Raw genomic sequence first — 72089 nt, 5'->3', positions numbered from 1 at the left:
TATGCAGAGAGACTACTGAAGTTATGTTAATGACCCAATTACTGGGCTGGTACTCAAGTAGCCCTGGTGCACATGCGAGCGCCAGGAGTGCAGGCTATTTTTAGCCCTGACTGCAGAATTGGTCTTACATTCTTGACCCAAACATTTTCAGACTTAGTTCAAGGATAAATTTATTTTTGAAGTAATGTCTGTTTAGAGCTCCGTTTTTTCTTTTAGTCATCACACCATTCATCAAAACATTATTAACACTGACCAAATTGGTTTCTGGCTTCTTCAATGGATTTACTAAAAAATATTCTGTAGACATTTCTTAGGAAACTTTTTACTTTCTCTGAAATTTTTTTCATTCCAATCTTCTGTGCTGCATTTAGAAATGAGTCCTTGTAACTGTTAATGTTACAATTGAAACCTTGATATTGTTTGGGGAGCGCAGCAAAGCCCCGAGAAGGTGTTGAATCTGAGGATAGCTGGAAAGTTATATCGCATGATTTAAACTTATTGATGAGCTGTTGGAAGTTCATGATTTGGACCTTGTGGAGCAGCTGGTCTATCTCAGCAATGCCTTTTTCTATGCCCACATTTATTTGCAGTAATTGGCTTTGGGAAATTGTGGTTGTGGTACAGTAAGGAGTGGACTGACATGCCACAGGTATTTTCAGTGAGACACAGGCTCTTTCCTGGCTGCTAGTGTAACGCAACTCTTGGGTACGTCTGGATCTCTGCTGAACTTTTCAGAGTGTCTACAAATTGGAAGTGGATCTGGTGGGTTATCATTTGTCTCCATACCTATCCAGAGGTTCTATGGAGAGGCAGTATTATCCTCCTGGAGTTGTGCTGCACAACTACAGTGCCTAAATTTTGGGAAGCTCAGCCTGCCTTCTGGCTTGGGGAGTTGGAGTTGTTTCAGTCGTATCATGATCTCCTCCCTGTCAACAGAAACATGGAGAAATGTTTGTCTAGATCCTGGGACTGTTGCCCGGGTCACTGATGGACAGTTCTGGAAGAGATAGAAGAGACAAAGGAGTAGATTCATCTTTATTACTGTTGCTTCCTCCAGCAGTAAAATTTTTAGATTGACTGTGTGAATGTTAGACAAAAGTGGAGAATTTCTTTGCACTGAAAGTTGACTTTAGGCATTACTCTAGGATCTTGCTTTACTTGCCCAAAAGCAGTGGAAATTGGCCTTGTATAGCACTATCTCCATAGTCCGGAACACTCCTGCAGACACATATCCCTCTGCCCTATATTCTTCATGACAACAGAAAGCCTACAGAAAAATCATGTGAGCAAGGCCTTGGCCACAGACTTGCAAGAGAGGGAAAGAGAAAAGTATGATAGCTGAGCCTCATGGTTTCCACTTGCAGCAGAAGAAAAAGTCTTGCATCAAATATATGTCGCACCATTCAAACTTAAAAAATTCCACTCTTCTTTGACAAGAGGGGGAGAGGGCATGCCACTGCATACAATCTAGCCATGCTTCTTCCTCCAAATCTCCTGGAAAAGGCCCCTGAGACAACGCAGTTTATGATTAGCCAGGCACAACTCTATGCCTAGTGTATATAGAATAGCACCGTTGTTGCTAAGTTATGCAATCCATTCTCTTTCATATTAGGCAGATGTATTATACATTTGAGGTTACTCCCAGTGGAAAATGCTGAAAATAGCAGGGAAACAGGGAACTGGTGGTGCAGCTCCAAAAGAATTTTCCAGCGCATTTCATTGGAGGAAGATTCTGGGAAGTCAGTGTAATTCAAGTAAAAAAATCCTGTTCTAAAGATCCCATGGTACTGTTCAAAAAAAGAGCAGGGTGATCTCCCAGCATCTTGTCCAACATTCTTTCCTCAACCAGCATCACAAAAACAGATTAACTGGACCTTCATTTCATGACTATTTTTGGGACATTGCTTTGTGCAAAATGGCTGCCACACTCACCTACATAGTGACTGTAATTCATTGTATTTGAAGTGGTCTGGGATGCTTCTAAGAGATGTGATGAGGGATTCTATCAATGCAAGTTCTTTTCTCAAGGAGCAAACAGAGACTTTGATAGTGCAAAGTACATTTCTAGACATTATAATTTATGAGAAAAGAAAAGTAACAGATCTGACTCTTATTAAAGCACCCAGACATCAAAGATAATAGAAAAATCAAGCTCTCAAAATTCCAGCAGGTGTAGCAGGTGAAAACGATCTGTTCCAAGATCAGTGTTTGAAGTTTTGAAGTTTCGAATGCACCTTGCCAGGTGTGATTCAATTAGTCCTTGCCACAATAACAAGCTACTGTGTCCATCTCTCTCAGGATATATAATTTACACTAAATACAGACAGTAATAAAATACACCAACTGAAAGTGGGCCCCATCGTGCTGCTTCATATTGAAAAGATTATAAACCTTCCAGCTCCTGATGAAGAAAACGTAGCTTCTCTGTTTTTTTATATGGGGTTTTTAGGTCATTCTCCAGCTTCTTTCCTTTGCCTTTTTTAAATGTACAGTTGAATCTATACAATATTAAGTAGTTACTCGGGATATCTTAGCTGATCTACGTTGGCATCAGAGAGAAGAACTACGAGCTAAACCAGAAAGCCAAAATAATCTGAATCCAAACTCAGTTTGAATTAATTTGCTGAATGCCTGAAGAAAAATTGTCAATTAACCACTTATCCCTTAGCCAGTTTAGGCAGTTGTGTGAGCTCTAAAATTGGCCTTACACTTCTGGGCTAAGGAGGTGAAAAGAATTCAGCCTCAATTACTGCTTCTGATCTCTAGCCAATAGCTGATGAAGGAAACTATACATGTGCAGTAATTGACTGAGCATGGGTTCAGGCTCAGCTGTGATGTCCCCAGAGTGGAGCAATCTGTTGACATGCAAGCCTAGATTCTCTAATCAGTTGCCTGAAAGATGGACATAAATTGGACAAAACAAATTGGAAACTAGGTGGAGAAATGTCTATTTGCAAGCACAGAATATCTGGTGGCATTTCCTTCTGGCACCTACCAGCTTGACTGTTTCAATATGTTAATGAGCCCCGAATGACATATTAACATCCTTCATGCAATTTCCTGGTGTTCCCACCGGGTTATCGCTGACTCACTTACCCGCAGATTTAAATGGATGTTCAGGGTTGCCAGGGCCTGAGCTGATGACTAAAGTGCTTTTAAAGAGCCCTGCCTGAAGACTGCAAATTCTTTGTGTTTCCCCTTTTCACCCTATGGACAACTGGCAGCAGTATGAAAGGGCTGTGGGATTTTACAGAGGGGGCAGGATTTTCAAAGGTCATGGGGATTATAGATTGAATTGCATGTGACCTTAAATATTCCATTGCACAACAACACTACCCACGGGAATCGCAAATTTCAAAATGTTCGGAGCATCTGTGACCATCAGCACAGGATTATGCAAGTCTATCCTCACATCCCAGGCAGCTGTCACAATGCCTCCACTTTAACACAGTCTCCTTTCCACTAATATTTCATCCACCCATAAAAGAAAGTGGCCCCTGGGTGATTAAAGCTACCTGCTGCAGTCATTGCTTATGAGACCTTTGCAACATCAAAGGACATCAGCTAAAAACAGGTATAATGAAATGCATGTATCTACCAGAGTAATGATAAAGAACACCATTTGCAGACTGAAGCAGTGCTTTGGGTGCTTGGACAGGTATGGAGGCATCAGGTAATCTATTACACCCTGCACAACCTCACCTTGCAAAAAGACATCATTGAGGAGGTTAGCATACAGAGCAGGAGGAACCTGAAGAAGTTGCAGGAGGGAACTCACTGCTGGCTGTGAGAGCTACATGGCAAAATCTCATACAAGAGACCTTCTCCTAATGTGAAAATCTGCCCGTTGTGTTAACAGTCCTGTATACATCTTCCCCGATGCCGTCAACCCTACAATGCCTTAACTTTCCCACTCAACTCCCAAAATTTCCATTCCTGTCACCTGCAAAAACATGATGCGAAACTTTAGAAAGGACACTCTCAGTCAACTACAGTGTAACCAACTTTTTAATAATCATACATGTGATACTGGATGCACCAGCAACATGACACCAGAAGCAGGTCTTTCAAGGACATCAGCTTCACTGAGATGAGTGCTATCTCAGTCTTTGGGGGTTCCGTCAGTACAGTCCCAGCTACAAATCTCAATACCTTCTGACACTGAGATACCTCCATGTAGGAGTAAGAAATTAGGATCATGCATGCAAAGAGTTTTCAGCACGAGTTAATCATGGTGATAAGATGTGGCAGTAGAATGAAGGAGCAAGGTGTAAGTAAACATGTATATTTCTGACAATTTGGTATGTTTGTGTATTTTTTCCAGGGAGGCTTCCTGTTATCCCTCTTTTATGGTGACTAATGTTTGTAACTGCTCTAACGCAGAAAGGATATTAGAAGTATTACAGATTAGCTGAATGGTTGTCTGAGAGCAAGACAAGGAATTGTGAAGGACTTTATTGGCCGAAGTTGATGATGATCTTCTGCCTGATGGCATGTGCTGCTGGCAGTTGGTTAGACTCACCTTCACTCTCTCTCTCCTGGGCTTCATTGTGAGCAAAGGATTCGTCCCTAGCACTTTCTTCCTCTTCACCTTCTGTGCTTGGAAGACGCAAACCATTGGTAATGGCCAGATTATGGAGGATGCAGCAAGCCACTACGAGTCATGAAACCCTTGCCGGACTATACTGCAGAGCTCTCCTTGACCTGTCCAGTCACTTCCGATGGTCTCTTCCACATTAACCTGATAACACTCATTCATTGAGCCTTTTTTTGGCCTCAGTCCTTGGATTGCAAAGAGATATCATCAGTCAAGGCTGAAGTGGGTACCCCATGTCACTGGCCAAGCAGTTCAGAAATCCTGGATTGCCTGGGAACAAACGAATCATGGCTACTCCTCAGGTAACATGCATTGACATGCACAATGAAGTGGTTAGCATCACTCACTGTGTGGATATTCAGGGAATAAAATCCATTCCTGTTGATGAAGTTGATTGAGCTTTCAGATGGGCCCTTTATAGCCACATGGGTGGCATCAATGATACCCTACACTTGTCGGAATACAGCCACTCAGAAGTTGATGGTTCACTCTCTCTCTGCTCTGTTGAGACCATGTGGAACTGAATTAACTTAGAGGCATGCCTAAACAGGGCATCCATTATGTGTCTAATGCAGTGAAGATGTGATTAATGTCACCAGAGGCAGCTTGGAAACATGCAGATGCATAAAAGTTCAATTCTGTTATCACCTTCACAGCCACAGACAAGGCAGTGCCCCTGGTGGAAAGAAGTTGCAAGTCACGTTCCAAGGGGTTGGAACACAAATGTGAGGTAGTGATGCTTCATTTATACAGAGCCTTGGTCAGACCCTATCTGGAGTACTGTGTTCTGTTTTGTGCACTAAACTTCAGGAAAGATGTATTGGCCTTGGAGGGGGTACAGCGCAGATTCACCAAAATTATACCAGTGCTTAAAGGGTTAAGTTATGAGGCCATTCCCTTGAGTTTGGAAGGTTGAGGGATGATCTAATTGAGGTCTTTAAAATGATAACGGGTAGATACAGAGAAAATATTTCCTCTGGTGGGGGAATATAGAACAAAGGGCCATAATCTTAAAATTAGAGCTAGGCTATTTAGGAGTGAAATCTGGTGGCAGTTTTTTACAAAAGATAGTGAAAATCTGGAACTCACTCCCTCCAAAAGGCTGTGGATGCAGGGTCAATTGAAATTTTCAAGACTGAGATCGATAGATTTTTGTTAGGTAAGGGTACCAAGGGGTATGGAGCAAAGACAGGTAAATGGAGTTGAGATAATCAGCATGATCTAATAGAATGGCGGAACAGGCTAAATAACCTAATCCTGTTCCTAAGTTCCTAACAGCTGGCATAACTGTGACTGTGATGAGGGGAAACTCAGCCTTCTCAGGCATTGCCCATTAGAAAAATCTATGTTCTTTCGACCCTGTGGTGCAGATACCTGTGGATCAAATTTTGCCTGCATTAATGCTACTATACTCTCTTGGCTTCCGTCCTTTCCTCCTCCATGTGTTCATCTTGCTCCTCCTCAAAGTTTTGGGACAATGGAAGCCCCAGAAGGAAATCAATGATTTCACTTTGCAGAGGTCCCTTTAAATTTTCAACAAGTTTCAGAAAATACCTTTAAATGCTCAGAAATTGCAGCTTCAAAGTAGTAGAAGTGACTCCCAGCCAAAACAGTGTTGCAGAATCGCACTCCTGTGTGACCGTTCACCTTCCTGCTTGTACTTCACTATGTCGGCTCAGCAGTGCCAGCTTTAGAGTGGCAGTGATATCAGGGCTGATAAGTGGGCAGAAATGAAAGGAAATCAAGGGACACTTGGCTCTTCCCTGTTTCATTTAAATGCCGCGGTGTGCACTTCCAGCTTGTGGATCAGGAAAACAATGGGGTCACTTTTAGGGATGGGGATTCAACGGAGGACTTCTCCATCCCATTTTACTTGCCAGACTGTCTCTACACCAATTCCCGAAAATGGGCTTTTTTTTTAAAAGGAAAGTTCCGGCCTATGAGTTTGGGCTCACTTATGAATTAATAGCACAAGATATATCCATGTTTCCTGGTGGTCCAGTGTTTGGTATTATATTCAGTTTCAGTTATTGCCTTTGCAGGATCAGGTAGAGGAATCCAACCCCTAAAGATTCTAGGTCATGCTACAGAAGCACCAGGCACCAGAGTAAACAGTTCAAAGGATGTTTAAAGTACAAGTTACAAAAGCTCCAGACCTTGTCGCAGATGTCCAGACACAAGCTTCAGATTTTGTAGCTTAGCAAGCAGTTTTTTCAAGTGGTAGGATTACAGCAGCAATGTGATATTGTCATCAAGTTAATCTTATAAAATAAACCAAAACTCTCTCAAAATGTCAATGAAGAAAGCCAGAGCCAATGTTTTAATCCAATATTTTGGGGTAGGTGTAGCCTGAGTAAACTTTGTTTGGCTGGTTCAGATTTTTGGTTCTCTCATCCCAGCAGTCAGTTTTCATACATTGAGTTGTTTAGGGAAGAGCAGCAAAGATGATTCCAGGAGTTGGGTCCTGTTGTGTCAGCTTGCCTCCGTTAGCAGCACTCTCACCTTTGAATTTAGAAGGATATGGGTTCAAGCCCCCTTCCAGGCTTTGAGCACATAATCTAGGCTGACACTCCAGTATAGTACAGAGAAGTACTGCATTGTTGGAGGTGCCATCTTTTAGATGAGATGTTAAACTGAAGTCCTGTCTGTCTGGTCAAGAGGAATGTAAACAATCCCATGGTACTGCTGAAACAGCAGGGAGGTCAACTGGCCAACATTCTTTAACCACCAAAAACAGATTAACTAGTGACTTAATTGCTGATTGTGGGATCTTGCTGCTGTCTTTGGCTACCTAACCGTAGTAACTACATTGCAAAAGTAAATTCATTGTGAAGCAGTTTTGAGACATCCTGAGGATGTAAAAGATGCTATATAAATGTAAGTTCTTTCTTACTTTAAGCGGAGAAACCCACAGAGTTGTAATTGTTTTTAATGTAGAAAATAAAGATTGTGAGTGGGCATGCTGAGTGCCATTGTAATGCAAGTTATTAAACTTGGACTGTGATCACAGAACTAGAGGACACCAGTATAAAATTAACAAATCTCAAATAAGACTAGAGATTAGAAGAATTTTTTCCTCTACAGGGTCATAGATGTGTGGAACTCTGTTTATCATCCCAAATCTGCTCTAAAATGGATGGTAATTCAGAGGAGAATCCCTAATCATAGCTCTTTTGAAGACTGGTACCCTAAGATCTAGGTCCCTGGGCTCATCAGCCAAAAACAATCATTTCTCCACCGTCCATGGAGGAACAACATTTTCCATCTCTTCTACTCCCAGCTCGTCATGCTCGCTGATGCTCTTTGTTTGTTCCTTATGTAGAACCAAACTAATTCCCCGGTATTTTTTAACTTGTCTCTGCTTCTCTTATCCTTCCTCAACTATCCTCAATCTCCTCACTAACAACCAGCTCAAATTGTAAAACGATACATATTTCCCATAGTCCTATGAAATCTCGCACCATACAGAACGCATACTCAACCTACAAAACTCACAATATTTGACAGAGCTTCAAAAATCTAACGTAACCTAAAAAAGCTAACAATTCAAAAAACAACACAGAAGGTGGAAAACAGCTCTGAATAAAGGCTTATGATCAAGGCAACTGCTTTAAGGTGATGGGATAAGTTGAAATTCCTTTTCATCACGTTGGATTTCAGAAGTTTTATTTATGCTATGAGATCACATTCCGTAATTTAGCTATTTATTTCTGTGAAAACTGAAACCCAATGGCCTCACTTCTGACATTAAAAAGAAGTAGGCCCCAAAAATCCACGGGTGCTCTGGCAGATTTACATTGTAACTCTGGCGGGGGTCCACTGGAACAACCACAAATTTAGCTGGGACTCCAGATCGCAGCCTTGCAGGGGAATTCCCTCCGCCTGCCCTTTACTAAATCAATGACGCAAAGGGGCTGAGGTCAGGAACTTAGATTCCAGAGGGCCAGACTTCAGTCGGGACCAGGTGTACAATCACCAAGTGTAGCAGCCGACCACAGAAGTGGAGCCCACCTGGAGCCCATTTTGTATTCCAACTGCCTTGAGATAAAGGCCAACACTTCATTAGGCTTTTTGATTACTTTTTGTACCTGTGTACTAGCTTTAATAATTTGTGCACATGAATACCCAAATCCCTTTGCTCCTCCATAGACTCTCACCATTAAGATAATATTCTGATTTGTCTTTCTCTGATCCAAAATGGATGACTTCATACTGAATTCCATCTGCCATAGTTTTACCTAGTCACATAGTCTGTCTATGTCCCTTTGTGACTTAATCAGTATGGTTTTCTATAGAGGGTCTGGGATCAGATCAATACTAATATATGTATATATATATATAGGTAGAGGTGAAAAAGAGAAAAATAAAATATCCCACATTTCAAGATAATTTGCTTTGTTAAACTTTTACTCACATTGAACCTGTGTTTACCTGTTTTCTAGAATCGAAAGGATAACCTCTTAACTCTCAGCTACTTGGTGCATCTTAGTGGTAACAACATATGATGATTGTTTTCCCTTGTTTTTTTCTGTGCTACAACAGTACAAACCCCAGCTGTTGTACAGTAAGAAGCATACCGGTGTTACCCATTACCATCTTAAAACATAGCATTTCCTATGTTTCCTTCCCAGTTACACCACTTCACTAATTTTGTGCATGCGTGAAAACGGACAACTTGCGCACATGTAGAATTACATGTATGTGCATAAGTTATCGACATCTGCACGTGCGTGGAACTTGATGGATTTGTGTACGCGCAGAATAAAATCAGGCACAATTTCAACCACCAACATCTCGGGCTATAAAACTTTCTGAGGCCTGCTGCTGACACACTGACAAGCCTTCAGAAACACTGAAAGTTGGCATGAATGAGAAAGCATAAAAAAAAATCTATTTTCTCTTCAGCTACCGCAGAGGTCAAGTGATGCCCGAGTACTGGGCAAGGTTTAGAGGCTGTCCCTAACCCCCTCTCCCCACACCCACTCTAGTTCAATGAATTTGCACAGAATATTGGAGCCCATAAGAAAAAAGGATGAAGTGAAGTTCTACAACATAGCATAATATGAACTATATTTTATATGTGTTGTGTTTGCTTCATTTCAAACATTAACAATGACGGCAGTCATTTGAGAAAGTTCAATTCTGTGAAAATACCACATAAAGTACTCTGACAGCCACACTGAAATACAGCACTCAGAACCACTCTCTTTACAGTTGTCTGTAGAAAAGGCAATAATCCCCAGGTTGTTTGAACCATTCAAATATTCTAATAGCACAATAAAATATGAGTGGTGACAGTTAGTTAAGGATGAGGGCCAAAAGAATGACATTCTCCACTGAGTGATTGATTCATTTTAAATTTTAAAAAATGATTATTCAGCTGTTCTTAAGTGCAGTATAAATAAATATTCAATTGTGAATAGACTGAGAGTGCTGTCTCAGGAAAATACCTGCTTCAAACAGAGGAGGTCCATCTTTTCCTAATTGATCATGGGTAACAACATGAGCTGTCCAGAAGTTAATGACATATATCTGTGGGCTTTGTAGCAGCTCGCCACTAGGTTAAATCAAGAATATCTACAGAGTGGAACAGCAGGTTTAATTTGAGTTTTTATGTTTCAAAGAATGAAACACATAGAACATTATTATTCATTCTTTACAATATACTATACTCATCATTCAAAAAATGATAGCAGTATTTCTACACAGTGAATAAAAGGATAGAATTGAGAAACCTGATATGGCAAATCTCCAGGATGCTGCATCTTCTAACATAAAATATCAAATATCCACTTACAGGCAGCAAATCTTTTTTAAATTCCTAGAGTATTTTTCACCTTCATAAATTAACTTTGGACATTTTTATTTTAAGAGAAACCAAGGTGAAGAGCCAAGGTTTAAAAGAGCAGGACAGAAGATGAGATAAATCATAGAGCAATGATTAGGTGAACATAAGCTTGGGTTTTAAAAAACATGAGGATTGTAGGAGGAAGGGAAAAACTGCGGGAGGTAATAAGTTCCATAGTGCTGAAGTTCTGGGAGAGAACAAATCACTACCAATATAACTTGTTTTATAAAGCATTCTATTAACCTTTAAAATTGAAAATCATGTTTTTATTGTTTCCTTTATATAAATCAGATAGGATGGAGGGAGAGAACTATTTATAATTCTTTCCCTATGGAAAACAATTGGAATCTTAATGCATGTTCTATTTTATGATTCTCTAGGCAATGTGCAGTTTCTCAGCCCTTCACATTCTCTTATCGCTATAGACTGCATTTTGGATGTGCAACTGAGTGATAAATATTGAAACCTTACAGATTGAATGCTGAGGCCACCAGCAAAGGTATTTAGTGTTACGCAGGGGACATTTTTTTGGCTGAGTAGTCTATGATCTTTATGTTTTCTGCTGCAGTGTTACATGATACATTTTTAAGAAATAAAAGTAAACAGAAAGCAAAGCATTGTGGCAGCAGTGTACTGCTTTCAAGAATATCCCAGTTTATTGAGCAGATGTCAATAATGACATGAGAGCCACTAACCCAATCACAGAAACTGCATCTCATGATCCCAGCTTTATTTGGAGTGTAATAAAGTAAGAAACAACATGCATTTACATAGCGCCTTTCATGTCCTCAGGACATCCCAAAGCAGTTCACAGCCAATGAAATATTTTTAAAGTGTAGTCATTGTTGTAATGCAGGGAAACATGGCAGCCACTTTGCGCACAGCAAGGTCTGAAATTAGGGGATATTCTACCCATGCAAGATCCCTACTGAGAAGCCTAGTCTGTAGAAATACCAAAACCAGTCTAACCAGAGGTGTTTAAGCCTGAAGATAGAATAGACAGTCCTATCTCCAACTTCTTACTACTTGATAGGCCTGCTGTACTTGGGCTTGGAAACTTTGCTGTACTTCTTATTGTTAAATCCATCTGTGGCCTCACCCCTCCCTATCTCTGTAACCTTCTCCAGTGCCACAACACCTCCTTTCTTACAAATTCTCTGACATCACCCTCCCTTCGCCCCACTATTGGCAGCTGTGCCTTCAACCATTTGTGGAATTCCATCCTTAAACCCCTCCTTAAAATCTATCTCTTTGACCAAGCTTTTGGTCACCCATCTTCATCTCTCCTTCCTTGGCTTGGGGCTCATTGTATTTCTTTACACCTTGTAACATTTTTCTACTTTAAAGGCGCTATATGTTAGTTGTTATTAAATCAATATCTACTGGTTTATCTCTACTTTGTAAATGCAATAAAATATTTAATTTTTTAACAATACAATATTGAAAGCTTGGAAAGTAAGACATCTCTTTAGTTATAAAACATTAACCAGTTTCTTGCATAATTTTTGAAGCAAGGAAACAGTGATAAATGCATGTTATTTCAACACTTTAAAAAAGAAAAAATGACCGTGACATTTAATATAGTGACCTCAGCTTCATGAAAAAATAGTTCTGTTTAACACCAGCAATTGCTGAAAGCAAACTAGTATTTCTTCCATTTTGACTCAGATTTAATCGCAGCAGGTGTTCATACTATAGTTTTTTGTCAAATGAGAGTGATGTCATTTATGAAATCAGTGTTTGAAGAACTCCTTTCGTTTTTCATCTCCTGGCAACAGTAGTTTCATACATAGTGCAATGGGATACTTGATTTTCTAGCTGCACAGGTTCAGATCACATAGCCCTTTATTTTTATTATGAATTTTCCCCTTTTTTATCGGATTAAAAATGGAATTAAAATACAAATCTGAAAATATTTAGAGATGGTTTTGCTTTTGCTGGCCTGCATGTACATAATACCCTGTGATTATAAATAATGAAAGCCCTTCCTTCATTTGTATATATTCTGTTTCAAGGCATTTATCTAAGTGATTTATCTATTCCAAATCCTTTACACAATTCATTGATCTCTCAGCCTGCATTACTGTATTTAATAGGGTGATAATAATATTCTACATTTCACTGTCCCACTAATATTTGACCCATCCATAAAGGAAAGGAGCTCCTGGACAATCAAGGTTATTCTCTGCATCTACGGCTCATATTACTTTTATGAAATGCAAGGGCCCAGCTTAAAACAGGTATAATAAGGTGCATGTATACACCAGAGAAATCATAGAGCACACGACTGGCATGTTGAAGTAGTGCTCGGATACTTGGATAGGTCAGGAGCCAGCCTGCAGTACAGTCTGGCTAAGGGGTCAATCTTTTGCTTTCTGCACAACTTTGTCCTGCAAAAAGGCATCATCATGGAAGTCCTGAAGGAGAAAGACATTTAGCTGTAACAAGAGCACCAGCAAGAAGAGCAGAAGGGCCTGAAGAGGCTGCAAAAGACAGTCCACTCCCAGCTGCAAGAGTCATTCAATGAGAAAATCTGCTCACTGCATCAACAGTCCTGGCTAAAGCTTCTCCATGCCTTCCACTAATCTGCCTTACCTACGGTGCATTACATTCCCATTCTCAATCCCACAATTCTGATTCCTGCTCGTTGTTGAAACAGGATGCAAAACTTTAGAAAGAATACTTTCTGCCCTCACTTCAACTGCACTGCAACCATTTTTAAAAAATAATCCCACACGATATGTGAGTGCCTACTACATGGTGACAGTGCAAAACGTATATCCTCTCCTCCACCTAGTTTAGTACTTTGTCTACGTGCTACTTCAAGGGTAGGATTATATGAGGTGGCTGGTTGTTGTGTGTCCATTTGGAATTAAGGTGACTTTCACCCTGGTAGCTGGAGCCTGATATGGCTCCACTGTAACCTCTGCCACTTCCACAACTGTGAGGATGGCCTGGCCCTGCACATCTTCTGGCACATGTGCTGGCATCAGAAGGGCTGGCAGAAGGGTCTGGATATGTCCATCCTGAGAGACAGTCCCATCATCTGTACCCGTTGCAGTCATGCCTCTGCTGCACTCCTTTACCTTAGTCAGTGGTCAACGTGACAGCAAATCACATACCACCAATGAGATCAATAAAGCCCTACCTCATGATTCACTCTAGGTAATCCCCAAGAACGTAAAGGTTGCAAGAAAGAGCCTATTCCACTCTGGAATGCTAGGCCTCTATAGCAATTGTCTGAGCATTCATAGAACAATCAATAGTGGGAGAACTCCACTTCCAATATCCCCACAGTTACTACACACTTCATGGTGAACTGTATGACTGTTATGCAAGACTACACACATGTGGCTAGTGGATTCCAACATCCTACCCACCCCCAGAGCCAGCTAATTTTAATAACGATGAGCAGGCTCCTGTCAGGAATTGCTGTCTTGTGCTGGGAACATGGAAACACCTGTGCTCTGTAGGATTTAAAGTCCTGCAGCACCTTAAGAGAGCAGGCAGCACAAACCAAGTGGATGTAGGATAATATAGTAACAGAGACATAAGCGGTTAGCAGCTCCACACCACCTTGAACAGCTGTGCAATGCCATAAGAAGTTTAATGACCTCACGAGGCTAGATAAGGTAAAAGTACCCACATTCAGCTACATCCTGCAAAAAAACACTGTCCAGATATTTGTGTCGTTTCCTCACTGATGGGTAGATTTTAACTTTTAGACAGCCATCAGGTGAAGCGTGCCAGCCAACTGGCGAAGCGTACCAGCTGCCCGGTGCCCAGCAGAGTGTGCCAGCCGCCCGGTGGAGCGCACCAGCCAACCAGCAGAGCATTCCAGCTGCTCGCTAGTTCCGGGAGTAAAGAGGCCAGAACCATTTTGAGGCCTAATTTAAATAAAACCAGGAAGCTGAAAGCACCAAACGGGCTTTCCGATGCAGCTTGCTGGTTTAGGTCCTAAGGAATTCTGGCCTGCTCTGATGCTGAGCCAGCCCACAGGTACATCCTGGAAAGGTGAAGCAGGAGGGGAGGGGGGGACCTGGGCTGGCAGCGGCCTACAGTATTTTTGTGGAGCCTGGAGGATCACTGCTGCTGTTTCTGGCTCCATAAAATTTAACATCCAAAAGGTTTTGAGGCTGTTTTTGGAGCAGCCAGCAGCAGTCCCTTTAAGGTCCGCTACTCAAGCGTGCACAGCAAACAATCGCCCATGTGTCCCGTAAAATTGCAATCGGGGTCAGTCCCGCTAACACTGATTTCAGCAAGTTAAAAACGGGCCCTGCGTTTCGTGGCTTCACCAGAGCCCAAGGGTATGAGTCAGTATTCGCAGACAACATTGTACTCCCACCTGTAAATGAGCTTTCCCTTCCAGCTTTACCTGCATGCTCCCCTTCAAAAGCAGAGCGGAGATGTTTCAGTTTGTTTGCAACATTTGTCACCACCCGTTCATGCTCTGTCTGCTTATATGCATCTCTTGCCAAATACAGGTCTTTCAGAGTCTGGGTTTTCTTCCAGGAGAAGATTGCCCATAATAACAGGGAGAGACAGACTACAGTCGGGGGAATCAACCTTCCTGAGGCCTCCAAGGAGGTGGAAAATTTGGTGGGCAAGTGCCAACAAATTAAACAGTTGTTCAGCAGATATTTTCCAGCATTTTCTCAAATCAATACATTGTAACTGTTAGAAATCACTTCCATTTAACCTCTACATCATGGTCATGGAGACTGTCTGCTTTATACAGGTATCTCTTATAATACTTGTAAATTAACGTGTAATGACGGAAAGTATGACACACAATCTCACTGTGTCATTATGCATTAATTTAAATATTTCCATTGGCAAGTGGGCAGGCACTTCCCATACTCGATGTCACTTCCAGCAAAAAAATCAAAACTATTTAAAAATGGGGAGAGACAGAGTGGAGCACATCCTCGAGACATTTCCTACCCCAACCCATTTGAATTACACAAAAAACTCAGCAGAAAATTTAGCCCATGGTTTCAAGAGTATGTAGTACAGTGAACAAAATCTATTTCTTCATTTTTTAAAATTCCCTTCCTCTTCTGGATGTGGTGACACATGTTGGGGTACAGTTACATGGGTCCAGGTTGCCCTCCACGACTCTGTCACGTGGCCATTCTTCATTTGTGAACTTAGACACATCTGCAGGATGTGATCTCAGCAGTTATGCCAAGATCACGCACCAATGCCCTTGAAGAGCTGATCCGACCGGAGTTTGCAGGATCAGTGGGAAGGCACCTAACTTGCAGAGGGCCTGCGGGCAGCCGCATGGTTATGGACGCATCTCAGCATCCACTTACTGTGCTCAGAAAGAGTGGCATGGCTGGATAGGGCAAGGATAATGGTGCTGTGTCCCAGGGCACCAATACATCCGGAACCTCTAGCCAATTGCCAAAAAGCACGCAGGCTCGTGCAGTAGCAGAAGTGCCACTGTCTGCAATTGATTTTTCTCAGACCCTGGCTGCCAGGAGATGGCCACATCAATCCCAACAGGTAGCTATGTAGATATAGCAGCCAGGCACCTCAATGGAATGCACTGTGATATTAAACAGTAGGCTACATTTGGTTATTAAAATCTGGCAGCACTAAAGTTGTATGTGCAGAGAATATTCTTGCAAAGACTTGGTGGCAGGTTTTATAAGGTAACGTGAATGAGAGATTTGTGAGATGTGTGAAAAAGGTGAAGCATTGCGGATGAATACATATGTATGGATGACGTGAAGAAGACTGTTAATGCAGTGGACAATTTTCCAACTTAAGAGAAGGTCTCTTATTTGAGAAATTCATGATGACTGTCACAGCTGTCAGTGAGTTTTCTTTTGAAGCATATTTAGGTTACTTCTGCTTCTCTTGTTTGCTGTTCCTGGGGCCACTATGATGATGCTACTTGCATGACAAGTGGTGCAACTTGCAGCAAATTACCACAGTCCTTGAAAACTTAGGTGGGCTATATTGCACGACACCCCAGATTGATTCAGACATCTGAAACAATGATTACTCTGCTGATTCCATTCTGCTGTTAGTTGTCCATAGGGAAGGAGGTGAAATTGCTTGCTCGAGTAAACTTGTGTTGCTGTGTATTTTGTTGGATGTCTGCACTATTTTCTGCATCCCTACCCAACTGTAGCCAGAAAAACTAAATATGGGAGCTGCTTTACTTGGACTGCACTGGATGGAGGAGGAGAAGGAGGAAGACGAAGATTGGCAGCAAGTGCAGCAGAGGACTCACGAGGAAGCAAGAGCTGCAGCAGAGCCTCAGAGAAGACCAAAGATGAGGGGGGCCTGCTCGCAGTAGGCCTTACCCACCTCACAGGGTATACAGGCCAAGGGTCACCTTCCTGGACCTGTCTGAGGAGCAGTGCTTCAGAAGGCTGAGGTTGTCCAGGCAGGTAGTCCTCTGCAGCCTCCTTGGAGAAGACCTGCTGCCTGCTGGACCGGGGGGTCACGCCATGCCAGTGGCAGTAAAAGTAACAGCCACCCTCAACTTTTATACTTTTATGCCTCTGGATCCTTCCAGGCTGCCAGGGATGACAGCTCAAGAGTATTTCAGTCAGCCGTCCACAAGTACGTCAGGCAGGTCCTATTTACGCGGGGCAGCTGATACATCTCCTTTGGGACAGATGGAAACAATTAGAATAAGAGTTCCTTGGGCTTCGCTGCTATGGTTGGCTTTCCCCAAGTGCAGGGCATGATTGACTGCACACGTGTAGCCATCAGGGTATCTCACGACAAGCCAGGAGTTTTTATCAACCAGAAGGGGTTTCATTCCACAAATGTGCAGCTTATATGTGATCATAAGAAGTTCTTTCAAGACTGTGCCAGCCACCGAGGAAGCTGCCATGATGCTTTCATTTTAAGGCATTTCAATATCCTCAGACTGTTCCAACCTAGGAGTAATATTAGAGGACGGTTGCTTGGGGACAAGGGCTATGCCCTTCTACCATGGCTGATGACATCCCTTCAAAACCCCATCACTCCTGAGCAGAACAGACATGCCACCACAAGGTGGGTGGATCATTGAGCAGGCCCTCGGGATCCTCAAGCTAAGATTTAGGTGCCTTGACAGGTCCAGGTGCACCCTGCAACATTCCCCCACCAGAGTCTCGTGAATCACTGTAACATGCTGCCTCCTTCACAGCATAGCACAACAGAGAGAACTGGAGCTGCAGGAGGAAGAAAGGCAACAGGTGTGAAGATGTCTGATGCTTCTGGATAAAGTGCACAAGGTGAAAGGGGAAAGAAGAAAGATGGTATGAGAGTGGGGGTGTCAGGATTGTGCAGTAAGTGGCTTGAGTGTGAATTGAGAAGCAGTGATGAGAGGAGGTGCAGATTGTGTAATTGAGAGTAGATCAGAAGGAAATGATACGAGTGGCAGTAGTGAAAGGAGAAGCAGGAGGTGAGTGTGTGTTAGGAGTGAGGATTAGATGTGGTACTTTGTATAAGTGTGATTGGTGGTATGGGAGTGATGCAGAGGAGGGGATTGGTGTGAATGGTAGAGGAGGGAGGAGAGAGACTGTCAATAGGTGCACTGCATGAGATTGGTAAAGGAGAAGGTGTACTTACCTTTCCTGACCTAATGAGGTCATTGGATCTTTTCCGGCACTGGATCCAGGTCCTCTGGGTGATGCTCCTGCTGTTCATTTCTTATGCCACCTCCAGCCATGCTTTCTTGGTGAGACTGCTGAATTTCTTCTTCCCACTTCTGGGGAATACAACATCGCTCCTGGCTTTCACAGGCTGACAGCAGCAACTCCAGGGAGACATCAGGAAACCTGGAGGCCACTTTCCCTCTCTTACCAGCCATCCTGAAACTTTTACAGCTTTCCTGTAGCAACTTACACCAGTATATCAGTTCAGGGAATGCAGCTTCCCTTTAAGAGGTGCATTCAGATTTTAAATACTGGCCAGGACTCCCACTGGAAATTGTGTCATGTGGACGGTTGACCTGCAGCCAATGCAATGGGCTGGCCACCCCTTCAATCTTACAGAAATGAGGCCTGGTGGTTACAATCAGCAGGGCCTCGATTTCACTCTCACTTCTGTGTGCACCACCTGCTTCAGGGCTCGCGCGCACTGTTCCTGCCCTCCCATTAAAATTGGGGCCATAGTTTCTGCTCTTTTCCTTATGTGTTGTTAATAGATTACTGTGTACTCCTGCTACAGAATTACGGTTAGTTTAAGTTTTGCCAATATAACTATAGCTTTAAATTACACTTAATTAGGCAATCTCACTGAAGACCTCCAACAAGCTTCTGTTACAGTCTTTTAAAAGATTCTGCTCAAAAATTGCAGTTTTATGTGGAAAACCAAGAACATGATCAGGTTTTTGGCTTCTTTTCACCGGTTGCAATAATTTAGTGCGTTTAAGTTATTATTCCCTTGCCACCACAAATAACAGTTACCATATTACTCAATTTATAATAACGCTCAATTTACAAGGGGAAAATGTTGATGCCTACCAGTTTTTGGACAATAGCTCCATTGGTTATTTGTATAACATTACACTTGGCAGGTACACAGCAATACGACTCAGCCGATGTATTACAGAATTTCCATTCCCATTAGGGAGTGGATCATTTTTACTAAATAAGCACATTTTAAATGTTAATTTTAATTATTCTAGACTGGGAAAATACACCCATTTAAAGAAAAGACCAATATTCTACACACAAACACCACCAGTGTGTTGAATGCTGGAGATTCAGCTGCAAAAGTCTGCAATGATTCTGTTACTGGCTGGTAAAACAAATCTTCTTTTGTCGAGTTTCCTTTCATTTTGCGTTTCGCTCTGCATGTTTTCTTCTTCCTAGAAGAGGCATGATTGAAATTCTTTTTTGGAAAACAGAGCCCATAGTAGACAGAGATACTATCGTCAGGTTGAAGATGTCGTTTACATTGAGCTGCCTGAAAGGGTGGTGGAAGCAGATTCAATAGTAACTTTCAAAAGGGAATTGGATAAATACTTGAAGGGAAAAAATTGCAGGGCTATGGGGAAAGAGCAGGGAAGTGGAACTAATTGGATAGCTCTAACAAAGAGCCAGCACAGGCACGATAAGCTGAATGGCCTCCTTTTCTGCTGTATCATTCTATGATTTTATGATTCTATATTCATTGAGCCATGTTTACTTCTTTTCAGACTTGTGGGCAAAATTGAGCATGAAAATGCCACTCTCCTCTTGTGAGTGCATCACAGAAAAAATTGTATCAGGGAATCGCTGCAGCTGTGAAACATAAATTCTCTCATCTCCTCTTGCACACTCACTTTCTGTGTCTCCTCAAGCATACCATGTAGAAGTGCTGTCAGACTCCCCTCTCAGCTCCACATGGATCATCAATCTCATCAGTAACGGCTCCTGAACTAAACTTTAAACTGCATAGGGATAGCAATGAGAGAAAGCTATTGATTGTAAGATGTAGAGGGTGGCATTGCTTTTTAATCTAGGGTGTGAATACGGCTTAACTATTTTATATTTCTTATTCATTTCATCATTATTCATCCAATTCTATATTTTAGTTGAAAGAAAAAAACTCTTTTTTTAAAAAAAGCTGCTTTTTGCATGTTTATGTGATTATTTAAAAAGTTCTTAAGTTCATGATTTTAAAATGCAGTCTGATTTTAATGTAATTTCTTATTTTAACCTTTTATTTGAGGTTTGGCAGGTAGTGCGGGTCCACAGGCACTTTTTCTGCATTTATTGAAATCAGTGGATGTAAAATGAGTGGCTGCAGGCCCCGTAATTTTCAGACCACAACTCTCTGTGAGTGCAGCTCTGCACCGAGCATCCACTTAGACAATCAGCCCTTTTATGTATCCCTTTAAGTAGTCAATAGGTAAAATATCTAGCTATTACTTTACTCTCTGTGATATTTCTCTCCTGAATTTTCTCCCTTTCTGGTACCCTGCTTGACTACGATCCCATCCATAGCTGGAAGACAGGGCAACCTAAATAAACTCTGTAACACTCTTCAATCAACTTATCCCGATCCATGGGGCATGATTTTAGCCTGAAAAAACGGGTGGGTTGGAGGCGGGAGGGCAGTAACAATTGCAAAAATCTAAAACCCGCCCCCAACCCACCCATTTATGGTTTACACGTGGCGGGACGAGGGGCAGACATCCAACCCGCTCTTAGGAGGCAGATTGGACATAAACAGCTTTTAGGGAGGTTGCGGGCCTCCATTTCCAAAGCTTTTTTAATTTTAGCCTCTGGGGGCCAGATTTCCTGGGCCGTCTCCTTCACGCCACGTGAGAGGAGGCGAGAAGGCCCAAAACTGCAAGTAAGTGCCTTTATAACACAGCTTGTGGGCCCAGAGGAGCAGAAGTGCTTCCCCCAGGCCCAACAAGCCTACCTGCAGCGACTCTACAAACGCGATTGACCGCCCAACAATCTCTGACTCCCCCTACGATCTGTGACCCCCCATGATCTCCGAACCCCCCCCCGACCTACGACCACCCCCACGATCTCCGACACCCCCCACGATCTCCAACACCCCCTACGACCTCCGACCTTGCAATGACCTGACCCCCCCCCCATGACTGACCCCACCCGATGACTGACCCCCTCCCCGACGAATAACAGGCCGTGATGACGGATCGCCCCCTTCCGAAGAATCCCCCCCTCCCCCCAAATCTAAGACTGTGCTGATCATGTCCTCTTCCTTCCTCTTCTCCCGTCCAACTGAGACAGGCATTATTTTTATTATTCGTTCTTGGGATGTGGACATCGCTGACAAAGCCAGCATTTATTGCCCATCCCTAATTGTCCTTGAGAAGGTGGTGGTGAGCCGCCTTCTTGAACCACTGCAGTCCATGTGGTGAAGGTTCTCCCACAGTGCTGTTAGGTAGGGAGTTCCAGAATTTTGACCTAGCGACGATGAAGGAACAGCGATATATTTCTAAGTCAGGATGGTGTGTGACTTGGAGGGGAACGTGCAGGTGGTGTTGTTTCCATATACCTGCTGCCTTTGTCCTTCTAGGTGGTAGAGGTCGCGGGTTTGGGAGGTGCTGTTGAAGAAGCCTTGGCGAGTTGCAGCAGTGCATCCTGTGGATGGTACACACTGCAGCCACTGTGCACCGGTGGTGAAGGGAGTGAATGTTTATGGTGGTGGATGGGGTACCAATCAAGCGGGCTGCTTTGTACTGGATGGTGTCGAGCTTCTTGAGTGTTGTTGGAGCTGCACTCATCCAGGCAAGTGGAGAGTATTCCATCACACTTCTGACTTGTGCCTTATAGATGGTGGAAAGGCTTTGGGGAGTGAGGAGGTGAGTCACTTGCCGCAGAATACCCAGCCTCTAGCCTGCTCTTGTAGCCACAGTATTTATATGGCTGGTCCAGTTAAGTTTCTGGTCAATGGTGACCCCCAGGATGTTGATGGTGGGGGATTCGGCGATGGTAATGCCGTTGAATGTCAAGGGGAGGTGGTTAGACTTTCTCTTGTTGGAGATGGTCATTGCCTGGCACTTGTCTGGCGCGAATGTTACTTGCCACTTATGAGCCCAAGCCTGGATGTTGTCCAGGTCTTGCTGCATGCGGGCTCGGACTGCTTCATTACTTGAGGGGTTGCGAATGGAACTGAACACTGTGCAATCGTCAGCGAACATTCCCATTTCTGACCTCATGATGGAGGGAATGTCATTGATGAAGCAGCTGAAGATGGTTGGGCCTAGGACACTGCCCTGAGGAACTCCTGCAGCAATGTCCTGGGGCTGTGATGATTGGCCTCCAACAACCACTACCATCTTCCTTTGTGCTAGGTTTGACTCCAGCCACTGGAGAGTTTTCCCCCTGATTCCCATTGACTTCAATTTTACTGGGGCTCCTTGGTGCCACTCGGTCAAATGCTACCTTGATGTCAAGGGCAGTCACTCTCACCTCACCTCTGGAATTCAGCTCTTTTGTCCATGTTTGGACCAAGGCTGTAATGAGATCTGGAGCCGAGTGGTCCTGGCGGAACCCAAACTGAGCACCGGTGAGCAGGTTATTGGTGAGTAAGTGCCGCTTGATAGCATTGTCGACGACACCTTCCATCATTTTGCTGATGATTGAGAGTAGACTGATGGGGCGGTAATTGGCCGGATTGGATTTGTCCTACTTTTTGTGGACAGGACATACCTGGGCAATTTTCCACATTGTCGGGTAGATGCCAGTGTTGTAGCTCTACTGGAACAGCTTGGCTAGAGGCGTGGCTAGTTCTGGAGCACAAGTCTTCAGCACTACAGCCAGGATGTTGTCAGGGCCCATAGCCTTTGCTGTATCCAGTGCACTCAGCCGTTTGTTGATATCACGTGGAGTGAATCGAATTGGCCAAAGACTGGCTTCTGTGATGGTGGGGATATTGAGGAGGCCGAGATGGATCATCCACTCGGCATTTCTGGCTGAAGATGGTTGCAAATGCTTCAGCCTTGTCTTTTGCACTCACGTGCTGGACTCTGCCATCATTGAGGATGGGGATGTTTACAGAGACTCCTCCTCCCGTTAGTTGTTTAATTGTCCATCACCATTCACGACTGGATGTGGCAGGACTGCAGAGCTTTGATCTGATCCGTTGGTTGTGGAATCGCTTAGCTCTGTCTATAGCACGTTGCTTCCGCTGTTTAGCATGCATATAGTCCTGAGTTGTAGCTTCACCAGATTGGCACCTCATTTTTTAGGTATGCCTGGTGTTGCTCCTGACATTCTCTTCTACACTCCTCATTGAACCAGGGTTGATCCCCTGGCTTGTTGGTAATGGTAGAGTGAGGAATATGCCGGGCCATGAGGTTACAGGTTGTGTTGGAATACAATTCTGCTGCTGCTGATGGCCCACAGCGCCTCATGGATGCCCAGTTTTGAGCTGCTAGATCTGTTCTGAATCTATCCCATTTAGCACGGTGGTAGTGCCACACAACACGTTGGATGGTGTCCTCAGTGCGAAGACGGGACTTCGTCTCCACGAGGACTGTGCGGTGGTCACTCCTACCAATACTGTCATGGACAGATGCATCTGCGATGGGTAGATTGGTGAGGACGAGGTCAAGTAGGTTTTTCCCTCGTATTGGTTCGCTCACCACCTGCCGCAGGCCCAGTCTGGCAGCTATGTCCTTCAGGACTCAGCCAGCTCGGTCAGTAGTGGTGCTACCGAGCCACTCTTGGTGATGGACATTGAAGTCCCCCACCCAGAGTCCATTCTGTGCCCTTGCTACCCTCAGTGCTTCCTCCAAGTGGTGCTCAATATGGAGGAGGACTGATTTGTCAGCTGAGGGAGGACGGTAGGTGGTAATCAGCAGGAGGTTTCCTTGCCCATGTTTGATCTGATGCCATGAGATTTCATGGGGTCCAGAGTCAATGTTGAGGACTCCCAGGGCCACTCCCTCCTGACTGTATATCACTGTACCGCCACCTCTGGTGGGTCTGTCCTGCCGGTGGGACAGGACATACCCAGGGATGGTGATGGTGCTTGTCAATCAGGCCAGCCAAAGACATCAGGAAACACGTATTTCCCAGTTTCCCGTTAGGAATTCCACCTTCCCATCCCCTTCCCGGCTCCAGGCTAAAATCATGCCTATGGTATCTTTTTGTATATGCTACGGGAAATGACCCTTTTGCTACATGTCCATATATTGGATTCACAAAACACTTCTAAATATATTAGGGGGCAAGCCTCTAAAAGTTTCTAGTGCAAAGTAATGAGTATAAAACAGGGATAGGAAAATGCCACATTGGAAGTTCAATATTCCAATTGTGGGAAAGTATACGTGAGGGATTGTTTGCCCCAGAACACTTCAAAACCCATCAGAGATGCACATGACCATTTAGAATTGTTGTACATTACAACAACTTAGATTGACCAAGCACTATTAAACTAGCAAAATGTGGCAAACTGTTTCATCATTGAGGCTCAAATCTGAGGATGGATTAGGGCAGGTGGCTGAAAGCTGTATTGAAGAGATAGTTTTTAAGGAGCCTATTGAAGCTGGGGACTGATGTAAAGAATAAAGAAAGAACTTGCATTTGCACAGTGCTTTCCACATCCTCAAGATGTCCCAAAGCACTTCAGAGCTAATGAAGAACTTTTGAAGTGTAGTCACTGTTGTAATGTAGGGAAGCGCAGCAGCCAATTTGCACACAGCAAGGTCCCATAAACAGCAATGAGATAAATGACTAAATAATCTGTTTCAGTGATGTTGGTTGAGGGATAAATGTTGGCCATGATGCCAGGTGAACTCACCTGCTCTTCTTTGAATTGTGCCACGGGATCTTTTATCTTTACCTGAGAAGGCAGATGGGGTCTTAGTTTAAAGTCTTATTCAAAAGACAGCACCTTTGATGGTGCAGCATTGCACTGAAATATCAGCTTAGATTATGTGTTCAAGTCTCTGGAGTATGGCTTGAAATCACAACATTCTGACTCACAGCTGAGAGTGCTACCACAAATCAAGGCCTACACTTGTGATGTAGCAAGGTGGAAGGATTTAGAGAGAGGCTAAGGTAGGAGATTGAATCTTGCCAAAATTGAGATCCAAAAGTTCTGGCTCAATCGTCACTTGATGGTGAACAGGTAATCGAACAGCACAGAGACAGTCATAGAATCCAGGATGGTAGTAAAGAGGTAAAGCTGAGTATTTTTGGCATGCATTTGAAAGGTGACCCATACTAATGGATAATGTCGCTCAGAGGCAACTTATAGGTGAGGATGCCAAGTTGGAATGCTGGGGTACACTGGAAATGATCAGTCAGCAGAGAGATAGGTGCTACGGTTTACGTCAGTGTAAAAATCTACAAAGGATTTGCATTGGGTGTTCAACTAGCCTAAAGCTAAACCACAACTGACCTCAACTTTGTTATCTACATGTGAATATTTTTTTACTTTAAATTTAGATTGAATCAATTAACTGTACGGTTGACACGAGAGATTCTTTTGAGAAACAACTAAAAACTTGCAATTGTGAATTTAAAGCTGTTTTCTGGCACTGTACTCAAATTTTGCCCAATATGGACTATTTTAGTTTTTGTCTCTTTAAGAAATGATGGGGTTGTTTTTGACTTTTGGGCACCCAACCCCACAAATACAGTCTAATCATTAGGCAAAATACAACGAACCGTTATTATTTCCTGGCATTTAATAACCAGACAGAACTGACATTAACAATCGATGTGTTTTACTGTAATTGAGAATCTCCTTTGCTCTTTATTTTTATTGCAAACTCAGCTCCAACTGTTAAATTATCAGCTGTCAATACTTTCTTGGACTTTCTTAGTTTTGGCCCTGTTTTTAGAAATTAATTGCCCCTTTACTAAAGTTGGTTTAATTTACTCAATCACATCCATCCCCTATCTCTGTTTCCATCACTTTTCTTTCCAGCTCATTGCCACATCACTGTCAGTTTATGGTAAAGCTCCCCTAGTCTCTGGTCTTCATGACACCCACTACTGAATCGTTCTGAGCCTCTCCAGATTCCTCTTCATTTCTCCTTCTTACCTTGTTAGGGCTACCTTAGAAGAAAAATATGATCAGAATACCTAGTGCTGCATTCCCGAATAAAGATTACCCTTGCTGATAGCTTCACGTTGACTGGATACTGAATGATTAATAATCATACCCAACTCTTTTCCTTTCCTACCCTTACTAATGCACAACCCTTCGTTGAATACATGTTTTGCGTTTCTTGTTCCTAGGTACATATCTATGCATTTACCAATAGGGACCAAATTCCCTCAACCCCAACAATGCTCCTATGGTGCAAATTGGGTTCAGGAAGCTTGACAGAGTTTGGATTTCAGGCAGAAACTGTTTGTTCAGAATCCCACCTCTACCCAATTCACACAGCTCCTTTATTGATATCAGCCCCCTAATAAATAGGGCCAATTGAGCTGCATTAAAAAGTAATTCCTTAGCCAGTGGCGCCAACTAGCCTGGGCTGGTTTACCCACCTTCCCCTCTTTTTACTGGCACTCAAGGTGCACCCATTGTGGTGCAGGCACCTATGACTGGTAGTAAAATTATATAACCATGTCCTGACCCAGGATAGTTCAACAGAGTCAAGAGTAAAGGGTCCCAGTGCCTGCTCTGCCAGTGGAGCAGGGCTGAGGATTTTCAGCCCCACTTCCTCAAATGAAACAGTGAAAAGTGATTTTGGGGCTGAAAATCCTTGGCAACTAGGGATGGGCAATAAATGCCGGCCTCGCCAGTGATAACGACATCCCAAGAATGAATATTAAATAAATGCATATACTTTTTGGATTGTTGGATTGAGCCATACATTGCAAGATTTTTGTGTCATAGGCACACACAAAATGTACCCTGCTTTATTTCCATGAAAGCATGTGTTGAAAGATTGTCTTCATGCAATGGATGCTGCCTCCCTGAGGGTGCACCAGGTTACAAGTGATGTTTGTGCCATGCTATGCACTAATAGTAATAGGCTGCCCAAATGTGAGTACACTTATCTTGACACATCTTGATAGATGAAAACTTCATGACCTGGGAGACTGCGTTTAGTCTTTCTGCTGCCTCCAACCAGGCAGCTGTGTTTTAATAGGAGGATGCCCTTCTGGTTGAAAGAGGAGCACCCTCCTTTGCTGCACCTCCTGCACCAGGACCTTCAAAATATCACTATTAAAAGGAGGAATTTGCCTCACATCTCTCCTTCCAGACATTATATAAAATGAAGTACAATTTTGGCCAATCAAGCAGTAATTGTTTGTACATACAGTTTTGCCATAACTAAAACCACCTCCCCTTTAATGATGAGTAGCAGACTCAAAAAATTCCAGTAGATTTACATCACTAGTAACTTTGAAATCAATACTGCTTATCCCTTATGAATTCTGCCTTCTTAAATGAACATTGATATGATCTTGTAAAATGCCATCTGACTTTTCTTTCCACTACTGATATTAGGTTAACTGATATACAATTTCTAGGTTCATGTCTCATTACTTTTTGAAAGTAGCTGGATATTTTTGAAATAGTACCTATTAATACATTTCAATAATAATAATAATTTGATTTTTACCTGATTATGACCAAGAAACACTATTATATGATTTTGAGATACACAGTTACTGCATCTAGCTTTGCTGTTGGATTTCTTTGTTTGATAGAACACAAGAGAAAATTAACAACTATGTTATCATTGAGATTGTGATCTATAGTTTCCTACATTACAACAGTGACTACACTTCAAATCCCACCTCTACCCAATTCACATAGCTCCTTTATTGATATCAGCTCCCTAATAAATGGGGCCAATTGAGCTGCATTAAAAAATAAATCCTTAGCCAGTGGTGCCAACTAGCCTGGGCTGGTTTAGCCACCTTCCCCTCCTTTTACTGGCACCCAAGGTGCGCCCATTGTTCATTGGCTGTGAAGCACTTTGGGACGTCCTGAGATTGTGAAAGGTGCTATATAAATGCAAGGTCTTTCTTTCTTTATAGGAAAGTATTAGAATGGAGGTATTGGGGAAAGGAACTATATTACCAATGAAATGGTATCATTCAATAGTGATGGTGTGATAATGGTGAAATACCAGGGCAGCAGGAAGGCTTAGCAACACTACATCGACTGTTGCCAGCAACAGCATGCATGCAAAAAGACTTTTATCGCAGTAACAGCCTGAACAGCTCATGCTGTGTAATGAACATCTCAGGGGATTCCTGCCAGTGAGCTCATACTGTCAAAACTGGCAAAGTGAAAAATTGGTGCAGTCATAGTTTTCTATTTAAATAGTCATACTTTCCAATATGATAAAAACAGTGTTCAAAACTGAGAGTCAGCAGTTGACTAAAGGAGGTTTTGATAGCCCTGGCCGGCCAAAGATTTATTTTCTGTCAATAACAGGACTCTGTACTCTAGGGATTGCTATACTAAAATCCTCAGAACACTTTGGCTTGATATACATCACATCAATTGACTCGTTTGTTTAATAATTTCTGCATCAGTGACTAAAACATATGGGTAGGCAAGCAGTCTCCTTGGTAACACTGAATCAGCTACAAACAATAATGTAAAACCAGGGTCAAAATTATAATTACTGAAATTAATAACCTGTTCCTTCTGTAAGAGTTATCACTGAATGATTTAAATGTCATAGACTCATTGCTCTTGTTATGGAAAATGAAATACCGTAAATATTTGAGAAATAAACATTTTTAAAATCAGAAAACCAGTTTCTAAACAGCATTAAGAATGATGCAGATGTCATATTAAGAAATTGCACCAACTTTTTTTCTTTTTACTTTTGTGAAGATAAGACCAGTTTCTTCCTCTTTTTATCAGTTTTTTTTTCTTGTTCTATTTCTGCTTTAGCTATTTGCTTCAGCACACAAGAAAAAACTGCTCAGTGAGATGCAAAAGTTGCTATCATGATTTCCTTCCACCCTGCATGCCCCTTCTGCATACCACTGACATTGGGTCCCTAGCATCAGCTGCCTGGAGCAAAAATACCTCTGTTCCCATTGCTTCCAGAAAGCCCCACTTGTTGCCAGTGACACAGACCAAAATACAATGGGGTGATTTTTGTCTTGCTAGTGCCCCAATTTCAGATTCCCGCTCTGTCACCAACTAGCTCGATATTTGAGTTGGGCTTGGGACAGGTGTTCGAAGCTCCCACCTGAAATGGGAGGAACTTCATTACCATTAAAAAGGGGGCGTGGAAGGGCTTCCCCACTATTTTTGGCCCAGGTACATGCTTGCAGCCGATCTCCTGCACACCAGTGAAACCTGGCGCGGGACAAGACCCCAGGTGGACCTGCAAGTGGGAGGGCAAGTGCATTAGACATTTTAAAGGCTTTTCTTGTATTTTTTGGGGGGAGGGGTTGTTTCTAGCTGACACTTAAGGGTCGATTTTAGCACCCGCGATCGGGTGCGTTCCTGGCGGGGGGGCCACGAAAATCGGCAATTCCCGGGGCGGGTTGGGAGCCCGGCTCCAACCCGCCCACTTCCGGGTTCCCCACTGGCGCACTCACATGCACGCGCAGCCCCCGCATGTGGGACTCCCGCCGGCAATTAAAGCCGGCGGGGTGCCACTTAAGGTATTTATTTTGGTATTTCAGGTCGTTTACAGACCTGATTAACGAGATATTTTAGGAGGGTTGGGATTTTACAAACAACTAGGACTGTTTCCCGTACTGGGGGAAACACTCCTAGTTCAAATGGACGTGTTGCAGCCATCAGCCTGTGGCAGCTGCAAAGGTCCATTTGACAGGTGGGGCGGGGAGACCCTCACTCATTGCAGGAGGCCACTCTGTCACTTGGGACAAAGTTTGGCCTCCACCACCCTCCTCCTAACAATAAAATTCACCAACTTGCACACTTACCCCGGTGTCCAGACACATGTACCTACCTTGCGGACCCCCTCAGATGTGCATCTTCCGGATGGGGGCCGCCGTAGCTGCAGTTATGACCTCCTCGGAGGGCAAACAGCATCACCAGCCTCGCCGGCCACGCCGTCTGCCTCTGACACGTGGAGCTCCACAACACAGTGCTGTGACACATCCACCTGCACAGCAGGAGGGAGGGCAACCGCAGAGAGAGATGTGTCGCAGAGGGCACTACCCTCGCCACAGGGTCCACAGACCGAGGCTCAGCTTCCTGGACCTCTCTGAGCAGCAGTGTACACGGAGGCTCAGAGTCACTCGACATGTAGTCGTGGACATCTGCAGCCTCCTTCATGCCGAGCTGCTCCCGGCTGGCCCGAGCACCATCTTCTTACCTGTCGCTGTCAAAGTCACCACTGCCCTCAACAACTTCTCCTCCGCATCCTTCCAGGGTGCCACCGGGGACATCGCCGATGTCTCTCAGTCGTCTGCACAAAAAAGCCCTGCAGTGACACAATGGGTGGCATCAGGTGTGGGTCTTCATTGTGATCCTCAGGAAAAGGCATTATTGCACAAACCAGACAAGATTCGCAAAGACGTGACAGTAGTGGTGCGAATATAATATGTAATGTGAGTTGCTCAGAAATTAAATATAGGTAAAAACCATGACAAACCCTCAAACACCCTTGTGCATCCCCTTCATGCTCACGACACGTTTGCCTTACGCTGCCTACTGCACAGATGTGATGCATGCCCTGTGGCTGCAGCACAGGTAGTGGCAGGTTGAGTGAGGCTGACTATGAAAGAGATGCATGAGAGGGTGAGTATGAGATAGAGCCATGAGATTGTATGAGGATTGGGTTGAGTGGTAGTGGCGGGATGAGTACTGGCGAGGTGAGTAAGTGCAGGTAAGATGACGATGAGGTTTGAGTGGGTATGAGGAGTGATGTGACAGAGTAGTGTTGGCAGTGCAGAAGGAGATGTGGGGTGGGGACGGTGATGTGGCAGACGGAGTGTAGGGGAATGAGTAAGTGTACTCACTTTGGCTGACCTACTTAGGTCATTGCAGCGCCTCCTGCACTGTGTGCAGATGGGCGATATGTTGGTGGTGCAGGTAACCTCCTCTGCCACCTCAAGCCAGGCCTTCTTGGTGGCAGAGGCAGGCCGCTTCCTCCCGCCCGCCGGGGGGAAGATCTCTATCCTCCCCCTCCTCCTCACCCCATCCAATGATACCTGGAGTGAGGCATCATTAAACTGGGAGCAGCCTTCCCCCTGGGCTGCTCCATGCTGTAATTTTTCCTATTTCTTGCAGCATCAGTCAGTGGAGGATTGCCCCTTTAAATAGAGCTCCTCCAGCTGACAGACCTTACTGCGCATGCTCAGTCCGCCCGCCGCGCAGCTCAGCAGCGGGGAACCCGGAACAAGAGGTAAGTGGATCCAATCAGCCTGCGATTGCGCGCGGGGCAGACTGATTTCACCGGGCGCGTTACCCACGCACCCAATCGTCCCCCACCGCGAACCCGCCGCCCTGGTAATATCGGGCCCTTAGACTTTCATGAGTCTCAATGCCAGATGCCGTTATTTAATTTGCCCAAAGCTCCCTTTAGTGATACCAAAGGCTTAGCCACCAGGATCCTTTAAAGTGACATGTTCATCGACAAAGGGAACCAGAGGAATGATGCCAGGAAGGTCAGGCTGGCCAACATCTGCAGATAGAGGTCGCAAACCTCACTTTGGCAGGCATAGATACTGGAGGCTCCTCCTCTCAATGACGGCTGTGCCAGCAGATCTCCCAGTGTCATCACAATGACATGTGAATACCTGTTTAACTCCTATGCTGGATGGTTGTTCAGAAATTTCCCAATCACAGCATGCCATGCTTTACATGGTATTGCATGAAAAAAAGCATGACAGGTTGATCAGGGGCCACCGTCAAGATGCCACTAACCATATCTGTGGGTCCTGAGAAGCCCATCTGGGAGTGACTGTGGTAGCCTGCCTGCTCAGAGCCTGGATCAGCAGAAGGAAAATGCCAAGTTCTGCCATCTGCTGCAAGGACGTCAAAAATATAATAAGTTTCTGGAGAGAATTAAATGGCACCTCAACCCATCAGCAACTTTGCTAAGGCTAAAGGGGCATGGAATTAAGAATAGGCAGACCTAGCATGCAACATAGAGCTTGCACATGTGCAGAAACAGTAATGGTCAGCTGAAACTTGACTGCACCTTTTTGCAGGCATGCTGAGTGCTGACCCATATGTTTCTGTAGATTGGCATAGAGGAAAACCCTCCTCACATGCACCCACTCAACTACAGCAGCCTCAAAGAGAAGGCCATATGCTGGGCTGTAGTGTCACTTGTCTGCAGACTCATGCCTGCACCTATGGGTCCCTTACCCTCCTTCCTGGTCTGCCTATTCTTAATCCCATGGCCCTTTAGCCTTGGCAAAGTTGCTGATGGGTTGAGATGCCATTTAATTCTCTCCAGAAACTTATTATATTTTTGTTCTCTTCATTGCAGCACTCCCCTTTAATTGTATCCATCGCTTTAAATTTGATTTGCACACATTTTTCATGACCTACCAGTGTAGAATCAATAGAGTTTGCACCTGGAACTATGAATCATTATGCAAATAAGGTTAGACATGAAAATTGTGTGCTGGTAGCACCTGAGGTTCAGGTGGGTCTTAAAGCAGTACAAACAAAATTAGAACTGTTTTACATCTAAAGACAAAAATTGCCCCCAATATGTTTATCACCAAAGCTGAAACTGTATGGTCTGTTGTGCCATGCTAAATAAGTTCTTTCCAAATTATCTGTATCTTCCTGCTGCTAGGGTTAGCCTGCAAGAAATTTGTTACATTCACATCCTCATTTACACTGATAATAATAAGTGCTGTTGTGAAATTTCTAGAAATTTCAACATTGAAAATCAGTGCTTATCGAGTGGCTAAGGAACTTTGTGTAGAATAAATGAGTTAAAATTATAAACAAACACACTTGCTGTACAGGATGGCTGCAATAGGTAAAATGATTGCTTTGGCACGTGTAGGGAGCATAGGATATGGGAGGGAATCTATTAACAAGACTCTTTCTGATGCTTTACAAAGCTATCACAGACAATGGTTCTCTGGTAGCTGTTTATGATACAGTAGCATAAAATGCTCTTACCAGTTTCATGATGTGGAGATGCCGGTGATGGACTGGGGTGTACAAATGTAAGGAATCTTACAACACCAGGTTATAGTCCAACAGTTTTATATGAAAATCACAAGCTTTCGGAGGCTTTCTCCTTCGTCAGGTGAGTGTCGAGATTCATTGAAAATTACCGCATATATAGTCATAGAACAATGCCTGGTGATTACAGATAATCTTTCCAACTGCCCGTTATCAAGGCCATCAAATGAATTGAATAGTGTTTCAAAACAGTTTCAGTCAGTTTGAGACTTCGATTATTGTTTATTCAAATGATCTGAAGCATAAGAGCTGAATTCTGGCATTTCATTGTTTTTAGAGAAATAAATGATATATTAGAAATACTTGTTGACCTATAGTGGGTTTAGAAAATATTAATGAATCACTCAAGAAAAAACTATAAAGTTTCTTACATAAAGCAGAGGAGAATCAGGGGATGATGATCTGTCCTAAATGGGTTAATAACTAGAGAGTCTTTCCTGACATTGACAAAATCTTAAAGGGGCCCTGCTTTTAAACTGCTCCCTTGAGGAGAACAGGTTAACAATACTGCTTAGCCATAACTGTTTAAGCCTTAACAAAGTCAGCACTACAGATGTCAGTAAAATGGTCTTGCTTGCAGCAATTCAGTTAGTCTACCTCCCATTTTAAAGTTTTAATTTCTCTTAATAAAGTAACTGATGTTAGAAATTTTCTGCATGTTGTTCTACTGACTGAAAATAAGGGTGCAGTGTGATAAGCTTTATCAGATGTTAAAGTTACAATTACACAATGTACAACAGACTCCAGTTTTTCACCACTTACAATAATTCAAAGCTAACATCAATCAGCACATTTCCTTAGCCAACAAGCTAGTGGCTCTGAAGTACTACTGATAGTGCTGATGAACAACGGTAAAGCTTAAGACTCTTTTTCCAGTATATTAGATTTGAAGCATAAATTAACATTAGGGAGAAATGGGCACCAGCCTTATTGACAGGAACACTCTGGTATCAGTCAGCATCAGCCTCAAATATTAATAAATTGCAGACCACAAGATATAATTCATCCTGATTCTTTATGGACCAATTAATTCTCTTCTAGTTGACATGTCTACAGGTGAGCAAAGCAATCAAACGTCTTACTATTTAAAGTAACTTTGCTCTTTGTTTTTACTATGAGCTGTTGCCAAACTGAGTAATATATGCCATTCTGGTATGCATTATCAGTATGGAATGTGCTACTGCACTTAACTGACGGATCTCAGTGATAGTCATTGCTGAAGGGAAGAAGATAAGGAAAATCAAAACATACAGTCAGAGTTAAACTAAAAACAGGATGACGTGCCAATCATGCTTTGTGGGAGCTATTTCAGGATGCTTTTTTCCAGGTGATTCCTTTGTAACACTCAGATACACCAGTCCATATAGTCTTTATTTAAGGCAGAACTCAAAAGAGTATACATATAAGTCTCACATACATGTCAACCCTCAGTGTTTTAGATCAACAGTCAGCATTTCAACCTATTTGTCAGTTTGTCAGTGTTTCACAAGCAAAATTAGCATTTTTCACTGGATTGGAGATTGTCAGTATTAACCACACATGTAATTTGAAAGGCAACACCAGTCGAAATCAATCAGGTTGATGGAAGGTGGGATTAAAAGCTGTTAGAAACAATCAGATCAATTGGAGGGTGGGACTTGGGAACCAATCAGTCAGAGCTCACTTTTTCCATTGTTTGTTGTGCACAAACTTAAGGCAGAACATTTTTTAATGAACTCCTACTTTCTGAAAGTCACAGTTACAGGTGTGTTTATTTAAAGCATTTGTCCCCAAAGAAGCTTTTTTTTTAGCAACAAATAAGCTGCTAAAATGCAGCTTTTGAAAACTTTTTTTCTACTGCGAATGCATTAACTGGCTTTATTTGAGCATTGCTGTCACTGAATAAGGATGCACAAGAGCCCAGAGGAACACAGAGTTTTTGGATGGTTGTAGAGCTGTAGAAGATTAAAGTGAGGGTTGAGATCATGGAGTGATTTGAACATGAGGATGAGAATTAATGAGGCATTAGTGGACTGGAAGCCAATATAGGTGGGTGAGCAGGATTTGGTGCTGGTCATAATACGGGCAGCAGTGATTTGGATGAGCTGAAGTTTACAGAGGGTGGAAGGTGGGAGGCTGACCAGGAAAGCATTGGAATAGACGATTCTGGAAGTAACAAAGGCATGGATGAAGGTTTCAGGCAGTAGCAGAGACAGGCAATGTTACGGAGATTGAAGTAGGTGGTCTTTGTGATGATTCAGCCTGAGACAGTGGTCAGGGAAGGGGATGGAATTGGTGACGAGGAAACTGAGTTTTTGTCAGGGGCCAAAGACAATGGCTTTGGTCTTTCCAATATTTAATTGGAGGAAATTTCAGCTCATTCAGGGATGGACAACCAATCTGACAACACAGAGGCAATGGAGGTGCTGAGAGAGGTGGTGTTGAGCTGGGTGTCATCAGTGCACATGTGGAACCTGACGTCAGGTCTTTGGATGATGTCGCTGAGGGGTAGAATGTAGATGAGATAGAGGAGGGGGCCAAGGATAGATCCTTGGGGCCACCAGACATAACAGTGTGGGAGCGGGAAGAGAAGCCAATGCAGGATATTCTCTGGCTATGACTAGATAGGTAAGAGTGGACAGACGAGGGCAATCCCACTCAGTTTGACAATGGAGGCGAGGCGTTGGAGGAGGATAGTGTGGTTGGCTGTGTTAAATGCCGCAGAGAGGTCAAGGAGGGCCAGAAGGCATAGTGCAGCATGGTCACAGAGGATGTTATTTGTGACCTTGATTAGGGCCGTTTCAGTGATGTGGTAGGGACGGAAACCTCCAACAAAACCTATGTTACAACTCACATCTTGCCAAACATTCTGTACTTAATTAACTTATTCAGTCTCTTTTGAAGCAGTATAGGTGATAGGCCTATATTTCAGTTGTACATTGTATTTTGAGTTGTCATATTTTTTGGGACTGCATCAACTTTTTTGAAGTTTGTAAGCTTTTCTGAGTTTTATAGGCTAGCACTGGGCGTGTCCCCAGGTCATTCAAATGGCCTGGAGCAGGAAATCTAGGCAATCTGAACTTTTAGCACATCTTGAACAGCCAGGGTGGAAAATTGCTTCGGAGCACACTCTACACTGCCTCCTCCCCTTCCCCCCCACCCCCCCCACCCCCCCCAGAGCTCCTCCCCCTTGTTTACCAATGGCCAGGCCCAGTGGCATAGATTGTGCCACCAATATGTGGGCTGATGTAAGTAAAATAAATGGTTATGAGGAAAATATGCCCTTTGATGTATTCACTAGAATTTGCATCATTTGAATGCTGGACACAAGGGCTCCGCATTAGACCCAGGCCTTCTAAGGTCGGCGAGGAGCTAGAGAATTTTTTTTTTAGGTGGCCAGGTCTGCTCAAGTGCTTGAGAAATGCTGCCTTGTACAGGCCAAAGGGGAGCCAGAAATGTTTCTTTTAAAAATTGCCATTTTTGCAGGCAGCCCAGAGCCTGGGAGCCTGCTTCCAAATCGCAAATGAACTCAAGGCTGGAAATTCAGTCAAAGTGCTGGGCACATCTCCATGGCAAGCAGGCAATGTATCCCAATGAATGGGAAATGGAAAATCCAGGTCAATATCTGTAACGACAATGTTATCATTTTCACTATCTCCTAAAAAAAAAGTACCAGCTGTGTAATAGACATTTATATTAGAGTCACAGAGAAAAGTTTACTTTTAATCTAACACAATTTGAATTTGTAAATTGACTCTAATTAGTACAATTAATTTATTATTAGCTAAATACACCTTCCACATTTCTTAATGATAGGGCTTAGTTTTCAAGTTATTAATGAAAATGTGGAAAAGATTAAGCTGATGTCATTCCTTTTCCCCTCCTGCTCTGACTCTATAATTTGCCCCATTACACAGGTTTAATGTAAAACTAAAACTGTTCATATTTCAGCACTGGGAGAAAACAGCCTTCTTTGTTCTTTATGAAATTCTGAAATAAGACCCATGATGAACATCACTGTTACAATCACCAATTCCTACTATTTATGTCTGGTTCTTCACTGGTGTTTCCAACAGCGGCCCCATATTCAAAAGTGAAATACAGTACACACAGCACAAAGCAGGAACTGAAATAAACCATTTTTATACCTCAAGTGAATATAACCAAATAATCAATGAATGAGTGGTTTTGATAGGGTAAATAGAGAGAAACTGTTTCCACTAGCAGGAGGGTCAGCAATTAGACAACACTGATTTAAGATAATGGCAAAAAAGTCAGGGGGGAAATGAGGAGATTTTTTTTTTACTCAGTGAGTTGTTATGATAATAGAATGCATTGCCTGAAAATGTGTTGGAAGCAAATTCAACAGTAACTTTCAAAAGGGAAGTGGATATAAACTTAAAAAGGAAAAATTTGCAGGGCTATAGAGGAAGAGCAGGGGAGTGGGACTAATTGGATAGCTCCTTCAAAGAGCCAGCACAGGCATGATGGGCCAAATAGCCTCCTTCCGTGCTTTTTGATTATAGGATTCTATGAATTCCATTTATACAATGTGACTCAAGTAAATTTTTGATATTTCTATTTTTTTTTCTTTTCTTCATTTAAAGCTCTAAAAAGTTATAAAACTTCTGAATGGCAGAGTGTTATTCAAGATGTTGTCTATTGTGTTATAAACTGGATAGCCAGATGGTGAAGGATAGAATACTAAAGCCTGGTCTTCAGTTGCTTCCAAGCCTTTATTCACAGAGCTCCACATTACACCCACCTCACATCCTAGATCAGCTCTCATAAATGGATAGAAGAGAGTTCACAATTGATACACACCACCTGCATACAGTTAACATTAATTGATATAAACCACATGGATACAATTAACAATCAAGTGCCTAATTATCAACCATATTCTCCTGGTACATACAATACAACCTCATTGTGAGTCACATAGGTCAAAAAATTTGACCTCCATCCAAAGCAAGCGCAAAATCAGCAGAGAAGTCACTCTGCTCACCTGTTCATGCCAGAGTGAGGCACAAACCAAATTCAGGTTTGGGCCTCATTTAAATGCCGCCAATGAGCTGCAGGTGCCAAATGGGCATCCCACGACAACTCGCCAGTTGTGGGAGGGTAGAAAATCGGCTCCTATGCTGAGTCGGCCAGCAGTCAGGTCTGGAAAGGGCAGGTGATCCATTGCGGAGCCTCAAACAGGCCAACGGTGGGTCCCTTTAAGAACCACTAGTTAGGCCGCTCAACACCTGGTACAACTGGGCGGAGCATATGCGGCACATGCTCCACCCATTTGTACCTGAATTTTGAAATCGGGATCCTACAACCGGTGCTGGACCCCGATTCGCATATTTAAGCAGCATTACGCCTATTTCAAGCAGGCCAGATGTCATTTACAGGCCCGCCGGAATATTACATCACTCGGCCCTTGGGCATCAAAGGGCACCCGATGCCCGCTTCCCCGATTTTTAACTGCTGGCTGCCCATTTCTCAGGCACAAAATGGGCAGCAAAAATTGAATTTCTCCCCTATGATGCAAAGCCAGATTGATTTCAAGTTTTTACTGCTCCTGTGTTGCATTTAAAAAATATAATTCGGCATATATGAAAATTGCTTTCCTACATGTTTCTTATCCTTATGACTTCCCAGCTCTCAGTTGGCTATGTTCAACAAAACAAAAACCAAGCTCACATTACAGCAATAAAGTCAATTGTTTATTTCAGCGAAAAAGGATTTCCTCCACATTTGTGGAGATAAAATAAAATTTGTCCAGACCTGGAATTAATTTTGGTTGGTAAAAATATAAAGTATCTAGCTAGTAGCTCTCACTTTTAGTTCAGACATCTGTTTTTATGATTGTAAGTAGTGTTATTATTATTTAGTATTTTGTTTGGACAGAAGTTATTACATGAGCATTTGTTATTGGCAAAGGCTGTTTTGCTGTTATAATGCTTTTACTGTCTAAGTTACTGACTTTTTCTCCTGTTTTTAATACTTGCCAGTCTCTAATCAATGTACAGATCCAAAAGTGGCTTTAATGTTATTATTATAAGGCATGTGTAGCTTAGAAATAGTTTTTAAATATAATATTCTCAAAATATGAAATCTTCAAAATATGCCTGCCGATTTTTCCTTGAGGTAATTGGTGGAAAAAGTGTTTTAATTGCTCCAATTTGTTTTAATGGCCCTTTATGTTACAGTAGGCTTTCAGATCCAAGGCGCTATCTTTAACCATTAGCACACATTACCATAGAACAGATCAGACACTTGTCATCCTTTTTATCTTAATCCAAATCTCTTGTAATCTATCCCTCTTTGTTTATATTTGTACTTTACGTGAATCTGATGGAGTCATTATCATTTCTATTCAAACCGCAATCCTATCTCCTCCAACATTGGCTACCAATAATAACAACCTGCATTTGTTTAGTGGCTTTAATGTAGAAAACGTCTCAAAGCACTTCACAGAAGCGTAATCAAAAAATAGATGCCGAGCCAAAGGAGGAAACATTAGAAAAAGCAGAGAGGTGAATTTTAAGGAAGGTCTAAAGGAGGAGATGGAGGTGGAGTGGTTAAGGAAGGGAATTCTGGAACATGGGGCTTAGGTGGCAGAAGTCATGGCCACCAATGGTGGGGAGAGGGGAGGGGGAATGCACAAGAGGCCAGAGTCAGAGGAATGGAGAGTTCGGAATTGGGAGGGAGGGTGGTTGTAGGGCTGGAGGATGTTAGAGTGTTAGGGAGGGGCGAGGCCACTAAGGCATTTGAACACAAGATGAGAATTATAAAAGTGAGGCATTGGGGGTCTGGGAGACAATGTACACAGTGAGGACAGGATGTGGTTGAGCGGGACTTGAATGCAAGATAGGATATGCAGCTGAGTTTTGGATGGACTGAAGTTTATAAACGTGGAGGATGGGAAGCCAGCCAGGAAAGCATCGAGTGACAAAGGGTTAAATGAGGGTTTTAGCAGCAGACGAAGTGAGATAGGGACAGAGGCAAATGACATTATGGAGATGGAAGTAGACTGTCTTTGTGACGAAGAAAATATGAGGTCGGAAGCTCAGCTCAGGGTCAAATAGGATATTGAGGCTGCAAACAATCTGGTTCAGCCTGAGACAATGGCTGGGGAGGTTGGATGCAATCATTGGTATGAGTACGGAGGGGAGGGCTGAAGACAATGTGGTTCAGTTTAAAACTATAGGATATTTTGGCTCATCGCAACTGGATATTGGACAAGAACTCCAACAGCACAGAGGCAGTGGCGGGTTCAAGAGAGCTAATGCTGGGTGTCGTGAGCATACATGGGAAGCTGACCCCATGTCTGTAGATGATGTTGCCAAGGGGCAGCAGGCAGATGAGGAAGTGGAGGGACCAAGGATAGATTCTTGGAAGACTCCAGAGATAACAGTGCAGGGGCAGGAAAAGAAGACATTGCTGGAGATGCTCTGGCTATGATCATATAGGTAGGAGTGGAGTGAAGCGAGGGCAGTCCCACTGAGCTGGACAATGGAGGATAGTGTGGTCGACCATGTCAAAGGGTGAAGAGAGGTTGAGGAGGACGTTAATGCATCACAGTCACAGTGGATGTTAATTTGCGATTTATTTAGGGCCATTTTGGTGCTATGGCAGGGATGGAAACCTAATTGGTGAGTTTGAAACAAGTTGCAAGAAAGATGGGCAGTAGAGAAAGATGAAGATTCAGGGTTAGGGCAGGAGGAAACCTTGGAGAAAGTTTGGCTTGGCGGGCAAGTGGAAGGGGCGGGGGGAGAAGCAGCAAAGGTAGCTGAATGGATGGTCTGTCTCAGTGACAAAGAAGGCCATGAGTTCCTAACACTTGTGAGAGTGGAGGAATCAGAGAAATTTTGGGTTGTGGGAAAAAAAGGGGAGGCGGTTATTTTTACTTTCAAGGATGATCTTGGAGTGAATGATTTTGGCAAAGAAGAGTGATTCCCAATAGCACTTGCCAGCCAGATCTGGTGATGGACAGCTAAACCAGTTAAACTCCAGATACGTTCAAGCCTGCATCCCTTGGACTTGGGAGCATTATTCTGCTACTAAGGTGGAACTGTCTTTAAGCTGTCTGGCAGTATTACTGTGTAGCAATAATAATGAATCCACTGCATATTAAAGAAACTGGGAATATAGATGGCATCATCATGGCAGTAAATGCAAAATAGGTTAATCAGGCAGACGGAAGCAGAGAATGGATGGTAGCTAGGTTACTGAATTGAAGGAGAGAAATGAGAGACTGGAGGGTACACCTTGAGTCTGATGAACTGTAACAGGGAAATTGAGGGAAGGACTGTTGATTGAAGGACTATAAAATGGGATTAGAAGATACTACAGTAGAGAATGACTGGATCTATGGTTTGAATCGACCTGAATCCTTATTTCTTCAATCATCAAGCGAGATGGGTTACACCCGAGCAGGACCGGGAAAAATGTCCTCGCGGGGGTGTTTTGCTAGTGCTGTTGGGGAAGGTTTAAACTAGAGTGGCAGGGAGATGGGAACCTGAGCGGGGAGTCAGAAGGGAGTAAAGTTGAGAGCAGCAAGAGAGGGGAAGACCCAGGGGAAATTTACAATACAAATAGTACAAACAGTTGTTCAAGAACAAGTGAAAGGGAAAAGCGTAGAGCAGCGGAAAGAAAGTGTACTTTAGGCAATACAGATATAGTGAAAACTAGAAGGCGTAAGGCGATTAACCCAGCATCAAAGCTGAAGGTCAGGGTAGGGTGCGTGGCCCAACTAAAAGTTCTATATACAAATGCACGGAGTATAAGGAATAAATTAAATGACCTACAGGTTCAAATTCAAATTGGAGGGTATGACATGATAGCTATCACTGAGACATGGCTGCAGGATGGTCAGGATTGGGAACTAAATATACTGGGTTATTAGGTCTACAGGAGAGATAGGGAAAATGGAAGAGGGGGAGGAGTAGCCTTAGTGATTAGAGATTAAATCACTTCAATGATAAAGGAGGATATAACGAGAGGTAAGCAGCCAACAGAGACCTTATGGGTTGAATTGAGAAATAGGAAAGGATCTAAGACTATAGTGGGAGTTGTGTATAGGAGCCCTGGCAGCAGCTCTGAAGTGCTAGATTGTATCAATGCAGAGATTAGACAAGCGTGTAACAATGGCATAGTGGTCTTAACGGGGGACTTTAACCTTCACATAGATTGGGAAAAGCAGACTAGCAACTGTCAGAAAGGTAGTGAATTTCTTGAGTGTGTCCGGGATAGTTTTCTACAGCAGTATGTCCGAGAGGCAATAAGGGGCAAGCCATACTAGATTTAGAAATGAGTAATGAACCAGATTTAGTTAACGGCTTAACTGTGCATGAACATCTATCCAATAGCGATCATAACATGATCGAGTTCAATGTAGTGTTTGAAAGGGAAAAAAGTGAACCAGCTGCTAAGATTCCAGACTTGGGTAAGGCCGACTTCAATGGGATGAAACTGGGCAAATCTGTTAATGGGTAAAATGACTGATGATCAGTGGGAAATGTTTAAAGAAACATTTAACGAGATACAGAACCGGTTTATACCCCTGAGGGGCAAGAACTCTTCTTGCCAAAAAAACCAGCCATGGACAACTAAAGAGGTAAGGGACAGTATAAGACATAAGGAAAGGGCATACAAAAAGGCAAAAAATGGCAGAGATCCTGGCAAATAGGAAAGATACAAAGATCAACAAAGGGTCACAAAACAGATAGTAAGAGCTAGAAAAAGAGAGTATGAAAAGAAACTCGCAAGGGATATCAAAACCAATACGAAGAACTTTTATGGTTATATTAGGAAAAAGAGGGTGGTCAGGAGCAGTGTTGGCCCCTTAAAAACTGAAAGTGGGGATATTGTCATTGACAATGGGGAAATGGCGGACATGTTGAACAATTACTTTGAGTCAGTATTTACAGTAGAAAAAGAGGATAGCATGCCGGAAATCCCAAGAAAACTAATATTGAATCGGGGACAGGGACTCAATAAAATTAACATAAGTAAAGCAACAGTAATGAAGAAAATAATAGCACTAAAAAGTGACAAATCCCCAGGACCAGATGGTTTCCATCCCAGGGTTTTAAAGGAAGTAGGTGAGCAGATTGCAGATGCCCTAACTATAATCTTTCAAAGTTCTCTATATTCAGGAACTGTCCCTCTAGATTGGAAAATTGCACATGTCACTCCGCTTTTTAAGAAAGGAGAGAGAGGGAAACCGGGGAATTATAGACCAGTTAGCCTAACATCTGTTGTAGGGAAATTGCTGGAGTCTATAATTAAGGATAGGGTGACTGAACACCTCGAGAATTTTCAGTTAATCAGAGAGAGCCAGCATGGATTTGTGAAAGGTAGGTCGTGCCTGACAAACCTGATTGAATTTTTTGAAGAGTGACTAAAATAGTGCACAGGGGAATGTCAATGGATGTTATTTACATGGACTTCCAGAAGGCATTTGATAAGGTCCCACATATGAGACTGTTAGCTAAGATAGAAGCCCGTGGAATCGAGGGAAAAGTACCGACTTGGTTAGGAAATTGGCTGAGCGAAAGGTGACAGAGAGTAGGATAATGGGTAAGTACTCACATTGGCAGGATGTGACTAGTGGAGTCCTGCAGGGATCTGTCTTGGGGTCTCAATTATACACAATATTTATTAACGACTTAGATGAAGGCATAGAAAGTCTCATATCTAAGTTTGCCAATGACACAAAGATTGGTGGCATTGTAAGCAGTGTAGATGAAAACATAAAATTACAAAGGGATATTGATAGATTAGGTGAATGGGCAAAACTGTGGCAAATGAAATTCAATGTAGACAAATGTGAGGTCATCCACTTTGGATCAAAAAAGGATAGAACAGGATACTTTCTAAATGGTAAAAAGTTAAAATCAGTGGCTGTCCAAAGGGACTTAGGGGTTCAGGTATATAGATCATTGAAGTATCATGAACAGGTGCAGAAAATAATCAATAAGGCTAATGGAATGCTGGCCTTTATATCTAGAGGACCAGAGTACAAGGGGGCAGAAGTTATGCTGCAGCTATACAAAACCCTGGTTAGACCGCACCTGGAGTACTGTGAGCTGTTCTGGGCACCGCACCTTCGGAAGGACATATTGGCCTTGGAGGGAGTGCAGCGTAGGTTTACTAGAATGATACCCGGACTTCAAGGGTTAAGTTACGAGGAGACATTACACAAATTGGGGTTGTATTCTCTTGTGTTTAGAAGGTTATGGGATGATCTGATCGAAGTTTATAAGATATTAAGGGGAACAGATAGGTTGGATAGAGAGAAACTATTTCCGCTGGTTGGGGATTTTAGGAGTAGGGGGCACAGTCAAAAAATTAGAGCCAGACCTTTCAGGAGTGAGATTAGAAAACATTTCTACACACAAAGGGTGGTAGAAGTTTGGAACTCTCTTCCGCAAATGGCAATTGATACCAGCTCAATTGCTAAATTTAAATCTGAGATAGATAGCTTTTTGGCAACCAAAGGTATTAAGAGATATGGGCCAAAAGCAGGTATATGGAGCTAGATCACAGATCAGCCATGATCTTATCAAATGGCAGAGCAGGCACGAGGGGCTGAATGGTCTACTCCTGTTCCTATGTTCCTATCCTATGTTCCTATCCAGCTTATTCTCAGTTCTCCAGTATTGTGTACATATATGTATGTTTCCATAAAAAGGAATTAATTCTTATGTTTCCCCAAGATTTTATTTTAATCTAATTTTAAAAGCCTGGTATCTTAAATGTGTGCTCATCTTACATTATTCAATCAAACTTCATCAGTCTGAAAATTATCCTACTAGGCCATAGGCCATATGTCAAATCTCAAGTGTATTTGGAATACTATCTCAAACACAAAATATAATATGTAAAAACCCTCATTTCTACAGTTGCCAAATGAGCATATAATATTTGCTTCTTTAAGACTTCACAATTTCATTTGGCAAGTTTGTCAGTTGGCTGTTTGACCACCAGATGGATGAATTAGCAGCAAATTATTATTTTATTCATTTCCAGGAAGGAGTAGGAATACTGGCAGAACCAATCCTGCCCTATAAAAGCAGAGTCAGTCAATCACTGAGTCATACTGAATTCAAGCATGAAAACATCAACTGGCCCATGTGTCTTGGTGTTCTGCTGTGTAATCAGCTCTGGCTATCAAAGACAATAACAGGGGACTTCAATGGAAAGGAAAATCAGGTGGGATGTATAACAGGAGGCCAATTTGCTACCACCAGTTCTTGCCACTGCCAAAGTTGAAAACCATCCCCGTAGACTTATAAAGAGACTCTAATGTTGATCTCTATACACCTGTGTGACAGCAGGATTAAATAATGGCATGCTGGTGTTAGTATCTGCTCTATTTCATTAGGGGTTTGTTAGTCCTGTCCATCTTACATGATCTCCTACTCCTCGCCCCTATTGAACAACAGAGTAACACAGACATTTGAAGTGCCGAGTCAGATACAGCTCACCCACCCACTTACTAACGGGCCTGAATTTGCTGGAATGGACGTGATTGGTGGCGTATGCCGTTAATCGGATATTTACGCTCTCCATTCATCTCGTACAATACTTACGCCAAAATCTGCTGGAGAATTGATCCAGCTACAGCACATCAAGGTCAATGATGAATAAGGGACCTCATTCATGACGCAGGCAATGGCTAACCCCGCAGACCAACCACAAAGTACTATAAAAAGCTGAGATCCGACTCTATAATAACAACATCTTGCATTTTTATAGCACCTTTAACACAGTAAAACATCCCAAGGAGCTTCACAAGAGCATTGTCAGACACAATTTGACACCGAGCCACATAAGGAGAAATTAGGACAGGCTTGGTCAAAGAGGTAGGTTTTAAGAAGAGTCTTAAAGGAGGAGAGAGAGATAGAGAGATGGAGAGGATTAGGGAAGAATATCACAGCATAGGCAGCTGATAGCACGGCCACCAACGGAGGGGCAAAGGAAATCAGGGATGCATAAGAGGCCAGAATTGGAGGAACACAGAGTTTTGGAGGTTTGTAGGGCTGGAGGAGGTTACAGAGATAGGGAGTGGCAAAGCCATGGAGGGATTTGAACCCATGGATGAGAATTTTAAATTTGAGGCATTGCTGGACTGGGAGCCAAAGTAAATCAGCGAGGACAGGGGTGATGGGTGAACGGGACTTGGTGCGAGACAGTATACGGACAGCAGAGCTTTGGATCAGCTGAAGTTTACGGGGGGTGTAAGATGGGAGGCAAGCCAGGAGATCATTGGAATAGTCGAGTCTAGAGGTAACAAAAACATCGATGAGGATTTCTGAAGCAGATAGGCTAAGGCAGGGATTGAGACGGGCAATATTACGGAGGTGGAAGTTGGCAGTCTTGGTGATGGAGAGGATATTGGGTCAAAGGCGTAGCTCAGGGTCAAATAAGATGCTGAGGTTGCGAACAGTCTGATTCAGCCTCAGACAGGCTCAGATTGAGGCTTAGCACTGGGGGGTTAAGTGAGCTGAACATCCTAAATTCACCTTAAATCAATTTTTAAAAGTTAATTTCAGTTAAAAAGCTTTGTAAAATGCTGTAAAAAGTAATCTCCAGTGTCTCCATCTTCTTTTCTACAGAGATGTCACTGGATGAGCTGAAGAAGAGGTCTCAGAATTTTGGCGATGAGGCTCTGCATGCCCACTTGGATGAGGTTGAGTGTCGGCGAAACTGGCTGCCGGGGACTGCAAGGGCGAAGATACCTTGAAAGGTGAGCCAGGTGGCGTGGAGGGAGGTAGCCGAAGCGCCGAGCGTTATGTCGGTCGGTGCTGCAAAAAATACAACAACCTAACCGAAGCAGGCAAGGTAAGTGTTCCTCGGGCTTCAATTCAGGACTCCAAATTCTATTATAAGTAATAGATAAAAATGATCAAAAGTTGTCTGTCTCTGTAACAGATTATTTTAAAGAAAGGCTTGAGCTGGAAAGGAGTTGTCCTAATTCTGTGTTTGTAGATGGAGGGGATACATTTAAGAGCTTTCAAGATAAGATCTGTTTGTTTGCTTAAGGCAGAACACAAAGACAAGTTAGTCATAAACATATGTTGTCTTTGGTCTTTTGTCTGTTGCCACTGTCTTCGGTCGCTACAAACTCCGTTCCCGAGCCATCGACTCCATCCCTCTCCCTAGCCACAGTGCGAGGCTGAACCAGACCATACACAATCTTGATCGATGACCCTGAGATGGGCTTCCGACCACATATCCACTCCATCACCAAAACCACTTACTTCCACCTCCGTAACACCGCCCGTCTCTGCCCCTGCCTCAGCTCATCTGCTGCTGAAACCCTCATCCATGCCTTAGTTACCTCTAGACTTGACTATTTCAATGCTCGCCCGACTGGCCTCCCACCTTCCACATTCCATAAACTTTAGCTCATCCAAAACTCTGCTGCCCGTTTCCTAACTCGCACAAAGTCCCGCTCACCCATCACCCCCGGTGCTCGCTGACCTACATTGGCTCCCGGTCCAGGAATGCCTTGATTTTAAAATTCTTATCCTCATTTTCAAATCCTTCCATTGCCTCGTCCCTCCCTATCTCTGTAACCTCCTCCAGCCCGACAACACTCCGAGATCTCTGCGCTCCTCCAATTCTTGCCTCTTGTGCATCCCCGATTTTAATCGCTCCACCATTGGCCTCCAGCTGCCTTGGCCATAAGACCTGGAATTTCCCCCCTAAACCTCTCTGTCTCTCTCTCCTCCTTTAAGACACTCCTTAAAACCTACCTCTTTTGGTCACCTATCCTAATATCTCTTTATGTGGCTTGGTGTCAAATTTTGTTTGATAACGCTCCTGTGAAATGCCTTGGGACGTTTTGCTGTGTTAAAGGCACTATATAAATACAAGTTGTTGTTGATATTGTTGTCCATGGGAGACTGTCTTTTCAGGATGGGCAGCTGATGAACTTGACAGCTAGGGTGTCTGCTGGAGAAAAGATTGCAATGCCTGAAAAGAACCCTGTCAGTTCGACACCTGCTCACCTCGCACAGCAACCCGCCTAATCTTTTCTCTGTTTTCTCCGTTTTCTCCCCACAGGGCAAATTGGTACATAACATGCGGGAGCGCACACAGAGTAGAGGCGGAATCGCCTTCTTAACAGAGCTCACTTCAGCATGAAGACAGGTCCCTGCAGCTCCAGGGATACCATGGCACTAGTCCTGTGGCCCAGGCCGAGGTGGCGTTGTGTTGACTAACTAATCACAGTGTTACCACTGCTGCTGCTTAGTTTATGGGTAGTGATGTAGACACGATTGTAGAATAGTTATTTACTACTGTTATAAACATTTCTATCCAAATGTTGTTACAGAAAATAAATTGCACTATTTATAAAACTATGAATTACTTTTTAATTGACTACCACAAAACAGTGTTACCACTGCCGGCCTTTTACTCCTCAGCCACCTTCCTTGCTTTTTGTAATTCATTCTTGGGATGTGGGTATCGCTGACAAGGCCAGCATTCATTGCCCACCCCTAGTTGCCCTTGAGACGATGGTGGTGGTGGGCATTCTTCCTGAACCACTAAGTGGTGAAGGTGCTCTCACAATATTGTTAGGTAGGGAGTTCCATGATTTTGACCCAACAATAATGAAGGAAAGGTGATATGTGTCCAAGTCCAAGTGACTTGGAAGAGCAATTTGGAGTTGATGGTGTTCCCATGTATCTTCTGCCCTTGTCCTTCTAGGTGGTAGAGGTTGTGGGTTTGGGAGCTACTGCTTAAGAAGCCTTGGTAAGTTGCTGCAGTACATCCTGTAGACAGTATACACTACAGCCACGGTACACCATTGGCGGATGGAGTGGATGTTTAAACCATTGGATGAGGTGCCGATCAAGCAGACTGCTTTGTCCTGGACAATGTCAAGCTTTTTGAGTGTTATTGGAGTTCCACCCATCCAGCCAAGTAAAGTGTGTTCCATCACACTCCTGACTCGTGCCTTGTAGGTGGTAGAGAGGTTTTGGGGAGTCAGGTGAGCCACTCGCCACAGAATATCCAGCCTCTGTCCTGCTCCAGTAGCCACAGCATTTACGTAGCTGGTCCAGTTCAGTTTCTGGTCAATGGTGACCCCCAGTATGTTAATGGTGGGGGATTCAGCAATGGTAATGTCGTTGAATGCCAAGGGGAGTTGGTTAGGCTTTCTCTTCTTGGAGATGGTCATTGCTTTACACTTGAGAATGCTACTTGCCACTTATCAGTCCAATCCTAGATGTTGTCCGGGTCTTGCTACATGCAGGCATGGACTGGTTGATTATCTGAGGAATTGCGAATGGAGCTGAACACTGTGCAATCATCAGTGAACAGCCTCCCTTCTGACAACATGATGGAGGGAAGATCATTGATGAAGCAGCTGAAGATAGATGGGCCTAGGACGCTGCCCTGAAGAACTCCTGAAGCGATGTTCTGAGGCTGAGATGATTGGCATAACCATCTTCCTTTGTGCCAGGTATGACACCGGCCACTGGACAGTTTTTCCCCTGGTCCCCATTTACTTCAGTTTTGCTTATCTATTGTAATGGTCTCACAAAAAGTGGAATCTAGGCTGACCACAGGGATGTCTGTATACGTGCTTTTCCAAATTCTAACACGTTGCAGGTGATTTTCAATTACCAGCCACCCATTTCTTGCCATAAAAGTAGGCAGCACAATTTTTATCATTCTCCAAACACCTGAGCCACCAGCTGCTCTCTGGCCTTGGCGCTGCCACCATGCCTTCCTTCTGGAGGCCACCACCCATGGGCTTAGGGACATGTGGGTCGGGATCCTCTGGTTCCATGGGCATATCATCTACCAAGTGGAGGGTGAGCCCTTCCTGCAGGGTAAAATTGTGCAGTGTGCAGCAGATCAGTACAATCTTTGCCACTTTATCAGGGGCACACTGTAAGACACACCCTGATATGTGCTTTAAACACCCCGATGGTCCTCTCCACAACATGCTGTGTCGTCACCTGTACACGGTTGTACCTATCCTGTGCTCCGTTGTTGGAGATGCGACATGGTGTCATTGGCCACGGCTTCAGGAGGTACGCCTGAGTAAGTTAATTGGTTAGCTAGATTAAACTGGTACCTGAAGGTGGAGCAGGCCTAACTCATCTGAGTCACAAACTGTAGAAATACAGGGGCCTGTCAGTGCGACAGCACAGTGTGAACTGAGAGTTTGGTAAGTGTGGGAGCTCGGTGAAGTGGGGGAAGGAGGTGCTGCTTTGCCTTGCTTTTCCTATCTTTTTCCCCAGAGCGGCAGTGGACCTGAGAGTAGAAGACTGAGATTGGGGAATAAAAGCGACAGCAGACCTGCAACAAGATACAACTACTGTGCAACGTCACAGGTGAGGCAGGAGAGTCCGAGAGGTGAGCACAGTATAAAAGGAGAGACCTAGAGCGGGAGGAGAGTCTGAGAGTCTAAGGCAAGTCATGGCAGCACAGCTTGCACCCGTGATATGCTCCTCCTGCACTATGTGGGAAGTCATGGACACTACCAGTGTCCCTGGTGACCATGTGTGCAGGAAGTGTGTCCAGCTGCAGCGACTGGCTAACCGTCTTTCGGAGCTGGAGCTGCGGGTGGATTCACTGTGGAGCATCCGCGATGCTGAGACTATCGTGGATAGCACGTTCAGTGAGGGGGTCAAACCGCAGGTGAAGATTACGCAGGCAGAAAGGAAGTGGGTGACCGCCAGGCAGAGTAAAAGGACTAGGCAGGTACAGCAGGAGTCCCCTGGGGCCATCTCCCTCTCAAACAGATATTCTGCTTTAGATACTGTTGGGGGAGATGGCTTATCAGGGGAAAGCAGCAAGAGCCAGGTTCGGGGCACCACGGGTGGCTCTGCTGCACAGGAGGAGAGGAAGAAGAGTGGCAGGGCTATAGTGATAGGGGATTCAATTGTAAGGGGAACAGATAGGCGTTTCTGCGGCCGCAAACGTGACTCCAGGATGGTATGTTGCCTCCCTGGTGCTAGGGTCAAGGATTTCACGGAGCGGCTGCAGGGCATTCTGGAGGGGGAGGGTGAACAGCCAGTAGTCGTGGTCCATATTGGTACCAACGACATAGGTAAAAAAAGGGATGAGGTCCTGCAAGGTGAATTTAAGGAGTTAGGAGATAAATTAAAAAGCAGGACTTCAAAGGTAGTGATCTCAGGATTACTACCAGTGCCACGTGCTAGTGAGTATAGGAACAGGAGAATAGACAGGATGAATGCGTGGCTGCAGGGATGGTGTAGGAGGGAGGGATTTAGATTCCTGGGACATTGGGACCGGTTCTGGGGAAGGTGGGACCTGTACAAGCGTGACGGGTTACACCCGAGCAGGACCGGGACCAATGTCCTCGCGGGGGTGTTTGCTAGTGCTGTTGGGGAAGGTTTAAACTAGAGTGGCAGGGGGATAGGAACCTGAGCGGGGAGTCAGAAGGGAATAAAGTTGAGAGCAGCAAGAGAGGGGAAGACCCAGGGGAAATCTACAATACAAATAGTACAAACAGTTGTTCAAGAACAAGTGAAAGGGAAAAGCGTAGAGCAGCGGAAAGAAAGTGTACTTTAGGCACGACAGATAAAATAAAAACTAGAAGGCATAAGGTGATTAACCCAGCATCAAAGCTGTGGCAGGGGGTTGGGAACCTGAGCAGGGAGACAGAGGAAAGCGTGTCAGGAAGGGACAGAAGGTATGGAGTAAAAGGTAAAATGTTAAAAAAGGAAAAAGCAGGAACTAAGTGTCACAAAACATATTTGAAAGTTCTTTATCTGAATGCACATAGCATTCATAACAAAATGGACGAGTTAACGGCACAAATAACTACGTATTGGTATGATCTTGTGGCCATTACAGAAACATGGCTGCAGGGTGACAACGACTGGGAATTAAATACGCCAGGGTATTTAACAATCAGGAAGGACAGGAAGGAAGGGAGGGGAGGTGGGGTGGCTATGTTAATAAAGGAAGGAATCACTGTAATACAGAGAAATTATATTGGGACAAAGGATCAGGATAATGAAACAGTTTGGGTAGAGATAAGGAATAATAAGGGGAAAAAACACTCGTGGGCGTAGTATATAGGCCTCCTAATAGTTGCAACTCTGCTGGAAAAAGTATTAATCAGGAAATAGTTGGGACATGTAATAAGGGAACAGCAATAATTATGGGGGATTTTAACTATCATATTAACTGGGCAAATCAAATTGGGCAAGGCAGCCTTGAGGATGAGTTTATTGAGTGTATTAGGGATGGATTTCTTGAGCAGTGTGTAATTGATCCTACAAGAGGGCAAGCAACCTTGGACCTGGTCCTGTGTAATGAGCCAGGATTAATTAATAATGTCCTAGTTAAGGATCCCCTTGGAATGAGTGACCATAACATGGTTACATTCCATATCCAATTAGAGGGTGAGAAGGTTGGTTCTCAAACAAGCGTACTGAGCTTGAATAAAGGAGACTATGATGGTATGAGAGCGGAATTGATTAAAGTGGACTGGGAAAATAGATTAAAGGGTAAGACGGTACATGAGCAGTGTTGTTCATTTAAGGAGTTATTTTACAACTTTCAAAAAATATATATTCCACTGAGGAAAAAAGGGTGTAAAAGAAATGACAGCCATCCATGGCTAAGTAAAGAAATTAAGGATAGTATCCAACTAAAAACAAGAACATATAAGGTAGCCAAACTTAGTGGGAGGATAGAAGATTGGGAAGTCTTCAAAAGACAGCAAAACGTAACTAAAGGATTGATTAAGAAAGGGAAGATAGATTATGAAAATAAATTAGCAAAAAATATAAAAACAGATAGCAAGAGTTTCTACAGTTATATAAAAAGAAAAAGGGTGGCTAAGGCAAACGTAGGTCCCTTAGAGGATGAGACCGGGAAATTAATGGTGGGAAACATGGAGATGGCAAAAATGCAGAACAAATATTTTGTTTCAGTCTTTACGGTAGAGGACACTAAGAATATCCCAACACTGGACAAACAGGGGGCTCTAGTGGGGGAGGAGCTAAATATGATTAAAATCACTAAGGAATTGGTACTCAGTAAATTAATGGGACTCAAGGCAGATAAATCCCCTGGACCTGATGGCTTACATCCTAGGGTCTTGAGGGAAGTGGCAGTAGGGATTGTGGATGCTTTGGTAATAATTTTCCAAAATTCTCTGGACTCGGCAAAGGTCCCGGCAGATTGGAAAACTGCTAATGTAACACCCTTATTTAAAAAGGCAGAAGGCTGGAAATTATAGACCAGTTAGCCTAACATCTGTGGTGGGTAAAATTTTGGAGTCTATTATTAAGGAGACAGTAGCGGAACATTTGGATAAACATAATTTAATAGGACAAAGTCAGCATGGCTTTATGAAGGGGAAGTCATGTCTGACAAATTTGCTTGAGTTCTTTGAGGACATAACGTACAGGGTGGATAAAGGGGAACCAGTGGACGTAGTGTATTTAGACTTCCAGAAGGCATTCGACAAGGTGCCACATAAAAGATTATTGCTCAAGATAAAGAATCACTGGATTGGGGGTAATATTCTGGCATGGGTGGAGGATTGGTTATCTAACAGGAAGCAGAGAGTTGGGATAAATGGTACATTCTCAGACTGGCAACCAGTAGCCAGTGGTGTTCCGCAGGGGTCGGTGCTAGGTCCCCAACTCTTTACAATCTATATTAATGATTTGGAGGAGGGGACCGTGTGTAACATATCAAAGTTTGCAGATGATACAAAGATGGGAGGGAAAGTAGAGAGTGAGGAGGACATAAAAAACCTGCAAGGGGATATAGACAGGCTGGGTGAGTGGGCGGAGATTTGGGAGATGCAATACAATATTGGAAAATGTGAGGTTATGCACTTTGGCAGGAAAAATCAGAGAGCAAGTTATTATCTTAATGGCGAGAAACTGGAAAGTACTGCAGTACAAAGGGATCTGAGGGTCCAGTGCAAGAAAATCAAAAAGTTAGTATGCAGGTGCAGCAGGTGATCAAAAAGGCCAATGGAATGTTGGCTTTTATTGCTAGGGGTATAGAATATAAAAACAGGGAGGTATTGCTGCAGTTATATAAGGTATTGGTGAGACCGCACCTGGAATACTGCATACAGTTTTGGTGTCCATACTTAAGAAAAGACATACTTGCTCTCGAGGCAGTACAAAGAAGGTTCACTCGGTTAATCCCGGGGATGAGGGGGTGGACATATGAGGAGAGGTTGAGTAGATTGGGACTCTACTCATTGGAGTTCAGAAGAATGAGAGGCGATCTTATTGAAACATATAAGATTGTGAAGGGGCTTGATCGGGTGGATGCGGTAAGGATGTTCCCAAGGATGGGTGAAACTAGAACTAGGGGGCATAATCTTAGAATAAGGGGCTGCTCTTTCAAAACTGAGATGAGGAAAAACTTCTTCACTCAGAGGGTAGTAGGTCTGTGGAATTTGCTGCCCCAGGAAGCTGTGGAAGCTACATCATTAAATAAATTTAAAACAGAAATCGACAGTTTCCTAGAAGTAAAGGGAATTAGGGGTTACGGGGAGCGGGCAGGAAATTGGACATGAATTTAGATTTGAGGTTAGGATCAGATCAGCCATGATCTTATTGAATGGCGGAGCAGGCTCGAGGGGCCGATTGGCCCAGTCCTGCTCCTATTTCTTATGTTCTTATGTACTATGGCAAAACTTTCCAGCGAATTCAGGCCCTAATCTTTATCAGACAAAGGTCTATAGATTACAGTGCAAGTGGGTCCACACAGCACAGAACAAAAAACAAACTTAAAAAAATGCTAGTTTGCTATTGTAAAGTTGTTTGGGAATCTATTTTTTTGAAATTTAAACCTTCAAAAAGCAAGCAGTTTGTTTTGCTGCGCATTTTAGATTATCACTATTGACAGACCAGGCCAATGTACCATTTATTGAGATTATATCTTCCTACCAAATCTCACCAGCATATCCACGCTGTCTACTCTGCGAGTCAGTATTGTTGTACCCTTATTTTTATGTTAAAATTCCAGAAGAAAGGTGTATGTGAAATTCCTTCTGTCAATAATTGTACTGAAAAAGTTGGCATGAGTACAAAGTGCACAGAAGATGGCTTTTTCAATTAAATTATTAATAGGAGGAATTTCACCCCAAGGTATTATGAAAGAGAAGAAATGCCCGGAGTAATACTTATGAACTAAGCATATGTTACTGTCTATTTTCTGTCTTGTTATATCTAGACTTAATGAACAGATTTATCAAAACCCTATAAGTAAAAAAGAACAATAACTAAAATAGACTTGTAAATCTTCAAATCCAATTATGTCGATCTGCAATAAATGAATGCCTAGACTGTCTATGGAGATTTGCATCCTTCTTTTGTTATGAGCAGAACACTAATGAACTTAATATACAATGAATGGTATTCAAAATATTTTGGCAGTTCCTACAAGATCACCACACTACCGGAGTTTATCTTAAATAAAGACAATTACAAATACTCAAAATTAGCTCAACTCTACACTGGAAAAGCATATTTTTTAAGAATGGTGTGTAAAATGTGTATCTTGGCTTCTTGGGCAAAAGAAACCTCTAAGAAGTGTCCAATTTTTACTCCATTCATTTTACTCCGGAGCCTAGGGCTTCATTTGCAATTTCACTTTGGCCTGGGCACTGGTGATTTGTAGTTTCTAATGGGAATTTCAGTTTTCACCCTAATCCTTAAGTAGTTACAATACTCAGAATATACCACAACAATTCCTGTCACATGCCAACCAGTAGAAAAGGAAGTTTTTGCTCAAGTGGAAAAATCCTATGTGAGAGGTGTATCATGGGAATTGTAGCTTTCACTATGCAGTCATGGAACTACAATGCTCAGAGTGCGTTGTGACAAACAAGCAGACATATTAGATGATAACTCAATTTAGGCAAGTTTTATATTGTGTTTTTGTTAATAGTGTTGCAAATATTATATCTGTAATGCAAGTATCTCTCAGTGTCCGTAATATTGCATTTAGGCTGCAGTCGGACTGTACTTTGAGTCGAAGACTATCCAGCTGATTGGTAAGGGAGATCTACTTGCATATTTTTAATTTTTGCTTCTGTAATTTAGACTTAGTGAACAGATTTATCAAAACCTCATGAGTAAAAAACAATAAGTAAAATAGACTTGTAAATCTTCAAATCCAATTATGTCGATCTGCAATAAATGAAAGCATTGTAACTCTTCAGCATCCTTTCCAAGGTGGAGCTCATTTTAGGGCCTCACCACAAAAACCATTATATTACCATTAGCTGTGCCTTTTGATGAGTGTTGTCGCTGCTCGCCTATGGGCAGGGGTTAAAGAACAGCACACAACAGCCATCTTACTGCATAAGGTATGTGGATGGGGGCTCAGCTGTGGTAGCTTGCTGACACCACTGCATAGGCTAACACATGAAGAATTGTCAATTGGGCAAGGTAATAAAGGGCCGCTACTGCTCAATAAACCCCAACAAGAGTCAATATCTTTAGGAAAGGGAGAAAATTGAAGAGAGAAATTAAAAACTGTGAATGCCTATCAGTCTTAAATAGAAACAAAAAATGCTGGCAATCCATCATGTTTCAAGAGCGACATGAATCCTGAGGAAGGTTCGTAGCTGAAACGTTAACCAAGCTTTCTCATTCAGGTGCCAACCACAATGATCTTATCTTTCATCAGACTACCAGGAGTACAATTTGGAAATTTGGGCCCATGTCTTCCCTGTACAATTCCCATACACCCACCTCGCCTGGTCTTGCCATGCTCCACTGTGCTTTATCAAATTGACTTTAAGATCCTTATTTTCAAATCCATCACAATCTACCTCAGCGATCTCTTTTGGCCATATGTTGCACATGTCCTCTCTGCTTCTCTGACACCAGAAGAACCATCCTTCCCTCTGCACCACCAGTAGCAGCCGCTCTTTCGGTCACTAGAAAAGAAAAGAAAGTACTTGGATTTATATAACATCTTCCACGACCTCAAGACACCCCAAAGTGCTTTTTGAAGTGTAGTCACTTTTGGAATGTAGGAAACGCAGCGGCCAATTTGTGTGCAGCAAGGTCCCAATGGATAGCAATGAGATAATGAACAGATAATGTCTTTTTAGAGATGGTGGAGGGATAAATATTGGCCAGTACACAGGAGAGAAGTCCCATGCTCTTCTTTGATAAGTACGATGGGATCTTTTACATCCAGCTGAGAGGGCAGATGGCACCTTGATTTAACATCTCATCTGAAATACGGCGCCTCTGTCGGTGCAGCACTCCTTCAGTACTGCACTAGAGTGTCAGCTTAGATTATGTGCTCAAGAGTCTGGAGTGGGACTTGAACCCACAGCCTTCTGACTCAGAGGGGAGAATGCTACCATTGAGCCAAGGCTAATACCTAACACTATGGGACAGATTTTCCCTCCGTGCGGTTTTCGGGTGGCCTGATGGTGCAGATGGGAGGCCTGGTCCATTTTGAGGGCCGAGCCTCATTACCATATCCCCAGTGGGCTGTAGGCAAAATTCCACCATCCCAGGCAACCTACTGGTACCATGTCCAGAAAATGGTAGGTCTTGGGGAAGTCCGTTCTCCCTAGTGGAGGGGTAGCAGGCAGAGGACCCAATACGGCAGTGGCAGAGTCTGGTTTTGTGGAGCCCAAAGGAGCACTCCTGCTCCTCCTGGCCCAACGAAAATAAATAAAAACTTACCTTCTGGGCTCCTCTTTAGCTATCTGAGTGCGCACTGCACACGGTCCGCCCAGTTGAGTCCTAAAATGGCAATTGGTAGGCCGTTGGGAAGGTAGCATAAGCGGATGCAGGGAGGTAAGCTTTCCCCCACAGTTTCCGTGGCGCTACCAGGCAGGCGGCCTCAAAATCTCCCTCTAGATCTCTGCCCTCAAATCCTATATATCCTTGAAGTCAATAGAAATTAAAATCTGGAGATGTAAAACAGGCTGCCGATTCGCTATTGCCCGTTTCATATTATCGCACAAAGTCAAGATCTACTCCAATATGTTCATAATTAAGAGTTCAGCAGTGTTTTCATTTATTTAATTTCATTTTAAAAAAACCTCCTGTTAGATGTTACACTGTACATTGAAACATCAAGTGGAATGTAGGGTTGCCCCTGTGTTTTGCTCATATACTGAATTATCGACCTTATTCATGCTGTTGTGGGGAGTCCAGAACAGATACTAATCACTCCCCCATTGAGTTGGAAGATATCAGAGGACAGGCTTGGAGTGGATCTTCGCTCTCAAACACAGATAGTGTGGCATGGGGGAGTTAACAGAAAGGAAAGAAATATAAATTCTTTCCCCCTATGAAAGAAAACTCCCCAAATTAACAAAGTAAATAAAAAAAACTTTTGTTTACAGGGATGTGATGTTTTAGTACAGTTTAAAGGAGAGGAGCCAAGTGTAACATTTAGAATGGATGGATACACTCCAGCATTTGGCAAAGTACTGAGTTAAAGTGATATATTTAAATGCACAAAGAAAGAATTTGCATTTGCAAAGATGGAAATGTAGGTCATGAATCTATTACTGATGTGTGCTTTGTGCGGAAAGCTATTAAGCAAAACATTGTTAAATGGGTTTTATTGAATTGAATAGTGGAGGATGCTTTTGTATGACTTTAAAAATCTACCCACTGAAACAGAATACATGATCAATTGGTAAGGAGTAGACTGTTGTTACAAATTTAGGTCTGTCATAGATACCTTCTCAGGTTCAGTGGCGTCAGTCACTCCCATAAGCAGTCTGAGCATCTTACTTTTAGGGGAGTTCAGTAAAAACTGCACAATAGTGTAACCAAGGGTGTAACTATAGTACCCCCTTGTGACCTGAACCAAATATTCATGTCTTTTCCAACTGCATTTCTTGAATCACTCTGAAGGTGGACAGAGCAAACACTCGGTGAGATGAGGCTTGATACAAATCATTAAGCTGCTTTATTTCACAGTGAGGGAACATACAGAGCAACTGTTTTGATCAGGTTCACTTAATTTAATCGGTTATCTTCAAGATATAAAAGAAAGAACACACCATGCTCCCCCACATCAGTGGGTCATCTTACTTGATTTAAATAAGATGTCTTCTAACTGTTCCTCCAACATTTCTGACTTTCTGAGCCTGCTTAAATATTTCACAGCTCTGTTTAAAATCCTGATTTCCCTTGCAGCCTTCCTGTTTCGAAAAAGCTTCTCTCCCTGTGATTCTGCCTCACTTTTTTTTATCTCCCTTTGTTCAAACAGAAAGTGATGAAAGGACTTTACAACGCAATGGAGGTGTTTCTTAGACAAACTAACAAATTGCTTATTATTTAACCGCTGGGGAAAACAACTTCTATTTACCACCTTTAGTCTAGGTGCCTTTTTTAACTTAACGGTTTACCCTTTCCTTCAAATAACCAACATTAAACGTCACTTTTTTTTCAAATCCCTTCTCTGGAAATATGGTCAAAAATCTGAAAATTGCACTGCCTATTATTATTAATTAAAAGTCTGTCAATCAGTAGTTTGCTCTTACCGAGAGCTCCGAAAGCTTGTGATTTCAAATAAAGCTGTTGGACTATAACCTGGTGTTGTGCGTCTCCTTACATTTGTCCACTACAGTCCATCACCGGCATCTCCGCATCATTGCTCTTACCAGAAGAGGTGTTGAACATCAATATTCATCAGTGCTTTATTATACTCTGTAGAACTCTGCAGGCAGAGGCACCCAGAAGAGCATCAGGAAGAATATTTAAGTAATGCAATCTACCTTCACAGGTCTATTTTGATTCCCTACCTGCATTTTCAAATACTACTAGTAGGTTTTCCATAATGCAGCTCATGGGTAAACTAGGCCCTGGAATGTGGCTTTTCAAATTTACCATTGCCTTACTGCAGCCTGCCCATTCCAGTAATTTGCCCACCACTGTAATACAGCAAATTATACTGAACCAAATGACATGGCTAACTTCAGGTAAAAATATTCCATGTCTTACTCCTACTGAAAGATACAGGCCTAACAGATATAATGGGCTGGATTTTCCTGTAAATATTGAGTTAGCAGTGGGGCAGATCTTACACCCATCCACATGCTCATGCTGGTCACCCCAATAGTGGCGGTAGGAAGCCTGGTTCATTTTGAGGGTTGGGCCTCATTAACACGCAGGCTGCCGGTGGCAAACAGGCCTCCCGTCAACCCTGGGCCGGCATAATGTTGGGCAGCCAAGAGGCCTACATGGCCAGGAAAAAGGTAGGTCAGAGGGCGTTGCAATCACAGGGATGGAGCCCGGGCGGCAGCGGCCCACATTACTCTTGTAGTGCTTGGAGGAGCACCCCAGCTGCTCCTAGCGCCACAGAAATAATTTCAGCACTTACCATTTCAGCTTCTTCTGCTGTACTGCCAGGTTTTGCTGAGCGAAGCATCCACGGCAACACTTCGCCCAGTAGACGGTTATAATGGCATGGTTTTTTTATGCAGTTGGGGGGGGTTCCAGGTGGACAATAATGCCGACTAGTGTGTTAATCGAGGAAAATTTGAGAATAGATACAGTTTTGTTCTGCAACAATGGCATAATTTTAGCATGGAGCCGGGAACTGAGTGGGTGGCTAGATTATCTAGTGGGAAACCCGGAAGGCAAGTGAGCACGCTGGAGTCTGTGATCGGAACTCAATTGAAGGCAATTGATTTCACTTCCAGGTTTCCCACGTGACAGTCAGCCAGATTGATGGGCTGGTTGTCTGTCTGGAGAGAAAGCAGCCAGGAATCGGAGAGGAAGGAAAGATTGTGAGCCATGTAGGATGTGGGATTGAGGTGGGTCTGATTCCGAAGGTGGCCATCGGGGGGCGGCGGGGGTCTCGACCATGGCGGGGTGGAGTCTTGACCATGGTGGGGTCCCGATCATGGGGGCGTCTCCACCACGGGAGGTCTCGAACATCGGGGAGGGGTCTCGGCATGAATGCTGTTTTAATATTCTAACAACAATTTCTGAGATGGGGTGTTTGGGGGTGAATGAGAGTTTGTAATCCTACGTCAGAATTTCTGTTCAGTGATGGGGAGGAGAAGGTTTGTTGTCCTAACCTGGAATTTCTACTATTTATTTGTGGTCATATGCTGTGAGGATGCATTTGGCCGTATGGTCATTTTTTGTGGGGTTGTTTCCGGATAGACACTCATTGGCTTGGTTCCCAATCTTTGCTCAGTGGGTGGGTTTTGATTTTTATTTTTTTGCTCAGTTGAGTGGGGGCAACGTTTATTATTCTACTGGGGGATGTAGAAAGTGATGCAACGGTGGTGCTTTCAATTGGTTGCAGTTTTTGCTAGTTGATCTCCCATGCCATTGCACATGGGGAGGCAAAACCAATGCAACTTTTCACGTCAACCAAAGGAGATAATTGAACCAAGACAGGGAGGGGAGGGGTGAGAGAAAGGGAGAGGGTGAGAATAGGGAAGGCAGACTGAGTGAAGGGTAGAGGAAGGGTAGGGAAGGGAGAGGCAGCAAGGGGGGGCAATGGGGAGGGGAGAGAGGCTGGACAGAGAGTCAAGACAGGGGAGGTATGGGGTGAGGAAGAAGAGGATGGTTAGGGAGAGGAGAGAGGGAAAATGAAAGAGGAGGGGAGGAATAGAGAGGGAGCAGGAGGAGGGGTGAGGGAGGGAGGAAGATGAGGTGAAGGAGATAAGCAATTTCATGATAAATGCAATATAAGTAACATTCATTTTTTGAACTTCCTAACAGCACTAGCATTAGTATTAAAGATGCAAAACATAATGGATGTCCCTGGCAGTTATATTCCACTGCATATGGGGAATGTGGTGGATTCAATCAAATGGTCTGTCAGCCACCACTGAGGAAAGACTCAGCTGAGGAAAAAGAAGAACATTTATGAACCCTGGTGTGGAAAATAGATTTATTAGAGCAAATATGACAGAGAAGGAGAAAATTAGAGAAAGGGATGAAGTATTTACTGGAAGTGGGGAGCGAAGAAACACAATCCAAATAGTTGTAGGAGTCCGAGCTTGTAATAAAAATCTATGGAAAGCCTATTGCCAAAGATGGAGAGAGGGAAAGCCAGAAAAAGGGAAGAGATGGACCACACAAAGGCAAATAATGGATGAGAATTGGAAACATATTTGGAGTTCTGTAATTTTTATTAGCAAAACAGCCAAGTTCTTATAAAACGTTATGATTCTTTCAAGTAACTTGACTGCAGAATATTCCAATATTTCAGATGTTGTCATCATTCTTAAAAATATAAGCTTGTGCACACAACATTGATTCAGGATGTTAACAATTGATTATTTTCAGTTTATTTAATTTAATTGAGTGATGGCTGGAAGAGTGAATAGAGATCCAACACAAAGAACTCTCAGCCAAGCGTTTGCCTGAGAGAACTGAGAGACCAGCTGCAATCCCTGAGCTTTTCTTGAGATGTGTCAATCACAGGTTTAAAGAGCCAAATCAACTTGTGCCTGATCTCATCTCCATTTCACTGGCGAGTTTGAGAAGCCATGGGAAACCCGTGCAGATAAAGTAAAATTCATTTCAGGTTCAGAATCCACAAAATAATCAAGTACCTCAACTGTTTAAACTACCTACATTGCCCCTGTAATGGCCGCCGGCATTAATAGGGGACACGACTTCCAGGCTTTGGACACGCGTGCACATCCAAACGCGCCCGAGTTAAACCCGGAAGTGGGCGCGTTCGAGCCGGGTTGCGGTCCCACTGATGAAATCAACAATTTTTACTACCCATCCGCCCCCAGCCCACCGCACCCTTTCTTGGGGATTAAAATTACTCCCAGTGTGTCCGTTGCTACTCCAACCCTAGGCTCCAATTTACAGGAGGCTCTTACTTCTGATCAGAGAGACTAGGGGTTGCAGATTTATGATCTTTATTGCCAGCTAAGAGCCTGTCTTCATTCATGGCCCAAATGAAATTTTGGGCTCTATTTTTAGAGAGAAAGTGCAGGCATATTTATATTTATTGTTTAATGTATTGAAGAGAGTGCTGGAAGTATGATTTACTGTTTTATATCATATACTATTCAATCACCTGTTTTATATACATAAACCCATTTGTTGCATCAGTGCCTATACTCAATCTGGTAAGAATGTATATTCACTCTTCTTTTTGGAGAGAGGAGAATCTCTCTATTCTCTGTTGTGACCTCTGAATCTCCCTATCATTTACCTAGATATGGGACAGGTTACAGCGTACTCTGGATCATAGGGTTGCGAGGTCCACTTACGGGATGGCCAATGACCATGAACCCATAAAAACCTCAAAACGTGATAAGGAATTAGTGTATTGTACTTTCTTTTAGCTTCAGTATGTGGCTTCTAGACTAATGCAATTAATCCAGGCAGCAAGGGGTCCTGAAGCAGCCACCCTTCCATTCTTTCTGCTGCTTCAACAAACTGTGGTACTGCCAATTGCCACAAGATGATAGCATCATAGCTGCTGCCAGCTATCTTTCCACCACCTGTATTATTCAGTTGTGTTAGGCTGAGACCACCTGTCCATATATCGAATTAAATCCTTTTTGATTCATGTATGCCACAGGTTTGATGTTGGTGCACAGATAGAAGTGCTGGACTATCTCCAGTTTTTCTCTCCTTTCCACTGGGAAAGTGACAAATATGTAGCCCCTGGCAAACAACACTGCCGTGACCTTCTACATGCTGCAGAGTACGAACGTCTGACTTATCTGACAAATGTCAGCAGTATGGCTTGAAATGTGCCTGTAGCATAGAAATTTGATGCAGTGGTGACTTTAACCGCAAAAGACAGGTCTGTCGCTTCAGTGGACATCATTTGCAGATCATGATCCTGTATATGGCACACGTGGTGATTGCTTCCCTGCTGAAGCATAGTCTGCAAAGTAGTAGTGACTAAGTCACATGATGTAAGTCACGTGCTGCATACAGGTGGGTGCCAGGCACCTGCAGTGGCAGCACATCTGCCTCACCTCCCTCCTCAGGAATTTCTCTTCTTCCTCCAAATCTAACACAGTCATTTGCAAGCCCAATGCAGTGCCCATGATCAGCACTGCTTACAGCTGCAGGGGTGAACTAGTGGTAGCAGGAATTGTGCTGTGGGAGGTGTGCACCAAAGGAATGCTGAATGAATGGGAACCAACAGCAAGCAGCAGGACGGAAAAAAACATTAACGCTAGTGCTAAAAGCTCAGTTACTGAAATCAAAAACAGCAGGCAAAATGCAAATCTCGATAATATGGCAACTTGTCTTTGCACGGTGGAGTTCTTCAACAAACAGTGTTCAGGCCTCTCAGCGCCCATCTTTTACACACGATTAGTGAATCAAGATCTGTGCTGCAAAAATACACAGGGAGTCTCGAGTCGAAACTATTTACATAAATTAACATGATTTGTAGTATGCAATGTGATCAGTTCAAGCACAATGCGCTACAAAACTTTAGATTCTTTTTCTCCTGTGAAATCAGGAGCTCATACCTTTGCAATTTCATGGTGCTGCACGCGCCACTGGTAAGGGGCTGCTCTCGGAGTGCACCAATGTAAAATCAGCACTATAGTGTATGCCTCCCATTCCAGTGTGCAAAGCAAGCGTGATGTGCCAGCCTTCCTTTACGTGAGAGCAAAAGTAATAACTCCACGTCAGATTGTACTATCAACACAATCATCTTCAAGGTGCGATTTTCTCTGATGCAGTATGTATTTGTCAGAACCCATATTGAGAAACATATGGGTCCTGCATGATCTGTAAATGAAAAACAAAGATAAGAAATTAAACGGTACTAGCTGAAGTGCTGATATGTGAGGGCAGAGTGGAACAGCTTTTCATACAGAATGATATTTGATACTTAACACGCCTTAAAAGTGATTTATAACTAGGATTAAATGCTCGGTTTGAATGGTTTCGGTTTAAATTGAGGTAGACCTTCAAAAAGACGGAGGCATCTCCCACAATTCGCACAGATTTTTTTGTGAAGAAAACTTTTCCACTGAAAATAGGATCATGAATCTTGTTGGAGTCATGTTCTGTGGTTTCTTTTATACAAAGGCTTACTCCAGCTGATATTAGAATTCATGAAACATGTTTCTGGCTGTCAAAACATTACATGCAAAGTTTCTTAAATCCTTACAATGTACACAACCTGGTGGATAAGCTAGTAAATTCATTGCAAAATTAAATAAACTTCCAATTACCTATTTCAAGTAATGTGATCCATAAACTCGCACATGCTTGCATTGCAAATGTTTGGAATCTACAAGCCTGGCATCACTGCGTTCTTAGCTGAAGAACCTGAGAGAGCTCTAAGTAAACAGTAAGTCACCAGGGAGTTGAACAAATAAACATGAAATTGGACTTACTTAAAAACAGATAGGAAGAGTTAAAAGACACAAACAACCTCAGGAATTAGATAACATCTACCAACTGCTTGAGTTTCATTCTCACAGTAGTATTCTAACTCTCCACTGACTGTGTTACTAGTCTGTCAATCTTTACCAAAATATTAAAGAGGAGCACTGCTGTGTAGTTTAAATAAAAAGTGCTCCATTTCAGGAAAAAGTGTCTTTTATTTGTTCTCATTTTAGCTTTGTATTACTTTTAATACAGGAGTGAGGGAGCACAGAGTAGCAGCTATCAACGGAGTCTGGTTTCGACAGAGTCTATAATTGAGAATTTGGTGAGTGAGGGGATTCGGTGCAGTAAGGGGTGAGGTGCATTTGTTTAGACAGCAGAGCGGAGCATACCGAGAGCGGGTCACAGCAACAACAAAACAAAACTGCAGTGTGACGTCACAGGTAAGGCAGGTAGGTGGTTGGTGGTGAGCACTTCTTCTGTTTTCTTCTTTCTGAGGACTGTGGGCGAAGTAACTTATAGCATAAAACTAAATTTTCCTTAAAAAACTAAACTTAATTTAGTTATAGCAAGTAGCATTTTTTAGTGAATCAAGGTCCCTAGTTTAGTTAACATTCTTTAAATTAAGAGTAATTTAAAGGAGTAAACTCCTTAAAGGGAGTAACTAACGAGCTTAATCTAAGGCAAGTCATGGCGGCAGAGCTTGCACCCGTGATTTGCTCCTCCTGCGCTATGTGGGAAGTCATGGACACTACCGGTGTCCCTGGCGACCATGTGTGCAGGAAGTGTGTCCAACTGCAGCTACTGGCTAAGCGCATTTCGGTGCTGGAGCTGCGGGTGGATTCATTGTGAAGCATCCGCGATGCTGAGATTATCGTGACCGCCAGGCAGAGTAAGAGGACTAGGCAGGTAGAGCAGGAGTCCCCTGGGGCCATCTCCCTCTCAAACAGATATTCCGCTTTGGATATTGTTGGGGAAGATGGCTTATCAGAGGAATGCAGCAAGAGCCAAGATCGTGGCACCACGAGTGACTCCGCTGCACAGGAGGGGAGGAAAAAGAATGGGAGAGCAATAGTGATAGGGGATTCCATCGTAAGGGGAACAGATAGGCGTTTCTGCGGCTGCAGACGTGACTCCAGGATGGCATGTTGCCTCCCTGGTGCTAGGGTCAAGGATGTCATGGAGCGGCTGCAGGACATTCTGAAGGGGGAGGGTGAACAGCCAGAGGTCGTGGTCCATATCGGTACTAATGACATCGGTAAGAAAAGGGATGAGGTCCTGCAAGCAGAATATAGGAAGTTAGGAAATAAATTAAAAAGCAGGACCTCTAAGGTAGTAATCTCAGGATTACTCGCAGTGCCACGTGCTAGCGATAGCAGAAATAGGAGAATAGACCAGATGAATGCGTGGCTTGAGAGATGGTGTAGGAGGGAGGGGTTTAAATTCCTGAGGCATTGGGACCGATTCTGGGAAAGGCGGGACCTGTACAAGCTGGACGGGTTGCACCCAAGCAGAACTGGGACCAATATCCTCGCGGGGGTATTTGCTAGTTCTGTTGGGGAGGGTTTAAACTAGTATGGCAGGGGGATGGGAACCAAAGGGCAGGTACAGATAGGACAAATTCAGACCAGGAAACGGGAAGTAGAAAAGCAGTTAGTGAGGTAGTTAGCGACTCAGAAAGGCAAAAGAAGCAAAGGTTAAATAATGTTCAGCACAGGAATTTGACGGGGTTAAAGGGTATATACTTCAATGCAAGGAGTATTACAAACAAAGCAGATGAGCTAAGGGCACAGATAGACACATGGCAGCATGATATCATTGCTTTAACGGAAATCTGGATTAAAGGGGGGGGATAATTGGCAGCTCAATATCCCTGGATATAGAGTTTTCAGGCAGGATAGAATGGGTGATAAAAAAAGGAGGGGGGTAGCATTATTGGTTAAAGAATCAATTCCAGTCGTGAGAAGGGATGATATGCTAAATGGATCATCAATCGAGGCCATATGGGTTGAGCTAAGAAATAACAAAAGGGGCAGTCACACTACTAGGAGTGTACAATAGATCCCTGAATAGCAACAGGGAGATAGAAGAACAAATATGTAGGCAAATTTCTGAGTGCAAAAATAAGAGGGCAATAATAGTAGGGGACTTCAACTACCCTAACATCAACTGGGATTCAAACAGTGTGAGGTGCACAGAGGGCGCAAAATTCTTGATCGTTGTCCAGGAGAACTTCTTTAGCCAGTACATGACAAGCCCAACAAGAGGGGATGCAATTCTAGATTTAGTCCTGGGAAATGAAGATGGGCAAATGGGTGAAGTGACAGTGAGTGACCATATTGGGGATAGCGACCACAATTCTGTTAGTTTTAGCATTATTATGGAAAAGGACAGAGTTAAATCAGGAGTAAATGTTTTAAATTGGGGGAAGGCAAATTTTACAGAACTAAGAGGTGATTTGGCAGAAGTGGACTGGACACAACTACTTGAGGAGAAATCAGTGGCAAGCCAGTGGGAGGCACTAAAAAATGAAATTCTACGGGTACAATGCAGACACGTCCCCTCAAAGAAAAAGGGTGGCACTGCCAAATTTAGAGCCCCCTGGTTGTCTAGAAGTATACGGGGCAAGATAAAGCAGAAAAAGAAAGCTTATGACTGTCACAGAAAACTAAATACTGCAGAAAGCCTAGAGGAGTAAAGGAAGTACAGGGATGATGTAAAAAGGGAAATAAGGAAAGCAAAGAGAGGGCATGAAAAAATATTAGCTAGTAAGATTAAAGAAAACCCAAAGATGTTTTATCAGTACATTAAGAACATGAGGATAGCTAAGGAAAAGGTGGGACCCATCAGGGATGATAAGGGTAACTTGTGGGAGAAGCAGAGGATGTGGGTAGGGTTTGAAATTAATATTTTGTCTCCGTATTCACAAAGGAAAGGGATGATCTGGATGTAGTAGTTAAAGAGGAGAAGTGTGAAATATTGGATAAGGTAAACATAACGAGAGAGGAAATACAAGAGGGACTGAAATCCTTGAAAATTGATGTCACCAGGGCCGGATGGATTGTTTCCTAGGCTATTGAAGGATGCCAGGGAGGAAATAGCGGATGCTCTGAGGATCATTTTCCAATCCTCACTAGATACAGGGGAGGTACCAGAGGACTGGAAGACTGCAAACGTAGTACCATCGTTTAAAAAGAGAACGAGGGAAAGGCCGAATAATTATAGGCCGGTCAGTCTTACCTCGGTGATGGGCAAACTATTAGAATCAATACTGAGAGATAGGATAAACTATTACTTGGAAAGGCATGGTTTAATCAGGGATAGTCAGCATGGATTTGTTCAGGGAAGGTCATGCCTTACAAATCTGATTGAATTCTTTGAGGAAGTGACATGGAGGATTGATGAGGGTAGTGCAGTGGATGTTGTCTACATGGATTTTAGTAAGGCATTTGACAAGGTCCCACATGGCAGAATGGTCAGCAAGCTAAAAGCCCATGGGATACAGGGAAATGTGGTGAATTGGATCCAAAATTGGCTCAATAACAGGAAACAAAGGGTAAAAGTTGATGGATGTCTTTGCGAATGGAAATCTATTTCCAGCGGTATGCCACAGGGCTCAGTGTTGGGTCCCTTGCTGTTTGTGGTATATATTAATGATTTGGACTTGAATGTAGGGGGCATGATTGGAAAATTTGCAGATGACATAAAAATTGGCCGTGTAGTTGATAGTGAAGAGGATAGCTGTAGACTCCAAGAAGCTATCAACGGGTTGGTGGAGTGGGCGGAAGAGTGGCAAATGGAGTTCAACCCGGAGAAGTGTGAGGTAATGCACTTAAGGAGGGCAAACAGTAAAAGGGAATACGCAGTAAACGGGAATATATTGAGAGGGGTAGAGGAAATGAGAGACCTTGGAGTGCATGTGCACAGGTCCCTGAAGGTGGCAGTACAGGCAGATAAGGTTGTGCAGATGGCATACGGAATGCTCTCTGTTATTAGCCGAGGTATGGAATACAAAAGCAGGGATGTAATGATGGAACTGTATAAAACGCTGGTAAGGTCACAGCTGAAGTATTGTGCGCAGTTCTAGTCACTACATTACAGGAAAGATGTAATTGCTCTGGACAGAGTGCAGAGAAGATTTACGAGAATGTTGCCAGGGCTTGAAAATTACAGCTACGAGGAGAGATTGGATAGGCTAGGGTTGTTTTCCTTGGAGCAGAGGAGAATGAGGGGAGACTTGATTGAGGTGTACAAAATTATGAGGGGCCTAGATAGAGTAGACAGGAAGTACCTGTTTCCCCTAATGGAGAGTTCAAGAACTAGAGGACACAGATTTAAGCTGATTGGCAGAAGGATTAGAGGGGACATGAGGAAAAACTTTTTTACCCAGAGGGTGGTGGGTGTATGGAATTCACTGCCCGAATTGGTGGTAGAGGCAAGGACCCTCAACTCTTTTAAGAAGTACCTGGACCTGCACCTAAAGTGCTGTAAGCTGCAGGGCTACGGACCAGGTGCTGGAAGGTGGGATTAGAATGGGCACCAGGTTGTTCTTCCAGCCAGCGTGGACACGATGGGCCGAATGGCCCCCTTCTGTGCTGTACCTTTTCTATGGTTCTATGGTTCTAAATATTTATTGCATCTTCAAATCTAAACATTTCTGGCAGTCTCCATTTATCTAAGGTCAAGAGCACTGTCAGACATGACAATCAGTCAGTCTATCCATTTAACATCAAAGAACTGAAGTCATTCTACAGAGAAGACAGGCATGCACAGCAGCAGTGACGCTGGGTTGGTGCAGATCTAGAATGGTAGGACCAACGTAAGAGGATAGCTTGTTCCTTATTTTATTTTTATCCCAAGTTAAAACATAAATTTGAAAAAATATGTAGTAGCTTGTTGTTCTTTTTAGTAGTTATCCATAGTGGAATCATTTTATTATAACGCCAATTATCCATGATGACACAGAAACTGGCATTACATCTGCGTAGCAGACAGAACGCTCACCAGTTTCCAGCAAGGCTGATGTCCCAGGACATCCAGGGATGGGCGCTAGTTATTTTTTCACGGCAAGCTCTCTACCCACATTGGGCCTAGTATTGGCAGCTGTCCAAAGGGCAGGGTGAGAAATTCCATGCACCAGCTGAATGCCATGCTGTTACTGGTTAGCTGTGCCTGAATGTTACCGGGTGTGAGTGAGCTTGAAGAAGCAACTTGAAGTTTTAAACCCTCGTTGGGTTGGCACTAAGCCATCAAGCTCTTCCTCGCTCACATCATCTCCACCACCAAGATTTTAAGAGCTGCTTCCTCATGGTGGTTCAAATGGCATAAACTAACAGCTGTGGTTGTGGACAGCCTTCTCCTTTGAAAGCAGAAAAAGCAAGTGCTTTCAATATTTGAATATAATGAGATGCACCCCCATTGCCCAACCCACAGTGTGAATGGAAGAATACACAGCAGGAGTAATTTTGTGAGTCCATGTTCGTGGCAGGTGAGGCTTCCCACCAGCAATACAGACTCATAAAATTACCCCCCCCCCCCCACTGCACCTCCCCCCCCCCACAAGTAGTTTGTGGCAGCATTTTGACTTCAGCGCACAACATGCAAGATTTGTGTGTGACATTAGGGGGGTAATTTTTCAAGACTCCATTCCTGACATGTAGCAGGGATGGGGCTACAACATTGTAGCTGTGAGTTTCCGACCCACACTTGCCAGGAGCAGAGTCCAGCAAAATTATCCCTTAGAAACCCGTCTCTGTACCAGCCACAAATTCAACCTGAAACATTAGACATTCAAGTTTGGTGTATATGATGTGAGGGGTTACATGATGCTTTCGATGCTACACTACTGATGCTGAACCCTATTGGATACCATGGACATAGATTTAATTTGAATGATAAACCTGTAGGCAACCCTATCTTAGAACGCTTCCTCAGGCCAAAGAATTTCTTCCTCAAGTGCTCCCACAAGCTACAGACATGGAAAAGAGTATTCACTCTCTCAGCAACCTCTTGTCATACATACTGCATGTTGGTCAGAGGAGGGGTCTTTTCAGCTCCAAATATTTTATCCTCTGTCACATTGTCTCTAAAAGAACATCCAAAGTCTCCTCATCGAAGGGGGCAGTTCTTCCCTCTGGTAAGATTCTATTTTTGTAGCACCATTCCGCAAAGCAGTAAAATTCTAAAAGAGGTACTGCCCTCCTCATTCCACACCTATTTTTAACCATAGTGTACTCTATGCTTATGCGTAAGTAGCACATATTTATTAAAATGAGATGATCTCATTGAATCTAATGAGGTCAGATCCTTGCTACCATGCAAGATACTCCCCGAGTATGTAGCAATCTCACAGCCATTATTCCTAAGATCATATAATCAACCCTAAAATCTACTCTTATGTTTAATACACGACAACACAGCATAATCTTCATGTTCCAAGTGGTTTAACTTTAGGTATTCATTAAAGGGACACTATCCTTATAAAGGACCGTTTGGGAAATTCTGCCAATTTTGGGAAGGTGTGGACACGATTAGTGCTCACAGCTCACCGGTACTCTACAGATGAGGCCCCAGGCTCAATTTGGAGCAATGTAAGGAATCTTACAACACCAGGTTATAGTCCAACAATTTTATTTTAAAATCACAAGCTTTCGGAGATTATCCCCTTCGTCAGGTGAATTTGGAGCAGGCCTCAGTCATGTTTCTAGACGAGCTGCCCGCTTCGTGTCGGATCCTGGTGCGTAAGCAATTTCTGGAATCCCATCCTCTTCCTCTCCCCATCCACCTCACTGCTGCCCCGTCC

Source organism: Heptranchias perlo, chromosome 8 (assembly GCF_035084215.1).
Source record: "Heptranchias perlo isolate sHepPer1 chromosome 8, sHepPer1.hap1, whole genome shotgun sequence".
Classification (NCBI taxonomy): Eukaryota; Metazoa; Chordata; class Chondrichthyes; order Hexanchiformes; family Hexanchidae; genus Heptranchias; species Heptranchias perlo.
This window is presented reverse-complemented; position numbering follows the sequence as displayed.